Source organism: Eretmochelys imbricata, chromosome 1, assembly GCF_965152235.1.
Source record: "Eretmochelys imbricata isolate rEreImb1 chromosome 1, rEreImb1.hap1, whole genome shotgun sequence".
Lineage (NCBI taxonomy): Eukaryota > Metazoa > Chordata > Testudines > Cheloniidae > Eretmochelys > Eretmochelys imbricata.
Genome location: NC_135572.1, coordinates 346,381,694 through 346,439,077, shown reverse-complemented (window position 1 = coordinate 346,439,077; position 57,384 = coordinate 346,381,694). Strand labels below are relative to the sequence as shown.

The window sequence follows — 57,384 nt, the reverse complement described above, 5'->3', positions numbered from 1 at the left end:
CTAGACATCAAGCCATTGACCACTACCCATTGAGCCCGACGATCTAGCCAGCTTTCTGTCCACCTTATAGTCCATTCATCCAGTCCAGACTTCTTTAACTTGCTGGCGTGAATACTGTGGGAGACCATATCAAAAGCTTTGCTAAAGTCAAGGAATATCACATCCACCACTTTCCCCATATCCACAGAGCCAGTTATCTCATCATAGAAGGAAATCAGGTTGGTCAGGCATGACTTGCCCTTGGTGAATCTATGTTGCCTGTTCCGATCACCTTCTTCTCCAAGTGCTTCAAAATGGATTCCTTGAGGATCTGCTCCATGATTTTTCCAGGGGCTGAGGTGAGGCTGACTGGTCTGTAGTTCCATCATTAAAGAAAAAGAATGGAATGGAACATCATGAGGAAAGTCATCTGATACGTAAATAGTCCAAAAATATTGATTTAAATGCCCTCCAATCCAACGAAATACTTAAATACCATTTTTGTATTCCTCTTACACAAGCCAAATTGAGTACAGAGGACCAGATCCTGGTCTGCACCCATTCATACCAGCTGAGGATTTCACCATAGTTCAAATTTAACGTATAACCAGATAAGGCAAATCACAAATGTGAGATATAAGACTGAAAAGATACAAACGAGGCACAGTGCTGCTGCCCTGCTCCTTCTTCTGTTTTGAAGTAGGGTGAAAATTGCATTTGGGAGAAAGCAGAGAACAGCAGGAGTGTTAGCTCATTATGTTGGCCCCCACCTAAAATTAATCCACTATCCCTTCATAGCACAAAGGGCTTAGAAATATACTCTGCCAGGACTAATATTTCCATTGTGCCAGATAATTAAATTACACAGCATTTGTCGCTTAAAATACATCATGGGTTTTCATACAACAGTGAAAATCTGTCTCACACCAGCTGTATCAGCCTTTCCTTGATGATTTTACTCTTGGACATCTGGGTTCCACTGTAATTTCACACATGCAAAGTCATGACCTTGCCAGCTATATCCCATCAACCACCACACCAATCATTCCTAAGGGGATATCACACAGGAGCAAGGACCGTCTTTTTATGCCTTCCTGTGCAGAAAAGGAGCTCAGTTCTCCCTGTGACACTGTCTCTCCACACCTTGTGGAGGGGCAGGGCAGATCAATACATACTCTTACCCCTCCAACTCCATGGAGATTCCCTGGTTTTTTCCTATAGCATCCCCTCCACAGTAAGAGGACCTTGGATGGTGATGACCCAACCAATAAGCAGCCCTGGTACTGCAGCCCCAATGAAGCCAAGCTGGTAGTAATAAGTGTGGGGAAACCACCAGGGACACAGAGCTGCAACAGAGGCACAGGACTTACACACAGATGATCCCAGGTTTACAGTGCATCTGAAGGATTTCTGGGCAAGCTCCATGCAGGTGGGGATCACAAGGATACCCTAATTGAACATACTCCGATTACTTACCCAGATGTTGCTGGGTGAGATTCTTTTGGACTGTGAGGACAGGAGGTCAGACTAGATCATACGGGCTTTAAAAATCTAGAATCTTAATTGCTGTGATGGAATAAATGGAGAGAAGTGTTCTTTTAAGTAATTGGCTTTGGAAAGTATAATGAATGCCTTGAATTGCAGCGAGACCCAAACACGTAGCCTGTACAAATATCAAACAGGCGATTGCATTAGGTGGGAAAGTCTTTCCCCCACTTCCCAGTGGCCCAGCCTTATGCTGTTTCTTTGCTAAATATCCTAAAAACAGGATCTGCCTTTGCAGAACTAGATTAGATTGATTTGTTCTTTTCAGGCTTATGGGCATTTTATCTATCTGACTTTTGTGAAACACGCACTGTGACTGGCTGTTCTCATAGAAAAGAAAATGTTTACCTTTAATGGAAATGTGCTCGATGGATGACACATTCCATTAACAAGCGTATAATTCAGTCTTCTGACTGCAGACAAAAATTCACAATTTGTAGGTGCTAATGTCCTCAGGTGGTGATAATACGTTGTATGTATGTAAAGTTTGGTACATTCACATATGCTTCAAAGTATTCATAGTGCAATCTGTTTTTGCCTGGGATGATGATGATGCATGTGTATATAACTCAGTGTCTTAAATGCTAATGAAGGCATTCAGATACTACTGTACAAATATCTTGTAAGCAGATGGCTCTGCCACTCTATTCCTCATATCACACCACTGGATATTGGCCACACTTACCACCTTCTCAGGGTTTCTCTTTAAACAACAAACAAATATCATCCTTCCTCTTAAACTAGTCTGTTCTGAGGGTTTCTCTTTGCAGGTCAGGGACTGCTTTATTTTATCTTTATGGTCAGGGACTATTTGTCTAAGAACTATGATAGAAACACAACATGGGCCACCAACAGAGGTTGAGAACAATGTGACTTGCATGTTGTCCTTAAGAAAACAACTCTCTGCCCACATAGGTAAATTGGGCTAACACTTTGGTACCAACGACAGAATCTAAAAATGATTTAAAGGGGAGAAGCAGGTTTGCATGTTAGGAGAAGAAGGTTATTCTTTGGCAAAAGCAGCTTTCTTTCTGCTAAGGACAGGAAACTCCCTTCTTATCCATAATCAGAGAATGTTCCTAAAAACAGAAAACTGTTGCTGAGCCACACTGAGCCATCTGGATGCAATGACACACATTACCAGTGCCAAGTTCTTCTCTTAGTTACATGGATGCAGCTCCTATTGCATAAATCAATGGAAATTGAAACCATGTAATTGAGAGCAGAATATGGCCCACAAGCTTTATTTCTTCACACAACAGAAACGTTCACACTGGTGTAATCAATGATTGTCAGTGTAGCCATAAAGAAAAAAGGGATTCTGGGCACAGATTCTGGTCCCTGCTCTAGCAGTGCAAAGCAGACAGAAAGCCAGCTCAATCAGTTATCTCAGAATTCCCTCCATGTAGGAGGAATCCTGAGGTGACATGGAGCTGGTGTAAGGGATGGAAAAATAGGAGTGAGGCCAGAATGTCTCTGCTCTGGCTATTCCTGGTTGTCAGAATGGCTGCATGGGGCTATGGGCAGCTAGGCACAACTTAAAACAGCCTTTGAGCTGCTCTAACTTACACTGTGGACAGAACTAGTGCTTAAATAAGCATTTAGATGCCTAACTTTAGGCCTCAAGGTCTGACGGTTTTGGCCAATATTCTTTAACAGGCTGCTGTTTCCTGTGTGGTTGTTATGTAGGCTGTGTTACATAACCTTCCCTGCATTTTTCTTTTTTTAAATGGGTTTAGAAAGAAAAAAAGTAAGGTAGGTAACAATAGAGCCTTGGCTAAAGGCCAGGCAATTACATTGTGTCTCCCTAGATGTGCAAACCTATCTAAGGGTGCATCTACACTGGAGCTGGAAGATGTAATTCCCAGCTCAAGACGACATACCCATGCTAGCTCTGATCAAGCTAATGCACTAAAAATAGAAGTGTGGCCACATTCACACTAACAAAGGGAGTGGTTAGCCAATCCAAGGATGTACCTGGAGTTTCAGATGGGCTCACACTTGGGGCAGCTAGCCCCACCTGCTGCTCACATGGCTGTAGCTACACTTCTATTTTCAGTACATTTGCGCTAGCTTGATCAGATTTAGTGTGGTTATGTCTACTTGAGCTGGAAATTACACTGTTTAGCTCTAGTGTAAATACATGCTAAGTATTTACATGGCTCTGTGCAGTTTGCTGAGTACATTGGGAACTTTTAATGAAAGATAATGTCTGAATATAATTTATCATTGTGATTCTTTGCTGTAGGAAGGGTAAGTAAGCTATGCTGAGTTTACTAGTGAGTGCATCATATCCATTATGGACAGATCCTGGATTTCTCATGAATCCCAAACTGGCTTCATTAGAAGTATTAAGTGTTCAAGGAATGCAAGATCAGGTCCATAAAGTCAGCAAGTGAAATCCTAACCCCAGTGAAGTCAATGAGATTTTTGCCATTGACTTCAATAAGAGCCAGGATTTCACCCAGAAGGCCTTCAAAAGTCAGACACCTTTATATTCTTAGCAATTAGGATTAAACCCTGTTGCCACAGTGAGATACTGAACTTGTTGTCATAAATATAAAGGGAAAGGTAACCACCTTTCTGTATACAGTGCTATAAAATCACTCCTGGCCAGAGGCAAAACCCTTTCACCTGTAAAGGGTTAAGAAGCTAAGGTAACCTCACTGGCATCTGACCCAAAACAACCAATGAGGGGACAAGATACTTTCAAATCTGGAGGGGGATGGGGGAAACAAAGGGTTTTGTCTGTCTGCGTGATGCTTTTGCCGGAAACAGATCAGGAATACAAGCCTTACAACTCCTGTAAAGTTAGTAAGTAATCTAGCTAGAAAATGTGTTAGATTTTTTTTTGTTTAATGGCTTGTAAAATAAGCTGTGCTGGAGGGAATGTATATTCTGTTTTTTGTGTCTTTTTGTAACTTAAGGTTTTGCCTAGAGGGATTCTCTATGTTTTGAATCTGATTACCCTGTAAAGTATTTACCATCCTGATTTTACAGAGGTGATTCTTTTACCTTTTCTTTAAATAAAATTCATAGATACTAAGGTCAGAAGGGACCATTATGATCATCTAGTCTGACCTCCTGCACAACGCAGGCCACAGAATCTCACCCACCCACTCCTGCAAAAAACCTCTCACCTATGTCTGAGCTATTGAAGTCCTCAAATCGTGATTTAAACACTTAAAGGAGCAGAGAATCCTCCAGCAAGTGACCAGTGCCCCATGCTACAGAGGAAGGTGAAAAACCTCTAGGGCCTCTTCCAGTCGCCCTGGAGGAAAATTCCTTCCCGACCCCAAATATGGCAATCTGCTAAACCCTGAGCATACGGGCAAGATTCACCAGCCAGGTACTACAGAAAATTCTTTCCTGGGTAACTCAGATCCCACCCCATCTAACATCCCATCACAGGCCATTAGGCCTATTTACCATGAATATTTAAAGATCAATTAATTACCAAAAATCATGTTATCCCATCATACCATCTCCTCCATAAACTTATCGAGTTTAATCTTAAAGCCCTTATAGACCCTTTTCCCCCACGGCTTCCCTTGGAAAGCTATTCCAAAACTTCATTCCTCTGATGGTTAGAAACCTTTGTCTAATTTCAAGTCTAAACTTCCCAGTGACTAGTTTATATCCATTTGTTCTTGTGTCCACATTGGTACTGAGCTTAAATAATTCCTCTCCTTCTCCGGTATTTATCCCTTGGATATATTTATAGAGAGCAATCATATCTCCCCTCAACCTTCTTTTAGTTAAGCTAAACAAGCCAAGCTCCTTGAGTCTCCTTTCATAAGACAGGTTTTCCATTCCTCGGATCATCCTAGTAGCTCTTCTCTGTACCTGTTCCAGTTTGAATTCATCCTTCTTAAACATGGGAGACCAGAACTGCACACAGTATTCCAAATGAGGTCTCACCAGTGCCTTGTATAATGGTACTAACATCTCCTTATCTCTACTGGAAATACCTCTCCTGATGCATCCCAAGACTGCATTAGCTTTTTTCACGGCCATATCACATTGGCGGCTCATAGTCATCTTATGATCAACCAGTATTCCAAGGTCCTTCTCCTCTGTTACTTCTAACTGATGTTTCCCCAGCTTATAACTAAAATTCTTGTTATTAATCCCTAAATACATAACCTTACACTTCTCACTATTTAAGAACCTAATTGCTTTTTCATTGTTCTTAAGATCCAAGGGTTTGGGTCTGTGTTCACCTGTACCACTTGGTGAAGATATTATCATCAAGCCTTCCCCAGGAAAGGGGGTGTAGGGCTTGGGGGGGGGGATATTTTTGTGGAAGATGTCTCCAAGTCGGCTCTTTCCCTGTTCTTTGTTTAAAACGCTTGGTGGTGGCAGCGTACTGTTCAAGGACAAGGCAAAGTTTGTACCTTGGGGAAGTTTTTAACCTAAGCTGGTACAAATAAGCTTAGGGGGTCTTTCATGCTGGTCCCCACATCTGTACCCTAGAGTTCAGAGTGGGGAAGGAACCTTGACACTTGTGTTTTCTTGAAAACCAGCAAGTCCCTGAAAAACTTCCCAGTCACATTTAATTTTTTGAAAATATTTGTTATCTCAGCTTTCCAAATATATGTAGCCATCTTCCTGAAGGATCGTGCTGAAAACAGTAATATCATCTGTGATGCTCACATTTCCAGAATGTACTAAGAGCAGAATTATTCATCCCACTATTCATGAAACCACAACAAAAAAAATATACAATTTGCATAAAATATTAGCCAGTAATGCCTTGGTTTTTCCTCTCCCCTATCTGGGTGTATAAAATATTGATGAAGGGGAAATGCAAGTAGCCATGGTAATCCAGATTTTCAAACAAACTGTATGTGATGTGCTAGACAATGTTATTTTAAAGAGACGATGCCCAGCCCTTCTCTTCTACATGCTTTACAGGTCACACGGGATGAATAATTTATCAAAAAATAAGTACATTAATGTCAGTGGGATTGAGCAGGTTGTAAATCAGGACAGAATTGTGCCCCATTTACTCCAGTGAGATTGAAGAGGTGTAAATCAATGAGCACACACATTTCCTTGCTATGCTGGAAGCCCAAACACAAGTACACTGCACAAGTTGAATGCAAAAGTAAAAATGAATATGAACAAAGAAAAACTTAGCCTAATCTCTACTGCCTACGGTGAGCAGAGTCCTAAAAATTCACTAATATAACTTGTGATATAATATGTTAAATATGTAATATGTTAAAATTCTTCCAGTATTAATAACCTCAGCCCTTAATACAAATAGTGTTACATTATTCTACTGTAATGATCCGAACCACTACAGCTTATAATAGTGATTCTGCAGTGAGTGGGGCTAGAACACAGGTTTTTTTGGTGGGGGGGTTGTTAAAGAGGATGCAACACCAAGAATATTTTAAAATAAAATCCTATATCATAGCAATGTCCCTTCTACTTTGTGTGTTAAAATTCTCCAAATACAGATTAGCTTTCTTTGCTCTGTCTGTTAATTCTTCCTCTGCCTGAAATCAGGAACTGCAGACACTTTGACGCATGGATTGAAAGGATGTTTCTCCACAATACCACACAGCTGTGCTGGATCAAGCCATCAGCCCTTCCTTGTACTGGTGCCAACACACTGTGCACTTAAAATGTAAAACCTAACAAAAGAAAAATAATGCAGTAATTCCACTCAACGAACCAATTGCACAAAACATTGGGGCCCATGGAACAATGTAAGCACAGATCCTGTAGCCATTCTCTGCCCTCCCCCATAGCATCCTTCCACAACAGTCTGGAACCAACACACAGGACCTTACAGAAATGTACAAATGGGGCCTGAACCAGAGCCCACTGAAATCAATATAAAGACTCCCATTATTTCACTGTGTTTGGCTCAGGCCTATGATTTATAAGCACATATACTGGGTTGCTCTATCTGCAAGCTTCCTGCCACAACCATAATGCAGGGCGTAAGTGGGGGGACTTCACCTATTCAGACTCTCCGCACCAAGAGTGAATTTAATCAATTTTGTCTGATCTGAACCTTGCCTTTTGCTGGGTCCACCATAGAAATTCTGAGCCACTGGGTATTTTTTCCTCCTGTATGACTCAACCTGTAATTTTTACGAGTCTGATCTCCTTATTGGTCAAAAACCTATTTCAATTAAAAAAAAAGAAAAAAGAACCAATCACCATTCTAATACAGTATCATCTCTGGTATAGTCTTGAAGATTGGAGGAAAGGAAAGATGGCACGCGCTGGACTGGGAACTGGCCAAAGGGCAGGAAACAGACTAACCGGAAGAGCACAGCAAATTGAACATATTCCACTGGAAAAAAGTTATTGGCCATGGGAAGTATCATGATGGGGATTAACTTTGCAGTTGAATTTATTGCCTCAAGGAGTGACTTTGAACATAGCACTGTAAGTGGATATTCCAAAATTTAGAATTTTAGACAAAATTCTGCTCATCCACACAGCAACTCCAATTCATCTCTCATTTATCAGCAGTTTTAAACTGTGTGGCTGGTCTCCTTAACATCTGTGAGGTTATTCCTGATATATAGAGACAGGAAAATCAGACACAGCAGATCTAGACCTGATATTCTGCTCTTTCTATAGGCCCTGAACGTCCACTGAAATTAAGAATCTGGTGTGCGTAAGAACAGTGGAGAGGATCAGTGAGCAGAATTTGGACCCTTTGCTTCTACAGATTATCATGTCTATCATCATTCATGGCATAAAAAACTGACAATGGAACAGTACATAAGAAAAATCTAATGCTGTAACCTTTGGAATGCGAGTTTTAAAATTCGCACTCTAAGGCTGAGGAGATGGGGAAAGAGGATAAGAAAATAACCTGAAACAAGGTGGGTGAAGGTAGGAAGGGCTGCAGGCCAGGAGCTATGAGAACAGCAGCAAATAATGAGGGAACAGTGAAGACAGAGATCAGGTAACAAAAAGGCTTTGATCATTCAGCTGGTCTTGAAGCAGAGAATAAAAGTAGGCAGCATCTCTTCAATGGAGCAGTGCTGCCACACAGCGACAAGGAAAGAGATCTGAGTTGCAGAGGCAATTATGCTAGAAGCGTCATGCGGCCATGCCTAAAGGCTAGCTGCAGCAAAGAAGCTTGTTTGCTGAGGGAACGCCAGGGGTAACCACAAAAGGCAGTCTTAACAGGTAAGGAACTGGTTTGTTCTTGGCTAGAGTGCTTGCTGCTGTATTAGTTACCATGCTGAAGGATGTATTAAAAAGGTGTTAGTAGCAAGTGCAATTCCATCGTTAAGGCTGTATTGAAATCCTTTAGGTGTGCACAAAAGACAAACATGGATGAGAACCAAAAAGTGGAGCTGGCCCTGCTCAGGTGAGGTAAATTTAAGCAAAATTCTGTGCCGAGGATAGATTATAAACAAAAATATTTTAAAAACCACCAAGACTGGAATTTTCACCAGTGCCTAAGGGATTTAGGTGCCCAAATCCCATTGACTTTCAGGAGGCAAGCACCTAGGGAGCCCTTAGGGGTTGTGGAATATCAGCCCAAGTTATTATTATTTAATGTTCCTATCTCCATCACAAGAGCTTACAGAGGAATTACCAGTCTGATGCCATTTAATAAAATTTTATACAAGAAAACTCCAGTCTGTACGTTTTAGATACAAATCCTTTGAACAAAGAGGAGTAAGTAGAGAGTGGTATGACAAAAAATATTAGCTAATAACTTTTAGGTGATCAATAGCATAGGTGCTGACTCCGGGGGTGCTCTGGGACTGGAGCACCCACAGGGAAAAATTGGTGGGTGCTCTGCACCCACCGGCAGTAAAGCGCCCCCCCACCCCAGCTCACCTCAGCCTTCTCCCCTGAGCATGCCGCATCCCCGCTTCTCCTCCCAGTGCTTGCCGCCACAAAACAGCTGTTTCGCGGCATAACAAGCTGTGGGAGGGAGGGGGGATGAGTGGGACTGCAGCACGCTCATGAGAGGTGGCAGGGCAGGGATTTGGGGGAAGGAGTCCAATAGGGGCAGGGAGGGGGTGGAGTTGGGGCGGGGACTTTGGGGAAGGGGTTGGAATGGGGGCAGGGCAAGAGTGGAACACCCACTAGCACCAGGAGAAGTTGGTGCCTATGGTTCATAGTCTTATTCCAGTTCTTCATCTCAGAAAGCACCATACATTAATCTGCCCTTTTGTTGGCAGATCAAGCAGAAGGCACAAGCATGGAAACTGAACTATTCCCACAACTAGGGTTAGGAGAGACGCTTGCTCTCTCTCTGCTCATGCTGCACTGGTTCAGTGGCTAAAGAGAGGATTTCTTCTGATTTTAAAAGGTGTTGAACACCTTTAGCTCCCAGTGGATTTGTGGGTGCTCAGCTATTTTGAAAATCAGGCCACAAGATCCCCCACGGTTGTCAGTTTGGTAGTTTTCACCAGCAATAAATTTTCCATGAGAATTAATGAGGTATATGGGGCCTCAAACTAGATTCTATACCTACATGCACTTCAATTCAGTAACAAACTGTACGTCTAAGCATTGGATAATATCCTGCAAAGTCTCTGTAACATCCTGACACTGATGGATTGTACCCTATTGTCCCTTATGATAATTTTATATGAAAAAATAATAAAAAACAAACATTAGAAACGCCCTGTTGGAGCTTGCAGTCCTGGCTCCCACCCATCTCCTGTTGAAAATGCCAGCTCAGCCATAACTACAATCCTGCTAAAGGAGTACTATGAAAAACGAAACTACCTGGAAATGAAATAGATAAGGTGGGTGAGGTAATATGTTTTCTTGGACCAACTTCTGTTGATGAGAGAGACAAGCTTTCAGGCTATACAGAGCTCTTCTTCAGGAAGCATTTCCCCGCAGAAGACAGCAGCAGGTCTCTTTAATGAGATGGGGAAATCATGGCCAAAAAAAAAGTCTGTAGTGGGCACAGTTAGGAAAGGAAATGTCAGGGTGATGACTGTCAATCAAAGAGAAAAAGAATAGAACTTCTAGAGAGCTGGAAACACTTTTGCCTCAAAAGGGATGGATTCAAGAGAAGACTAAAAACGTATTCCTTTGAAAATGGACAGAAAAGGAATTGGCAGAGATGGGCCCAGAAAACAATATCTTGTGTGAGAAAGATTAATTTCTTCACTGTAATGTAGAAAGGCAGCTTCCAACTGGGGCTGATGGAAGGAGGTTACTAAGGAGATTTTGAATGCCTCACAAATTGAAATACAGGGTCCTCAGCCACATGAAGCAGAGACTTTAAAAGCCCAATTGCAACGAATTCAAAATAAGGGAGTCTTAGCTAGAGATTATCACCTCTTGTTTTAAAAATCTGAAGTTTTAGCGCAGCTCAGACGGGGCTTAAGAAAAAAGGTCCATCAGAAAATGAAATGGGGATGGAGGGGGTGGGAAAGGCTCAGTGTGAGACTCTTCCTGGAATGTGGGAGGACTAGCCCATGGGAAATATGGGTATTCTTAGTCATTTGGTTACACTGAATATTTTTCAAATACACGTGAAAATAGGAATAATGATTAAATATTAATCATAACAATTTGTATTGTGGTTGCACCCAGCTGTGGACTGGCAGGGTGCAACCCAGTATAAAAAACACAGAACAAGACGACAGCCCCTTCCCCAAAGTCTTACAATCCAAGTAAATAAATATATTATAAACCACTAGACTCAGATGGAAACAATAATGAACTAGGCCAGCATTTCTTGGGGTGTGATTTTCAAGAGTACTGAGCAACATCAGAACACTGGTATTGCACCCAGGCCCACCAGCAGCACCCTCAGCTGCTACACCACTGCAGTGCACTGAACTACTACCACGACCAACAGCCTTACTACAATGCTACACTACAAAATTAAGTTGACCTAAATTACGTCGATGCACAGCCACCGCAGTAATTAAGTTGCTTTTGCACGTCCCCACTACGCTCCTTGTGTTGGCAGTGCACATCCTCACCAGGAGCACTTGCACCAATTTAATTGTCAGTGTGGGACACTTCTAAAAGGCAGCAACAGTCAATGTAAGCAATGCAGTGTCTACATTGACACTGCATCAACCTAACTACATCAACTGAAGCGCTACATCTCTCGTGGAAGTGGAGTTAAGTCAGTGTAGTGGGCAAGTTACATCGGTGGGAGCTACATTTTAGTGTAGACACGTACAGAGTTAGGTCGATGTAAGCTGCCTTATATCTTACTTGACTATGGCTCTGCAGTGCCCTCTAGCCTACATTGGCCACCAGGCATTACAGTTTGCTCAGACCACTTCAGTCTCCTCGTAGGCTCATGCAACCTGAAAAGGGTATGAAATCCACAGGCATAGCACCACAAAACAGACACACTACCCCCTAAGGGGAATATGACTGCCCGATCAACTTGCAGGCTGGATCCAACGTTCCGTGCAGCCAAATATATTCCCTCTCAGAACCCATATTAGCTACCCCTAAGGACTACATCCACGAGGATCTGGAGAAAGGTTTTACCAGCATTCCACATCCCCAGCAGGGACCCTGTCCCTTTGTGAAAAAGAAAGATGGCTCTCTAAGACTCCATGTGGACTACTGTGCCCTAAATAAAAATCTCAGCGTAGAATCAATACCCTCTACCCCGACCCCAAAGCTCCTGGATCGGGTAAGAACTACTTGGGTACTCACCAAGTTACAGCTCAGAGGGGCATACAGTCTCGTCAGAATCTGATCAGGGGATGAATGCAAGACAACTTTTTCACACTCAGTATGGCTACTTCGAATATCTGGTGAAGTCTTTTGGACTTACTAATGTGCCCGGGACCTTTCAGCATCTTATTAATAATGGCTTACAGGATATGCTGGACTGCCATGTGGTTGCCTATTTAGATGACATCATAACTTGCTCTGAAGACCAGCCTACGCTAAGCTGGAGAGATGTGTCTTCAATCAGCCCACAGTGGAATCCTTAGGCTACATTCTGCCTTGCAAGGGAGTTCGCATGGATCCTTGGAAGACAGAAGCGATTCACGATTAGGCAATACTATAAAATATTTAAGAAATTAGTGAAATTCATTGTGAATTTCAGTGAATACTTTATAAGGGGCTACTCCTGAATCCTGGTCCCTATAGCTTCTCTGCTGCAAAAAAACCCACAAAGTTCACTTGGATGCCAGAAATCCAAGAAGCTTTCAATCAACTGAAGGCAGCATTCGCTTCCATGTCCATCCTCACACATCCTTTCCCAAGTCAGCTGTTCATGCTAGAAACTGATACTTCCAATGTCACCAGCAGGGTGATGCTGTCCCAGAAACAAGGCCTTGACCAAGAAGTTCATCTCCATTTCTGCAAACTCACTTCTGCTGAACACAATTATGAAATTTCAGACTGGGAGCTATATTCCCTCTAATTTTTTCCATCCATGTGCGGAATAAATTTTGTTATGTGCACCAAGGTATGTGCAGATGTGCGCCACCAGTAGAAACAAAAACCTAAATATAATATATTTTTTTTAAAAGTTACCATAGGGATAATTACTCCAGCTAGGACAGGTTAGGCATTTTACAACTCAGTACTCACAAAGAATTAAATTTAAGTGTAAGAGAAATAAAAATTATGAAATGCACAGACCAGTCAAAACACTAAAATAACACACTTTGAAATAATAAAATGACAATATATGTGCATTGCAGGAAGTACCGAGTAGTAACAACAACAATACTACAAGTATGTGTTGGGAAGTGAGCGTGAAAGACTGTGTGTGTGTGTGCTGGGGAAAGCCATGTGCTGTCTCTTTAAGACACTCACTGAAAGCTCTCCTGCTCTGTCCTGAGCCCTGTTGTCTCCCCTCACCTGCTCTAGGGAGATGAGGTACAGGGGCAGGGGGAGAGAGAGACTGAGATGGCTGCTGGGGAAATTTCAGAAACAGTACACTGTCTCTTTAAGAAAGGTACTCACTCAACATTCAGTCCTCAGACTGCAGCAGCTCCGAGTCCTCCTGAGCCAGGCTGTCCCCTCTGCCCTGCTCTGTGGAGATGGAGTACAGGGGGAGGGGGACACCCTGACATCTGCTCTCCTCTCCCCCCTCACCTCCCACCCCAACCCCACACAGCCAGCAGGAGGGTCCCAGGAGCAGCTGCAGGATGGAGCAAAGTGCGGGGAGGGACACCTGAACACATGCTGCCTACTGTGAGCTCTGCTAATCAGCTGGGCAGCACCTGAGTCTCTCCTGCATGGCCACCCAAGCGTGCAGCTTACAGGGAACACAGAGCTCCTTGCCATCAAAGCAGCTTAAAGACCTGGAGGCTTTATCTAGACGGAGTCAGACACCCAATTCAGATGTCCACTGATCACAAAAATCTAGAATACCTGTGCTCTGGTAAAGCCCCAACCTGGGGTTCCCAAAATCTTGGTTTTGGCAGAAGGTGTTCCACCTCCTCGAGGTGCATCTCCATGCATGGACTGCCTGCCATCCACATACCAGTGGCCAATAAGAAAGATTGAACCAGATATTGGAACAATACCTGCAATGCTTCACAAACTACCATTGAAATAACTGGGCCTCACTGCTTCTACACACAGAATTTGCATAAAACAATGCAGACCACGCCTCAACCAAGAGGAGCTTTTTTTTTTTTGGCACAAATTATGGCTTCCCTGTTTTCACCCTGCACTACTCACAGCACCCACAGCTTCAGACCTGGTTCGTCAAATCCACCCAACACAGGAAGAGCTGAAACAAAACCTAGATGCATCCAAGACTGAGTACAGACCTCATGCTGACCATCACCCTCCAGAGGGCCCTACTTTTGCAGTAGGCTTAAAGATATGGCTATTAGCCATACAACTCAAGACCGGCAGACCTGTACATAAATTGGAGCTTCAGTACCCTATCAGATATGCAGGCAAATCAACCCAGTAACCTTAAACTTCAACTTTCCTTAAGGATCACGCTGTATTCCATGTTTCCCTCCTTAAACCCTTCTCCAGCATTCCCTTTCCCAAATGAAAACAGCCTCCCCTTCCATCACACCAAAGCTAAAGCAAGTGCCTTGTCCATGAGATCCTGACTCCCAGATATTGTACCTTGTTGACTAGGAAGCGTACAGGTCAGAGGAGCAGTCCTAGGAACCTGCCCACTATGAGCATGCTCCTGAAAATGTTAGAGCCTTCCACAGAGCCCATCTGGACAAACCCAGTCTTTTGGCACCCCAAGAAAGAGGAGTGGTGTCTGGACGGTGGTATTAAACCCAAGTCCAGCAGGTCCTAAGGGGGCATTCTTAGGACTGCACCATAGCAATGCACTGAAGTACTTCCCCTGAACAACGTCTTAGTGTTAAAGGCCTGCAGACACACACACAAGCCACACCCCAGGCTCCTGGTTGGATGACAGACAGCACTCTCAAGACTCCAATAGGAAGAGGACACTGTGTGAACAATAGACATTGCCTGCTAGTCACTGCTTAGACTGCCCTGCTGCCTCGCCACTTTGCCCGACCTTGCCTTCCTAACCTGCTGACCGGCTCTTTGTATGGAACCTTCTCCTTACTAATCCCAATGAGAACTCCAACCATTGTCCCAGACTGCCTCTGATACTGATCAAACTTCCAGCTACCTAACCACCAGCGCACTCTTAATTACTGCTCTGAACTGCCCCCCTAGTCCACCACAGCCACAAGGCATTACAAGCCCTCACAATGAAAACTAAAGTCTATGGGAGCTCTGAGTATTCAGAGGTCCCTCTGAAAAATCAGGCCCTTATTCTAGATATCTGTAGGTACTTCACAACAGTGGTTCCCAACCAGAGGTACATGTACCCCTTGGGGGTATGCAGAGGTCTTCCAAGGTATATACAATATCCACTCATCTAGATATTAGTCTTGTTTTACAACAGGCTGCATAAAAAGCACCAGCAAAGTCAGTACAAACTAAAATTTCATACAGACAATAACTCGATTATACTGCTCTGTATACTATACACTGAAATGTAAGTACAATACTTATATTCCAAATTTATGTTATAATTATATGGTAAAAATGAGAAAGTAAACAGTTGTTCAGTAATAGTGTGCTGTGATGCTTGTATTTTTATGTCTGATTTGTAAGCAAGTAGTTTTTAAGTGAGGTGAAACATGGGGTATGCAAGACAAATCAGACTCCTGAAAGGGGTAGTGTCCAAAAAGGTTGAGAACCACTGCTTTACAAGATCGGAGCCAGACTAGCAAAAGTGGGGAGGATTTTTTCATCAGGCAATGGAATGGGAGCAAAAATTCACATCCTCAATGCACATATCTTGTTGATGTGTGTATCTTTATACATTATTTCTACTACACCAGTCACCGTGTTAAAGTATAGATGGAGACACGCTTGTGCGTAAAACATTTATACATGTCAGTTTTTTCTCTTACCATGTGGTGGGGGGCATGGGGTGAGCTGGTGTGATTGTGGATGAGGATGGAAATCTATGGGGGTGTAAGACCCTTGCTGAACAGCGAGTGGAATGCATAATGCCAATGTGCTCTGTGTACAATAGCATCTTTCCCAGCTGATCAGCTGCCCCTTGTTGGCTGCCTGCCTGTGGTTGTTTATGCACAGCGCGTCCCCCTTTGAGTGGATTGTGGGTGTGGGGACACCACGGTTACACTCTACCAGATCATCCTGGGACTCAAGATAGTACAGCTCAATGGCCAGAGTTAAAGCAGCAGTATAGGCACCGGGGTCCATATGGCAGCCCTCGAAAGCAGGGCTGTGTGGCCTAAGGGCCAGATCCAGGGGCTGCCACCAAAGTGAGACCCAGCCCAGGACCCTAACAGTGGTTGAGTGGTCTGCCACTGGGTCAGCGGGGAATCCAGCCACAACACACTGGCCTTACACAGGTGGGAGATACCACTCACTCCTCCACCCTGGGCCACTTCCTACCATACTTCACAAAGTTGTAGTCCCTATAACATTGGGGTCTCTGGGCTCCTCAGTGCAGAAAACTCCCTGGGACTCTGACTCCAGCCAATCAGCTGTAGGTGACAGGTCTTCAGTCTGGGTCTCAGGATCTCCAGCTCCTGAACCTCAAGTATCCTTCCTCCATGGTAGTCAGCCTCAAGTGAGCTGGGCTGCTCTCCTTTATGCTAGCACAGCAGTTGGATCATGCCCAGCAGGGTCTGAGGGGCAGGACTTCCTCTGCCCATAGTATGGGATTAACCCTTTCCTGCCTAGTGAGGGGTATGTACGCCCCGTCACACTACCTCACACAGCTACCTCCCAGCTCTGAGGAATAATAGAATCATAGGACTGGAAGGGACCTCGAGAGCATGGATGGTGCATGAGCCCCCACTTCAGGGAGGCTAGCCACACAGCCCCATCCCTACCACCTCCCATGTCCACCGGAGCCCTGAGCACCCCCACCCTGCAGCCGGAGAAGCCCTGGCTGAAACGTCTGGGTCTCTGGCCACCCCCAGCACTGGGTTGCTAGCTGACCTCAGCATTGGCCCCAACACCAGGCTTCCCGCCAGCCCCAGGCCTCCAGCCGCCCTCAACACCGGCCCCAGTGCTGGGCCTCTGGTCACTTGCACCATTGGCCCCAGCCCCAAGCTGCCAGCCGCTCCCACCGTCGGCCCCAGCACCTGGCCGCTGGCCTCTGTCCAGAGCTAAACTCTGGCTTGGGGGAGAGGGCGGAGCTTGGGTGGGTCCAGGCCTTGGCTTAAGGGAGGTTTAGCCTCCCCATGCCTATTATATCTGCCGCCCATGCTCAAGAGGTCTTCTAGTCCAGTCTCCCGCACTCAAGTCAGGACTAAGTATTAGCTAGACCATCCCTGACAGATGTTTGTCAAACCTGCTCTTAAAAATCTCCAATGTTGGAGATTCCACAACCTCCCTAGGCAATTTATTCCAGTGCTTTACCACCATGACAGTTAGGAAGTTTTTCCAGACAGCCTGTACTGCATGTAAACAAAGACAAGAGGTCACTTCTGTGAGTAGTGAGTGAAATAAAGAATGGGGAAGTGGTGGGATTTCAGTCAGGGCTGACTCCCTGCCTGGCAATGAGGCTAGAAGCTCCGGCCCTTTTTTTTAGAGAATTTCAGCCCTGCCTGGGGGGGCCCCTCCGCTGATGGGCTGCTTTCCTGCTCAGTGCCCAGCTTCTGGGTTAGAGCAGCCAATCAGAGCTGCTGGAGGAAGCAAGCTGAGCTGACACCATACTCACAGGAGGGGAGGGGGAAGGAGGGAGCAGAAAGTCCAGCAACTCAGGGCAGCTCCACTCCCACTTCCCCTTCTGTGGCCTGGGAAGGGGGGATGAAGAGCCCCTGGAGCTGACCCCCCCATCCTGGAAGTGGGAGAGAGGACCCCACTGCAGCTTCCCAAGGCCTGGGAAGGGGATGAAGAACCCCAGGAGGAGCAGAAGGGAGGTTGTGAGAGCAAGGGACAGAACTGATGCTGGGGTATAATTGATCTGAGGCCTGGGGGGCTGAGCAGATGTGAGGGTGAGAGCTCCTGCAAATCACCTCACCCAATAAATATGGGAGGGTGGGCAGCACTGATTGTCATGCACACACTGGGGATGAGTAGGGAGAGCTCAACAATCTAAAGTCAGGCCAAAAACCACAGTGTAATGTTTTTTAATCTCATGATTTTGCGGGGCCTGACTCATGATTTTTTAACCTTTGGGGTTGGCACTACTGTGTGCGTTCTGCTGAATTGGAAATGATGATTCTCTGCTTTTTGTGTCACCCTTCTAAGAAGGCAGCCTGATGAGCCAGAAGCCCACCAGCTCCAACACGCCTCCCCATGAAGTTTAGCAGGGAGTGATGTGGGTGAAGGCTATTGCAGCTCCCTAATCCATCACCCCCCAGCTCTGCCAGGGCATTTCAGAAGAGTACTTCAAACAGAGGACTCTGAGTCAGGAAATCTGCGTTTTACCTTTGGCTCTGTCACTGACTTGCTGGGTGATCTTAGGAAAGTTACTTAACTTCTGTCTCTGAAATCTGAATGTCCCCCCTCAGTAAAATGGGGATGGTTAACATTTATTGAATCTACAGCTCACAGGAATGTTGTAACAATTAACGTCTTTGAGCTCTTTGGATGGAAGGAGCAATGATAAGTATTATAATGAATTGGCTAGTGTACACATTGTACCAATGCAACCCATTGGGTTTGATCTGCTCAACTCAATGTCATAGGAGCAGTGAGGTTATTTGGCCTTTCCACACTCCTTAAGTACCATCATTTTGCTCTTTCAAGTCTTATTCTTTTCATAAGTGACTCTTTATGGGATCCTGGTCTTTGGCTAGTGCATAGAAAACTGGGGGGCAGAACTTTTGATTTTCTTCTATTCCCTATTCTGCTATCAAATCATGTGATATTGAGAAAGCCATTGCATCTCTGTGCCTCAGTTTCCCACTCTGTACAAGGAGAATAATCAGACTGCTGAGTAGCTGCCTCACAAGGTGGCTGTGAGTCTTAATTAAGATTTTTCAACTTCCTTCAGAACTTCAGCTAGATGGTGCTAGAGACAGACAATATATCACTCCAACCTGCAAATTAAGACAATTTTTTCAGAAATTAGTATTTCTTCCCACTGTTTCAGGATGATCGGCATCAGCCCCGAAACCGATCGTTGCCCATTATCAAAAGGCCATTAAGACAATTTACTGACACAGGCTTAGATCTAAATCCCCAGCTCCCATAAAATCAGAATGTCACAGATCCAGGCAGTTTTGCTGAGGATATAAAGAACCACAGAACTCTATTCAAAAGAGGGAAGAGTAATTCATCCTCCATGAATGCTGCCCTCCTAGGAAGAGTGACCTGAACAACATCCTCCCAGATACGTTAAGCATCTGCAAACAAATGGTGCCAAATCCTGTACTGGGCATATTAAGAAGGTCACTGCTGCTTTGGGAGCCTGCATAACAGCACCACACCAGTGGCTGGGGCTGGAGACATTAGGTCCAGTTCACCATTGTCCTGCTGTAATGCGTTGTCACCTACACCTGTGCAAAATGAGTGCTGCCAAGTGAGAATGGCAATGTCTTCGCACTGAGGGGCAGGCAGGCCAAGGCGGCATCAGGCTGTGTGTGCCTGGAGAGCAGAGGCGAGCACACTAGCGCCCAGCTCTCTGTGCAGGCAGAGGGAGCAGATTGCTGTGGGTGGCCGGGTGGAGGCAGAGGAGCATTTCCCCCGTTTCCCTGCAGAGCGCTGCCAGCCTAGGGGTCAGCAGAGAGCCAGAAAGGCTCCAGCAATTGCACAACACCTCCTCCCACTCCTTCCCCAAACAAGCAATGGCTGCGAGCCTGAGACTATGGAGGCTGAAGCCCTCCCGGATCCTCCGCGGCCGCGTTGCCTCTGGGTTCTGCAGCGGCGCCACCGCTGGATCGGGGCAGCAGCCACCGCTGGAGAAACTCACCAGCACGCGGCAGCTGGATGGCATCAGGTGAGGCTACGCTGCGCCCGTGTGAGCGGCTGAGCAAAAGGTCACACAGAGCCGACCAGCGCTGGGACTCAGAGTAGTCCCCACTCTCCCCAGTGCCCCGATGGGACGTTCCTGTTGGGGGATTTTGTATGTGACCCAGACCCCAAAACGAGGTGTGTGTAACGCACTAGACCCCACCCCCAACTCGCCCATAATAGCAAAGGGGGTTGAAATGCTGGTGGATTTCCCTGACACGCAGACAGAATTTTCTATGCAGTTAATCTTCATAACTCTGGGTTTCTGATGTCAGTGATTTAATGGGGCAATGTCAGCTTTTGTGGGGGACCTGCATAGATTGGCAATGAGTGAGTGTAACTGAAAGGTGGATGGGGTACAGTTCAAGGCCAGTATGGCAATCAAAATCCAGGGGGATCATTTTTAAAAAGTCCTTTAAAGAATAAGGACATAAAATCGTTTACAGGAGCAGGGAGGGGGCCTTCCCATGTGTCTATTACTCTGTTCAGTCCCTAGCTCAGTGGGTGTGGCTTAATAATTTTGACAGCACATTTGCACTTCTAAATTTTCCTTGTGGTATATAAAATCCTTGTAGTATATAAAACTGCCCACAGTGAGAATGGTGCTGTCTGACCTATGAAGAGCCGGGAGCCTCTCTGCCACAGAGATTCACCAATCTAAATCAGTGTTTCTCAAATGAGGCCACCAGGGCCTTTTCTTGAGGCCACAACCTCCTGCGCTGTGATGCAGGGGGGAAGTGGCAAAGTAGTGGCCCCTCCCTGGTGCTTTTGGATGCACCACCTTTGTGTTGGTTGCTGGATCTTCCAGCCGGGGTTGGGCCCTGCCCCCCCTCCAGAGATACCTGGAGGAGCAGCTGGTGAGTTCCTCACCTTCCCAGGTGTGGTGGGGCTCAGGCTTTGGGCTTCAGCCCTGGTATGTTGGGGTGGCAGGCTCTGGCCACGGGGCTTGATGCTCCAGCCCCCTGCTGCCTCCCCTGGCCACCCACCCACCCACCTACCAGCCCCATCGCCCCAACCCCAGCTGCCTCCCCCGACCCCCATCCAGGGTTTAATTTTTCCCAGGCTTGCCAGGGCTGAGTAAGTCTTCTGTGAAAAGTGATACTTGTATGTTTGTTAATATCACTTTTCACAACAGACTTACGAACTAGCACTAAATATATTACAATAATTTGGACATGTGTATATGCATATTTATTTGTTTTTCCTAAAGATGACCAAATATTATAGGAAAAAATATGAGAGCGGCCATCAGCAAGAGTTGGTGGCCGCACCCTGAGGCCACCAAAAAATTTGTCCTGAGAACCCCTAGGCTAGATCCTGCAGTTGCTTCTGTATGGATGAACCCCCGTGCCTGCTTGGAGCCACATTGCCCAAGGCTCCCACGCTCATTCCCATCAAATGTAGTCCTGTTGACCTAAATGGGATTATTCACAGTCACAAGTGTTATGCCTGGTCTTAAGTGTGTGCTGGATTGGGCCCTAAACAGCCACAGTGAGTTATAGGACATAACTGTGCCTTCTTAGTCCCACAAAGTGTGTGGCTTGGAATTTTTAAATTAAATTTTGTATTTATTTTGGGGGGGAGGGGCTCCTGCCTTCACTTTATGAAATTGTCATGCTCTTACCCTTTGCCACCATGGGAGAGAAGCGATAATAGAACAAACATGACTTCTGTCTGTTCCCAAGAGGTGGCCTCCCGAGGATCTAATGATGAACACATCTGGTATGTATAAGTAAGCTGTGTAGCCAGTCCATATCTGATACAGAGGAACACAGCAGCCTCCATCAGGGAACAAAGTTGTCAAGAAATGCTTCCTGGTAGCAAGTTTAAAACCAGATTCAGCTGTAAATTCTTCAGTACAGGGACAGTCTTTTTGTTACATGACTGTACAGTGCCTAGCACAATGGGGTCTTGAGAACTGACGAGGTCTCTTGCCTCTACTGCAATACACATAAATTATATTAAATAAAATAACAAATTTCAAGTGCCCGTCCTTATTTGGACCAAAGCTTTGATTCCAGAAACAGTCGTAGAGGTTCTATTTTGTTTGACTGGATCATGACCAGTTTGTTACTAAAATCTTTACAGACACATTATGTTGAATAACCCGAAGAAAAGAAATGCTCTGTCACTCTCTATGCTGAAGTGTCTCCGCGATGATATTCTGCATGATATCAAAAGCAAGGCTCTCAGAGTCATCATCATTTCAGGTATTTCCTTGATCTCAGGGGGAAAAAAAAGGTTGGAAAAAAAGATGGGTCAACTGCCATGTTCTACAATGCCATATACATAGTGGTGGTTTGGACAGTGTTAGAGATGGGCAAATAATGCATGTTTTGGTTCGCTGGCAGTTCCAAATTTGCAGAGTCAGGGCCATTGTTTACGCAGCTGTAAAATTGGAATAATAATACTTACCCAAACTCTGTTAAGTGTTTTAGATGAATGTTGTTACAGATCTGAGGATCCTGCAAAGACTTACATATATGTAGAGTGTCTATTTTTCAGGGCTTATTAATTTCATTTTTAGGGGGCTATTTTTAGCTATTTTTAAACGTTAGGTAGCTGTAGATGGAACAGCCTTCCAGGGGAGCAGTGTGGGCAAAAAATCTAACTTGTTTCAAGGCTGAGCTTGATAAGTTTATGAAGGGCCTGGTATGATGAGGGTAGATGGCCCATATCTCCAACGGCTGGTGATGGGACACTAGTTGGGGAGGGCTTTGAGTTACTACAGAGAATTCTTTCCCAGGTTTTTGACTAGTGGGTCTCACCCACGTGCTGAGGGTCTAACTGATCACCACATTTGGAGTCAGAAGGAATTTTTTCTCCAGGACAGATTGGCAGAGACCCCAGGGGGTTTTCACCTTCCTCTGCAGTGTGGGTCACAGGTCACGTACTGGTTTGAACAAGAGTAAATGGTGGATTCTCTGAAGTGAGCTGTAGCTCACGAAAGCTTATGCTCAAATAAATTGGTTAGTCTCTAAGGTGCCACAAGTACTCCTTTTCTTTTTGATGGATTCTCTGTAACTTGTAGTTCTCAAATCTTGATTTGAAGACTTCAGTAACTCACCCAGAGGTTATTGGCTTATTACAGGAACAGGTGGGTGATATTCTGTGGCCTGGAGGTCAGACTACATGATCATGATGGTCCCTTCTGGCCTTAAAATCAATGAGTCCAAAAATCAGGGATGTTGGAGCTTTCTCTTTGTATACACTGTAATGAGCAATCTCTTCATAATGTTTCCTGGTGTACATCAACCTAGCACTGTTTCAAACAACACTATGCTAAAGCACACTAGGGAACCTTTCATGCCCACCAGCAGGGTCTGCACAGACCAGTTAATGCACAACTCATTAGTGTGCTTTAGAAATCACCCTCTCATACTCTGCATTACTGCTCTGTGCAGATGAGCCCTTAGATACAAGTAACCATTTCCAGAGTTTATTTGATAAACACTGGTTTTTTAAATTTTATTTATATCGTGTTTTATTGGTCAAGACCTAAAATCCGAAGTCCCACATATATGCTTAATTTTACACACTGTGAACAATACCTTCAGTGTGACCTGAGAGAGTACTACCCACGCTGTGTGAAGCTAAGCATATGCATAAGTCCATGCAGGGTCTGACCCTACTTTATAAGTGCAATAATAAGTACTGATGATAGTAATAACTAAACTTTTCTTCACTCAGTGAAAATACAAATCTACACAAGTGACAAACACTGCAGGAACCCTCTTGTGAGCTGCAGCGTTTTGGACCGTTACTGCAGTATATTTTTAAGGGTTCATAAGTTCAATTGTTACTTTTCTTTTCTTTTCAAAATCAATTTTATATATAGGGATTTTTTTTAACAGAATAAAACCTAGGTTACAATGACCATCGAGTTAAAGAAAATTCCTTTTTTTTTTTAAGGGTTTACTGTTAAGAGGTGTTGAGCTCCCACAACTCCCATTGATTTCAGCAGCAATTCCACAGGCTCATGTGCTTAATGTTGAAGTTGTGATCAATGTCACAACATGTTGTGCAGAAGTTCAGTGGGTAGGACACAATATTGGGACTCAGGAGATGTGGATTCAATTCCCAGCTCTATTACTAGCTGCCTTTGTACTCTTCTGCAAGTCTCCAAACTTCACCGTCCCTCAGTTTCCCTATTTGTAAAAGGAAAGATGACAAGCATTGTAAAGATCAAAAGGTGACCAGCATTATATAAGAGCCAAGTGTTATTATGTCCCTTCTTCCTTCTAGATACTCAGATAACCCCTATCACTATAGGTAACGTTGATGGGCATGGTATAAGAACTTGAATAAAACAGTAATATCTGAGAATTTCCAGAGTATATAAAATAGAAAAAACAATAAACAATCTTTTTTCTTTCCTGGCCTGTAGGAGAAATAGCTTGATTCGTTTATAATTCTTTTTAATTTTGTGTGAATGAGAGTGAGAGTTGGATTATTTGTATATCTCTGTGGGTGAAGGGTTTATTGAGGGAAAGGTAGGTCAGAGAAGTTAGTTTTCAGTTAGCTTTGAAAGTCCATGGTACTTTTTATCGCTTGCTGTAATGCTTTTCATCGTCTAGGTGCAGCCCCTATGAAAATTCTGGCTCCTGTGCACTCATGAGCTCCCCTGGGATGCTCCACAGAACAGAGGGTGAAACAAACGGGAAAAGTGACCATTTTTTTGAAATTTTATACTAATTTTTCAAAAGTAAAAAAAAGTAAAAATTTTGTGAAATATTCAACATTTTTACTTTGGGGTTTGTTTTGTTTTGTTTTTTTTGTTTTTGATTTTTTTTAAATGAGAACTTTCAACCAGTTCTACTCCAGTTTCATTGTTCTAGTGGAATGCAGCTGATAAGGAGGAGGAAGTGATCTCTGGCAAGTTAAGGCCAAATCCTATGGGATGATTTTTCATGACCTAGCAGTAGAGTGGCACATGGGCTACTGTGTTTTGTATAAATTGGAGCTTTTTAAGGGCGTGCGTGTGGCTTTTTCCCCCAGACATAATTAGTTACAACAGTCTGGCACAGAGGAAACTATTGCATGGCCAGGGCTGTGTCTGTCTGCTGGGATGGAACACAGTCTTTGCAGTTGGACATGGGTGTTTTTTGGTGCCTGGCTACATAAGTATCCATTAGCAATAAGGAGCTCTAAAGAACCCCAAAACTGCCAACTAACTTATCCTTAGGGCAAATGCCCTTGATAGAGAGGATACTTCCTTCTTCCTACCACTATTACTTTGCTGTGGCCTGGATTCAGCATTCATCTAGTTCAGATTTCTAGTAGGCATTGAGAGAGCTGGGGGATGGTACTGTTTGTGTTTGACATAAAGCAGACGTATAGCTGGGTGTATTCTGCATACTGCTGGCAATTCAGTCTGTGCTGTCACACCAGCCTTCCCGACAGCATCATATAGTTAAAGGATCATGAGTAGAGAAGGGACAGAAGAGAGAGAGGACTTAGCCGTGTAGGATTCCACAGATGAGAGCTTTGGAGGTGGAGCAACCATTGCCCACAACAACCATCAGAGAGGAAAGACAGTTCTTGGCTGTTGCCCTCCTGAACAACCTGGCACCAAGATCCTGATCTTTATTTAGCGTGGGTGAAATATTAACCAGAGGCTGCTGAGTCCTGTATAAACAGGAGAGAACTGTGTCAATCAGCCTAAGAACAGAGCAACTCCCCACCATACTAGGTAGAAGCTGTTGTTTAAGTTGCACTGAATAACTATTTTATTGTGTTTTCTGAGAAGCTAGGCTGAGCCCCATAAAACCCCATCACTTCCTATTGACTGAGGTAGGAAACTCTGCTAAATACAGGGGATCAAATACTCCTCCCCCTCCTCACCCCCGGAAAAGCCAACAGGATGAAGGAAAGAATTTCAAAAATTATTTGGGTGTGACCTCACTTTATTTTTGAGGGGCTGCAGCCCCCTGACTCTACAGAGCTTGAGGATCCTTGGAGATATATGGTACTATCCTTGCAGGTCACAGGGCATTCACGCAGAGAGCCAGCCCCGCAATGCTTTTCCTTTGCCTCCCGCCCTGCCCAGCCCCCCTCATTTGGTATACCACCTTCTCTCTGAGCTGAGGAGAGGGTGTCACTACTGCAAGGAGCAGCACTAACTCCCCTCTGGATTTCTCCTAGGAGACCTGAGTTGCTAGGGAGCATTTCACACAGCAGTAAGATTAATGAGGTGAACACGTGGCCTGTTGTAATTTGGCACGCTGCAGGTACCTCCTGCCTTGAGCCAATCCGTAGTTTCAGTAGCAGTTTAAGAGATCCCTTTTATGGCTTGTATATCAATTTAAGATTATAAGGTGCCTTAGATGACTTTGGGATGAAATATATTTGAGCTATATGCATTCTTATGTGTAAATTCTTATTATGTCTGCCATTTTGTGCCTCTCCTAGATGACCAGTTGTCATGTCTTGCACTAAGTTACACAAGAGGTGCTCAGTAGCAAGTGATGTGAGATCACTGGTTGCATTTCACTGGGTACCTACAATGGAAGGCAAAGTAGAAGCTGAAAATGAAAGCTCAAGGGTTTCTTCTACAGATGTGTCCTTACAATGCCTGTTAGAGTCACTGGGGTTTATGTGACTAAATGCTGTACAGCAGTCTGTATCTTGATCTACAGCAGTTGAAATCTTGATCTAAACAACAGAAGGCAACATTTTGTGATGTTTTTGCAAAGTACCCTCCTCCCCTATTTTGGGGTATCTCTACTTCTGCCATGTAGGACTTACTACATTCTGAATTGTCACCAGCCCAAGATGCTAGATTCATTCAGATCAGCAACATTAAAAGTTTTTTTCGTCATTTTATTGAATGCTTTGCAGCGGAAGGACCTGTATTTTCAGCTGGCCATGATTTAAAAGAATTGTCCAGTGACTGGGACATGAAGCACCATATCGAAGTATTTGATACCTGTGCTGAGGTAAGCCAGGGTACTGATTTTGCATTAATGCCAATAATGCATTTCAGTGAATCCACTATTAAAGTGCAGAGCTGAATGGGACAATGAAACAAGTTTAAGAAGGGAAAGAATGTGGTGGTCCTGTGGTTAGAGCAGAGCTTGGCCCTCTGGACTCCTGACTCCAGTTCTTGACTCTGCCACTGATTTACTGTCTGATCTTGGACACGTTATTTTCTCTCATCATTTCTCCATATGCAAACAGAAGTGTAAGGATTATGCATGATTAAAGGCTTGTATCTGCAATATGCAAATGCTCGAAACTAGGTATAATTGTTGCATGTTCCTTTAAATCTTTTTAATATTTGATCCATGTATCATCACTGCATGAGTCTTGCAGTCTGCACAAATATGGATCAATTCGTTATGTTTCATAGGCATAATACTCCTAACCTACCTTGCATCAATTAGGAGCCGTTGTCCTATTCCAAAACCTAGTTAGTCAACTGGAACCAATAGGGACACATGGTTAATTTACTGATATTTGTTAAAAGCTCTGAGAGCCTCATGAGAAAGTTGCTATGTAAGTGCCAGGTACCATTAGACATATTGATAACACCCATGGATTTGCCTGTTTATTTTAATATTAGTTTTATAGTATTAGTAAGATAATGTTTAATTCAAAGTCGATTTTTTGCTCTTTTCAGTTGAAGATAGGGGTGGCTTTAGGGTGGGTTCATGGGTTGAGTTGCACCCACAGAAATCATTAAACCAAGGGTGTAAAACCAGGAAAACATGATGGAGAGGCAGCCAGGCCAAACCTGAGTGGCACTGTGATCCTGTGTGCAAGATTACAACACCCAGAGTGGGGAGCCAGCCCAGGGCTGCAAGATAGGAGCTGCTGCTTCAGGGTGAGTGAGGGGATAGGCTTGTTCTCCAGCCCCTGCCTCTCAGAGCCTCCCCTCAGCACCAAGCTGGGATTAAAGTTGAAGTGCTAGGAACAAGGGGGCTGCTGCGGGTGGACAGTGCCCCCTCAGCAGTTTAATATAGTACACCCATTGAATCAGGGCTAGTTACATCTACCCCTGGTTGAAGATAGTCATGTGTTATTCACACAGGCTTATGCCTAACCCCCATCTGAGCAATGTCCTGCCATGCTGACCACAGGCAATTGAGCAAACAGCCACTGGTTCATGGAAAAGCTGAAGAAACATAAAACCTTTTCTACTGTCATATAGAGTGGAATCAAGAGTTTGCAAGTTTCTCTACTTTAACACTTTAAAAGAAAATTAGACTGTCCTGTAGGTATAATTAATACCGTGAATGTGTGCAGGATTTCAGTTATCGACACTTCCCGCTGTAATCAGCGGGCAGATTGGAATAGAATGGCTCAGATATTTCGTTCTTTGGGGTTCCTGATGTAGCAAACTAGGCTTTGAGTTAATAAAGAAAAATATAGGAGGATTAGCAGACTATTCATAGTGTAAAAAGTTAAGTCAGTGTATAAGTCTTATACAGGATCAGGGCCTTAGCATATGACAAGTGTAATAATTTAGCCATGAGTATAAGGAACAAATAATGCACCATACTTCAAATAAATATTTCTGGAACCATGAAAATGATAAAGAAAGTTCAAGAGGAAGTGAAATGCCAGGGACTAAACTAAATATATGATCTTTTTTCCTAACAGGAATATCTTGCACTTCTATAGCCCCTTCTATCTGAGGATCTTAAAGAGATTTAAAAGCACTAATCAAACCTCACTTTACCCCTATGTGGCAGGGAAGTCTGACTGGTAAATAACCACATCTTACATGTGGAGAAATTAAGGAAGTTAAGTGACATACTCTACTCACTAGACCACACTGCATTGGGTGTTGGACTAGGGGCTCAGGAAACACTGCTTTTAGTCCTGGCTCTGCCAGTGGCCTGCTGCATGCCCTTGGGCAGATCACTTAATCTCTGCCTCAGTTTTTCCATCTGTAAAATGAGGACAATACTGACTTCCTTTGGAACACACTTTGAAATCTACTGATGAAAAGTACTGTTTAGAAGCTAGGTGGTATTATCCCACACAAAACGGATACATCTTGGAGTAGAAACTAGCTCTCCTGACTTGTTTAAAAACAAAACAAATACAATAATTTTTTTGTAAAGGATGTTTTGAAGAAAGTAGTTGCAGATGTGAATACTGTACACAAACAGATTCCTTGCCTGGTTCCATTTCTCAAGAAGTGCTGAACACTAGTTTTTAAACAATAGCACAAGAACTGAGATAAAGGCAGAGCTCATGCAAAACTGAATTTGGAAATTTCAGCCAAGGAGTGTAAAATATGATTTAGCAGAAGTGATTTCCCCCCACAAGAAGAGAGTGAAGAAACCAGCTGAAATTTGTCATCTAGTCACCCTGTGCTGATGTGAGTTGTTTATCTAGGTAATCATGATAACACTTAGCAGGTAAATAGCACTTTTTATCTGCAGAGCTCAAACATGGGTAAGTATCATTATACAGACCGAAATGGAGGCACAGAAGTTAAGCAACTTGCCAGGTGATCAGTACCACAGAAGTGTCCTGGCCCCCAGCACTGTGTAATACTCTTTGGGGGTAGGGACTGTCTTTTATTGGGACACTGTGCTACCATATTACAGATAATCAATTAAGATTATTGTATCTGTAACAACATCTTCAAGTCATGGATTATGGGAACATGTTGCACCTACGCATCCGTGACCTGCTGACCACTTCCTTTTTGCATATACAGGTCATGACTCTGCTCCAAAAACTCCCCGTACCAGTGATTGCCCAGGTAAATGGTTTGGCTACGGCAGCAGGCTGCCAGCTGGTGGCGAGCTGTGACATTGCAGTAGCGAGTGAGAAATCCCAGTTTGCTACACCCGGAGTCAACGTTGGTCTGTTCTGCTCCACACCAGCTGTGGCCGTGGGGAGAGCCCTTTCCAAAAAGGTAGGTGGTGTTCAAGAGAGACCTGTTCTCTCTGGGTTCCTGAAAGTAGACCCCGTATTTACGTGCTCTAGCTCTGATCCATGCACCTCCCTCACTCGGCACTTTGTCGTGCAAAACATTCCAAAAGCAACTTTAGAAAAAAAAACAAAACATTAGTCTGAGGGGGGGCTGGGAAGTCCAAGAATAGTGTAGACGTGACCTGTATTCCAGGACAGCAGCTCTGCTACCTCCCTGATCCCAAGCAGTGGGTCCTCACAGCAACAGCAGATCAGCACAGGAGTTCTACTCCCTTCCGCCAGTAAATTCTTTCCTTTAGACAATGATGCTTTCCCCCCCGCTGAGAGACCCCTCCAAGTGCAGGATACCAGTCCCATTAGGTATCCATTCCTGCCAAGCACTGACATTTCAATGCCAGCATGATCTGCTTAGCTCTGTTTTAAATAGCATCTATGACCTTCCTTTATCTCCTCCTCATTTCTTTCCTACTGACTGAGTATGGGCTTCACTCACTGGATAAGGAATACAGTTCACTTCACAAAGCCTCGTTTGAGACGTGCAACCTCAGGTCCCAGTCCTCATACAGTACTGGATCCATCTGGGCAGAAGCTTTTGTCCTCGTTATGTCAGTGGGGCTCTGCCCAAGTGCAAGGGTCCTGCTGTGCAGGTCAGATTTCAGGAAAGGGAACTTAACTGTTAACTTCCTGGCTCTGATGCCATCTTGAAATCTGTTGAGTGAGTTAGAATGGTTTGATACTACAGCTGCTCCTGGATCATCCTTCCAATATTTCTGATTGTACAATTCTGTTTAAAAAAATACAATGCCACATATTTTAATCAAAGAATATCAGGGTTGGAAGGGACCTCAGGAGGTCACCTAGTCCACCTGCTCAAAGCAGGACCAATCCCCAATTTTTGCCCCAGAGCCCCTAAATGACCCCCTCAGGGGTTGAACTCACAACCCTGGGTTTAGCAGGCCAATGCTCAAACCCCTGAGCTATCCCTCCCCCCAAATGTACAAGTGCTCCCATATCAGATTAAAAAGCACCATTGTTGCAACTGTTAGGACTTATGGTTTTACATCTTATCAAATGAAATGTGTCCGAGATGCTTGTATTTGTAGCTCCTGCAGCAAAGACAACAACAAGGGTACTTAGACCTCATGATTCCGGGTATCAGCTGATTGCCTCTAAGGTCAGCAAGGCATTTTTCTCCCCATATTTAGCCCTGTACAATTAGCCAAGTACATTATGGATTTTTTCCCCCTCTCAAATAAAGCATCAGACACAGGTCACTGCAGGAAGCAGAATACAGAAATAGATGTAGCAGTGATCTAACTTGAGCATCAGGGAGTCTAATTAAAAACCACACAGAAAACTAAAACTAAGGCCAACATTTTCAAAAACTACCCACTGATTTGGCATGCCTTCATTTTTATTCTATTTTATATTTAGTGTGCTCAATTTAAAGCACAAAGGTGGGCCTCTGTTTTAGAAAATGCTGAGCACCCACCCCTCTCCTTGGCTTCAGTTGGAATCATGGGGGTTCAGTACTTCTCGGTATCAGGATCACGTGACTCAGGTTGGCACCTAAAATCTGTGGTCACTTCTGAAACATTTTTGCCCCTGGACTCAACCGTCCTCCCATTGAAGCTCATGAGAATTTTGCTAGCGACTTCAGGGTGAACAAGATTGGGCCTTATGTCTCCATTTTAATTGCTGACGTAAACCAAAGCAAGCTGAACTGGCTCAGTAGGATTTATTTTTTCTGTCCAGATTGCATTAGAGATGCTGTTCACAGGAGAGCCTATTTCTGCCCACAATGCTTTGCTGCATGGACTTCTCAGCAGGGTGGTACCAGAAGACAAGCTGGAAGAGGAGACCATGAAAATTGCACGCAAGATATGTGAAGCCAGCCGGTCTGTTGTGGCACTGGGGAAAGCCACCTTTTACAGACAGATGGCACTGGACCTTGATGCTGCCTACAGAATGACCTCCCAAGTCATGGTGGACAATCTGACCCTGAAGGATGGGCATGAAGGAATAGAGGCCTTTATTCAGAAACGCAAGCCTACCTGGTCACATGACGTGAGCACAGCTTGCAAATGAGCACGCTCAGGCTTAGCTAACTCACACCAGTGTCTTCTCTGTGAAAGTCCCAGGGACTGTATTTTTGGTATTGCTGAAAACGATTTCACTTCTGTATGGTGTAGCTGATGGCCACTGGCAATGATAAGGAAGGAAGGAGGAGGAAGATAATGGCTAATATTTCAGGTTGTTCTTCAAGGGATGCCAACAATCATATTACAAGGTTTCTGAGGACACAATAAAATGAAGTAAATCAAACAAACCTTGTCAGAAACTCAGACTTGTGTCAGAACTGAGCCCTTCTATCTGGTGCTGTCGTCAATGTAACATATTCATGGCTACTTGGAACTTCAAGAAACTTTGGGGAAAGAACTTGGATCCTCCTGTTCTGAAAACATAGGCCCCCCTACTCCTTGAGCCAAGTGAGAATCTCCATTAGTTAAGAACCTATAACACACAGCTACAGGATTTAGAGTCATCCTGGAGCAGGCAGTTGTATATATACATACACATTATAGTTAATTACAGCATGAATACTGTACAATTATGATCGAGACAGAAGCTTGCTAGAGTCCTTTCCCCTTATTAAAATGTGATTCTGAGCCATAGAAGTCATTAGTCTATTTCCTTCAGTTCATCTTCTAGTGCCTTGTCTGCTCTAGTTTTAGATGAATATCACAGTGATGCAAAGGACACCATTTGAGGTCATAAAATGATAATTTGCCCTAAAGTCCAGTGTCTGTGCAGGTTTTAAATGCAGGTCCAGCATTTTCACACGGCCAAAAAAAGGCCTGCTCTAGATTCATTTAAGTCAATGGGAATTTTGCCATTGATTTCCTTGAGGCCAGGATTGGGCCCAGGATGTTCAGTTTGGACTAAATTGATGTAAATTGGCATAGCACTGGTAAAAGTGACCAGAACTATATTGGTTTACACCAGCTAAGGATCTGATCTTATGCCATTAAGAAGCAACAATATTGCCCAGCTATTGGACTATATGTCCTTGGTTCAGCATGGAGAGTGCATCTGAGCAATGTAGCAAGATGGCTGATGTTAGTCTAGTGGGTCCTGCACTTTTCTTGGCAGGGAGCTAACATGCCACCCTTTGCCCCTGCTCTTGGGTACCAAGGGCCCCACTACTAGCCTGGGAAGGTGGTAGAGGAGGAAAGCAGGGGAGGGGTCTGGGTTTGCTCCTCACTTTGAGTCCCAGCCCCTCTCAACCCCTGCAGGTTTCTTACCCTCATCCCCCTTCAGTGGGCTTACCCTCAGTTCTTAGATACTGTAGGGAAGGGAGTCCCTATTACTTCAGTATTCAGGGCTTCCAAATCTCTCAACACCTCTCCAAACTCCAGGGGGTGGCAGTTTCCTTCTTCTGTCTATCTGAAGCAAGGGATTTTATTAGGCTCCTAACAGGGCCTTGATTGACTGCAGGTGCTCCAATTAACCTGCAGCCTCCTTCCCTAGTCTACAGGGAACCACACCTTAATTAGCCTTGAGCTTATATATTTCCCCTCTAGCACTCTCCCATTCTTCCCTGGCCCTTCTGTATCACAGCAAAGATACTTTGTTCCCAACAGTGAAGTTCTATGCTACTTTGTTTGCTTCCCCAGGTTTTGCATAGTCAATTAATGCAGTTGCTAAATCTCATGGATTTCTTTCTTCCATATGTTGGGATGGAGAATGCTATCCCTTCTCTCCTTTTCCCCCCCCATCTGTAAATATTTGGCAATGTTTGCCCCATTTATCACATACATTGATTTGCTAAATTTACTATATTTAGCTCTCCTGTTCCCCTTATAGTTCATTTGTATCAGGAGCATGATTTTCCACACATAATGCATTTTCCTATAGCTATATGTGGTCATTTCTTTTAGGTCTTTCTTTTCTCTTCATTCTTTTGTACACAGTTCAAGCCTGTTGACATGAGGCATTTTTGGGGTTCTTCTAACCTCCCCACCACCACCACCACGTTGTCCACTGAATTCCTAGCATTCTGCAAATATTTGTTCAGAGTTTTCATCTTCCCTGTTTCCTGTAACTTTTGCCAAACGCTTAAGTTCAATACCTTCAATCTTAATGCTACAGGCATTTCACCAGCAGCTATCTGCGTTATACACAATAGTGTTGGGATGATGGCACCACATACAATGCATAAGGTTAGAGCTTGGATTGCGTCTAGCTTCGTTAAGATTGTTTGCGATGCTGAACTAAATGCTTGGCATTGGTACTCAGTATTTAGTCTTATTAATGCTCTATAATGCATTACCATTGCTTTCTTTTGTGCTCCTCGGGTGGGTCCAGAAATACTTTTAAATAAGTTGAGTTTACCTTTACATTTATCAACATTATTTTCAATGTGATGCTTCCATGTTAGTTTCCTATCAAATGTCACACTCAGGAATTTATAGCTTTTAACTATACCTATTTGCTGTCCATACAGAGACAATTAATCTTTTTAATTTTCTTTTTAAGTGAATATCATTCCTTTCATTTTCAGAATTTAAAATTGAAAGCCCCACATTTCCCCATTCGGCATTTTTCCTATGTGCTTCATTAATTTGTTTCTCACCTATTTCTTGGTTTCAGTTTTTAGCTCGTATGGCATGATCATCTGAAAACCAGGATGTGCCTACTCCTGCACTCATCCTTTTTGGGGAGATTGTTTATGGTTACATTGAGTACGATACAGCTGATAACACTCCTCTGCGGACTGCCATTTGTGACTCTGACCTGCATAGTTCTTTTACTTAAGAAATCCTTTATCCACCTACGTATTTTTTCTTTTGTGCCAATGGATGATATTGTATGCAATAAGCCCTCTCCATAACGTGTCATTTGCTTTTTCAATATCTAGGAAAGCTGCTATCATTTACTCTTTTTCCTCAGACTTTTTTGTGCCTCGATCTCTACTCTTACTTTGTGATCAAATGGACTCCTCCCACTCCCGAACCCAGTTTGCACGTTGTCTATAAGTCCTTTTTTTCTAGATATGTTGTTAATTGTTCATTCGTTTTTGCCATGGCTTTATCCATACATGATGTAAGGGCAATTGGCCTGTACATACCAGGTCTTTTTCGCAGCTTTCCATGCTGGGACTGCAACCACATGTTTCATCTCCATTGGTAGCTCACCTGTTCCCGGCACACTGTTGTATAGTTTTAGTGGTATTTTCAGACATCCTTCATCCAGGTGTTTTAGCATTTCGTTCCATATACCATCCTTGCCTTGTGCGGAGTTTTTGCTTTTACCGATAGCTTTTTGAAGTTCCTTCATACAGAAGTTTTTGTTTAATATTGTATTCTCGTCTTCCTCCACCTCTTCCCATTCTTGTGATTCTCTTTAATAATTTTTCCCCATCACACAGATTTCTATATCTGATTTTCATCATTACTAACATTGTGGAATATTTCTGCTAGGGCTTCTGCTTTTTTCTTCATTCGAGCTTTTTATCCCTTGGCCTTCTACAATGAGGCCTGGTACAGAATTGCCCTTACTCCAGATTCTATTTATTTTCCTAATCTTTATTTATTTTCCTGCCATACTCTCTCCAGCTTTCTTCCCCACCCCCTTTTTAATAGCCCTTTTCACAATTGCCTTTCTTTTATATTTCATTAAATCCTCACCATTCATTGTATTTTTTGCTTTCTTATATGCCTTGTTCCTTTCTTTAGTTGTTTTTTTACATTCCTTATTCCACCATGGTACATGGTTTCTACTTTTAGGGTGACTTAATATCTTAAGTATTGCTAACTTTGCTGCCATAATAATTCCCTTAGGTATATTGCTATTAAACTCTTCAGTGTTATCACTTATACATTGTTCATTAATATTTTTGTTACATTTGCTCCCACTTTGATTTTTTTCATATTCCAAGTGGGGGCCTTCCTCCATCCTCAACATTGCCTTGATAAACTATAAATACTGGAAAGTGATCTCTTCCCATTCCCTCCTTTTTATCGACTTCCCGGATGCATTTGCTCGCTATACTACTTGACACAATTCCAAGGTCTAGACATGAGAGATTTCCATTGGCTGCATTAAACCTAGTGGTATCATTCAGTATTACTAAATTATTTTCATCAATGAATTGATCTAGACATTTACCATTCTTATAATTTTTTCCACTTCCTTGCCATCTGTTATGGCTGTTTAGGTCTCCACATATAATTATATGGGCCTGTGGCATCTTCGACTGTCTCTGTCAAATCCTTAAATCTCCAGTTTTCCACAGGGGTTGTATACATTATATAGTCTCAAAGATGCAGATTTATTCTGCTTTGGAATCTTGATAACATTATACTCTATATTAAGTTTCTTCAACTCAATTTCACAATAATTTAGGTTTTCCTTAGTGAATGTACAAACTCCCCCTCCCCTCCCAACTTCTCTTTCTTGCCTATAGATGCCATAACCTAGTATTCTAAAATCTAGTTTTCCCTATGAACTGTGTTTCGTGTATACAAATGATATCAGATTTAGTATCTTTAAGAAGGATATTTTTCTTTAGTTCCTGTCCATGTGCTATTAGGTCAGTGGTTCTCAACTTATTACACATTGTGAGCCCGACCCCAGACCCTCACTGCATGGGGCCAGCCAGCTGCCCGACCCCACTGCGCAGCTGCCCCAGACCCTGGAACTCACGTGGCCAGCCGGCAGCCCTGGACCCTGCCACACGTAATGGGCCGGTTGTCCAGGCCCCGGACCCCCGCCATGCAGGACTGGCCAGCTGACCCAGACCCCCACTGCATGGCTGCCCCGGAGTTTGCGGTGCCGGGTGGCTGCCTTGGACCCCACCATGCGGGGTGGGCCGGCTGCCCTGGACCCCAGCCAGCTGCTCCGACACCAGCCCCCCGCCTAGGGTGACCAGATGTCCTGATTTTATAGGGACAGTCCTGATATTCGGGGCTTTGTCTTACCTAGGTTCCTATTACTCCCCACCCTCTGTCCTGATTTTTCACACTTGCTATCTGGTCACCCTACCCCCGCCACACGGCTGCCCCTGACCTCACGGGGCCAGCCGGCAGCCCTGACCCCAGAGTCCCACCATGCAGGGCAGGCCGGCTGCCCTGACCCCTGCAGGCAGCCCTGACCTCTCTGCACCAGGCTTCCGGGAACCTGGCGACCCCGGTAGGTTGGCAGCCTTTACCACACAGCTGAACTGGGCTGCAGCTGTGTGCTAATTGGACCGTGGGTTGAGAACCGCTTCTATTAGACAGTAAACAGTAAATACTTAGTACCATTCTATTTACACTTCAGTGTTTCCTTCACTGAAAGCATGGAGTTGTTCTACTGATAAGTTGCTAAAATGTAGTTACTTTCCTGCTGCTTTAACCATAATTTTCATTTTCTGTTTTTTTATCCCTGCCTGCAATGCGCAGTTTATTGCTTACATCATAAAAGGTATAAAACTCTTTGTCCATACACAGTATGTCTTCTCCTTTCCCCCCGTAGCACTCATTATACCCTTTGATTTATTATGTTGTGTACTTCTCTCTTTTTACTGGGTCTCCTTTCCTCTTCCCCTTTTGGTCTTCAGTGTCTCCTAGTAGCTTCTGCATTGTTTCTGTACCTCTCTTGCTTGGCTGCTATACACTTCCCGTAGATTGCACTGTGCTTTCCTCCATAGTTACTACGCGGGTCATATAAATGCTCCCCTCCACATTTACTGCATCTAAATTTCCCTCCCTGAGGCTCTGACTGCCGTGCGTTGTATTTTATAGATTGTTTGTGATTTTGAGTCTCGCACCTTTCCTGAATTCTTAAAGAATTGGCGAAGAGCCTTTTTTTTTTTTTCCTATTTTCCTTGTATTCTTGCTACATTTTGCAAGGAAAATTTTGTTATTTTAAGGCCTCTGAGTTTTCTATATAAACACCTCCTTTCACTGGTGCCGTCTTTACAGTCCCAAAGGATATGCTCTATCGTTTCCTGCACCTTCCGTGTTACACATAATCCATCTTTATGCACGTTAATTAGAAATAAATTACTATTTAATCTGCAGTGCCCTGTTAGAATTCTAAATAGAGCCACTTTGAGCTTCCTCTCAGAGCCTTGGAGAATATCAACATTTTCAACTGTTGGGCATACTTCTCTGAGTCTTTTCCCCTTTGTTTTGTTCGCCTACAGCTCTTGCCATTCCTTCCTTATCTCATTTTTATTTAGGTGTTTAAATTCCAGTTTGCTTCAGGGGATTCCCAGGTCAGTGCATTCAGAATTAATTGTAGTTTTTGCCTGTTTGTCTGCCAATTCATTGCCTGCTGTCCCTACATGTGCCAGGATCCATGCGATTACTATGGTTACATCCAGTTGCATCAGTTTGGTTGTTACCAGTAATAGTTCAAAACGAAAATCATTTCTGCTGTCAGACTTGCCACTGTAAATTTCCTGCAGCTCTCATAAGGAGTCAGACGGGATGGCCATGGAGTTGGCACCCCCTTCCTGTTCTCTGCTGGCCCAGCCCACTCCCAGCTGGGATTCACTCTGTTAAGCCTGGCCCTCCTCTCAGGTGACCTAACTGATCTCAGGCCCTCATTAACCCTGGCAGGGCTAATGTGGAGTGCACAACCCATCAGTTACATCAGACTGCTCAGACAGATAAGGAGAGGGAAAGGGTTAAATATGGGGTAACTAACCTTGACAATATCCTTTTCAATATAAGATGCTCTGCTTGGTACATCTTCCTACATGGCCAACTGAGAGCACTGAGGAGACAGTCAATTGTTTTTTGTAATGTTTATATTTGGTGGGTGTTATTCAGCAAAGCTCTGTTGGCTCTTCTGTTCCAGGCTTTTAGGAATAAGTACAGTATTGGATTTTTACAGAATTCCGCTCTCCCCAAATGGCTGTGGCACTTGAGTGGTTCACCTGGCCCATCCTAGACCACAAGTGATGGTTCTTCTGCATGCGCTCTCTCTTTCACTAGATAATTATATTTTTAGAAATTGTCCTCATGTAATTAACTACAAGCTGCAAAGCTACCTTTTTAGATGGCTCTATTGACACTGTCTTGAGGGGTTGGTTTGGGTTTTTAAAGCAGATCCTGTTTCTGATTAAATAGTTACAAGTCAAACTTGTTTTACTTAAATAAGGATCTAAACCAACTGACCTTACTCCTGTGAATAGGTCTACTGCCTTTAAATGCTGTATCCTGCCTATCTTATTCACAGAAATAGGCCCATTAATGCCCCAGTCTTGCAAAGACTTATAGGCGTGCTTAACTTTATGAGATCTTAGCAGTGAAATTGAAATCAGTGGGACTATTCACCATATGTAAAGTTAAGCACATCCATACATACACCTTTGCAAGATCGAGGCTTAAGCGAGAGAGTGTTGGTTACTTATTAGATAGACCAGGGGAATAGGATGCAAGGCTCTTGAGTTCTCTTCCAAACTCTACCACTCACTCGCTATTTTGGGGTCTAAACTTCCAATGTCCCGGGTTTAATCAACAACCTCAGTGGAAGTTGAGGATATTCAGCACCCTGAAGGATCAAGATCAAGCCCTTCATAAAGCTGGCTCTTTAACTCCAGTGTCTCTGTATCTGCTCAGAAGCATGTTATGAGGTATAACAAATTCGGTGCTATGTACTTTGAGATCTTCAAATGAAAAGCACGACTGAAGTATCACAATAACTTTTTTTAAGATGAAGATATTTCTTTGTACTATTTTTGCTCAATAAAGCAATTGTGTAATTAGCATAGGCCTAGTTTGACTTGGGAACGCATAATTAGTCATCAATCTGTCCCTCTAGCTCTGAGGTCTGTGGAACAGCCTCCCCATGGGGATTGCTGCATTGCCTATTGCTGGAAATGTCTCTTACTGGATTGGGCAGAGCTGTGGAGGAATAGAACAAACCCGCAAAGGGACTGACAAGGTGACCTAAATTTCCAGCTCTAATTTTTGCACAATTTTTTTTTAATCCACAAATGTCTTTATCTAATTTCATGAGCACACAGAATATTACTTTTTTGAAGCAGAATGGTTGCAAATGTGTTAATTAAGTTCTACAGCCCAAGATCAGCAAACCAGATGATAAACTGAAAGCCTGTGGGGGGGCAGTGCCCCCCCACAGGCAAGATTGGGCGACAACAGGCCAGAGCAGCTGCGCGGAATGGCAGCCAATCAGAGAGGGCCTGTGGGGGAGCCAATCAGTGCCGAGCAGAGGGCAGCAAATCAGGGCCAGGCTAGGCCCTATAAAAAGGCTGCCCAGGAGAGAAGCAGGGGGTTAGTCTCTCTCAGACCTTCAAAGGGGAAGGTCTGTCTCCTGAGTGAGGAGACTAGCACCTGGGCTAGTGCAGTGCTGGGCAGGCTTGGGGGAGCAGAAGGGAACTTCAGCCCGGTACCTGCCAGGCTGCAGGCCCTGATAGAAGGGCCCACAAGGTGCAAAGGGTCCGAAGGGGAAGCAGCCCAGGGAGGAGAGGTGGACAAGGGGAGTGAAGGAGGGCAGGGAGGCTGCTGCCAGAGGGTCCCTGGGCTGGAACTTGTAGTAGAGGGTGGGCCTGGGTCCCCCCCCTTATATTACACTAGACTGTTAGAGCGGCCATAGTGGACTGCACCCGACCCCTGATAGAAGGGGTTAGACTTCAGGGGTGTGATTGGCCGCTGGGGTGAAGCGGAAGGACTGCTGTTAACCCCCTGCCCTTCCTGGAAGGGGGTGAGTGTGGACTAGGGGGCACTGCCAGAGGGCAGTGTCCTGAAGAGGATGCTGCAAGCGGGGAGTAGTGGGGGTTGAGACGCCAAATGAGGGCAAGAGATGGACTGTACACCACTGGCAGAGTACGCTCTACATGAACTGAGCTAATTCCCAGAGTGACCAACAGGAGGCTCCACAGTGGTGAGTCCCAACTGCATCACAAAGCCCTACTTCTGTGCCTAGCTGCTGCCTGAGGACTGAATTTGCCCTGAAATAACTGAGTCTTTCCCACATTGCCCCACTCATTTCTATTAAAGAACCTGCTCTGGAGCAGTCAGCCTGCCAGGTAATTAGCCTACTTTCAAGTGACCCGAATCACAAGTGACATGTCTATGTGTTGGGCTTCTAGGAATGCAGCTTATCATTACAAGTGGCTCTGAGAGGAAGGGACAAGATTTCTGTTAACTTTACAATGTACGCAGCAGCAGCTGGAGTTGGATCTGGTAGAGAAAATGTAAGCTACAAATTGCCATCCCAGGTCAGCACACTGATCTAGCTGGTCAGGCATCTTGCCTCCGAGAGTGGCTAGGACTAGAAGCCTTAGAGCAGTGGTACCCAATCTGTGGGGTGTGCCCCCCTAGGAGGGCATGGAGGAAACTCTGTGGGTGCATGGCAGGGTGAGGCATGAGCCCCACTCTAGGCCCACCCCCACTCTTTGCCACCTGCCCCTGGCTGTGTCACCCTGCTCTCAAGCCATGGTCCCAGCTGGGGAGGGGGTCTGTGCAGACACATTCAATACTGTTAAGGGGGGGGCATGAGTGGGGAAAAGTTTGGGCACCACTTCCTTAGAGGAATGTGCGTGAGCCCCATAATAGACTGAAGTCTCAAGTAATACAATGAGCACAGATGATCTATAAACATATTCCTCTAATGAAGAATGTAAGCAAACAAGTCAGGGTGCAAAAATAGGTTTTAGCTTCATTGAAACTAATATAGTAATGACCTCTCTGGCTCCAAGAAGAACGTCCGTGGCCCACACTGTATTAGCTAGGGCAAATATGCTGAAGGTGCCCTTAGACAGACACACTCAGGATACCAGGCACAAGACATTTGATGTTAAACATGCAAAAAGAGTAGGAATTCAGAATACATCCTAATTTTCCACATACTTGGGATTTTATCACAAGCGTCACAATATTTGGCATTTTTCTTAAATCTCTAGCTCCTGGAGTCAGTTGATTATATGAGAGTTTCAGCTTTCATTGTTTGTTTGTTTTGAAATAAGGCTCTAGCCCTTACGGTTGCAGAGGAAAGCTTGGAAACATGCACCATAATGGTTCAAAACCCAAAAGGCAAATAACCTGCAAAATTTAGTCATTTTAAATCCTGTTAGTTTTAAGTCAGTCTCATGATTTTGGGAGCTGACTCTTAATATTTGAAGATCTGGGGCTGGCGATACTGGGATTGGATTGTAACTGGTAGCTAGTAAGTAGTATTGTCCCCACTTTACAGATGGGGGAAATGCCAATTGTTTTGCCCAAGTTCACATGATCAGTAAGTAGCAATATAGCTTCTTCACCAGCAAAGTTTTCAGTGAAATCATCAGAAATGTAGTGCAGAGGTATACTCTGAAAAGACTCTGCAAAAGCTTTTGGGAAGGAATTATGAGCTACTGCATCAAAGGCCCCGTGCTTGACATTTATTGGCTTTTTGATGAATGTTGAGAAATTGTTGACCGTAAAATTACCCCATTAGGAGCCTAGCAAAGTTCTTTTCTGACCATTATCTTGCTCAATATCGCATCATGTTGCTACAAAGAGCAGAGATTCTATGTAAAAAAAAAATCACTGTAGCCGCGAAATGGTCCAATAATTCTGCGTTTAAATAATTCCATGGAAATGTGGGCAGCCTGCCCTAAACAATAAGGAGAATTCAGACAAATGGCTACGTTTTCATGAAGAGCTAAAGCTTGCTGGACAATTCTGAGAATATGCAGCGGGATGCAATTCTGTTGGTTTCAGTGGCAATGCACCCAGTTTATACTTTTTTTTTAACCCACTGGTATACTGTACCCCTCAGAAATATGCCTTTTTTGTAAGGAGACATACAAAAGTATATAAAAACTTCAGGGCTGTGCCTTTTCCCCTTCTCTATGGTGTATAAAAATTGCCTCAATACATTTGTTTCCTACTTGTTTTTAACATTAGAAATGTAGGTCTTGTCTAGACTTGACGCCCTTCTGGAAAACTGAAGTATGACATCGCTAATCCCACTGATTAACTGAAAGGAGGAAGTGATTCTGCTGAAACTGTTTCAGTCTGAAACAATGTTGCCAACTCATGATTTTCGCATGTGACTTGTAATAGTTGGTATTTTTCTTAAGCCCCAGCTCCTGGAGTCAGGTGAGAATTTCAGTGTGATTCTGTATGTCCCCTCATGCTTCCTGTCTGTCATTCCCCTACACCCCACTTCCAGTCCTGCCCCAACACTTTCCCTGTGTCCCACATTCACTCTCCCTACCCATTGCCTTGCCCCCATATTCTCCCTAGCCTTTTATATCCTCTTCCCCCCCACATTTATCCACCCTGGGTTTCCTAGGAGTTACCACAATAAATAAGCAAGTCACAATTAAACAATAAATCATTAATAAAGCATTTTCTAACACACAATTTAAATTTTCTCTGTTGCAACTTAAGCCAATTCCTTCTCTGTGACAGTCTGACAGTGCTTTCACCAGGGTGCATCGACCGTAGGGATATCTAGATCTTCATTCTTCACTAGCACAGCTGCACTGATGGAGGCTGTACTAGAGACAGTACACAGGTATTTTTACCACTCCATGGTCTAATACCAGGTCGGAATAATAACCATGTATTCTCTCTGATGGTCTTCACAACTGCATTTGTTTGCTCTCCATGAACATTCCTAGGAGCAAATTCTTTGTACACAGGAATGTTTGCAGAAAGAAAGGGCCTCATGAATACATGTGTAAATATTTATTCAGGTGAAAAGCTTTTTGTGGGATCAGGGAGCGGAATCAAGTCCAAGAGATTTAGGTAGCCATTCTAACTACATGACTAGTGAAATACAAATAGCAAATGTCTAAACAACATGGTGCTTATGGTGCAAACTCATGGTTTGCAGAAATTCTTAGACTAACAGATCTACATCTAATCTTAGGCATTTTTATGACACTCATTAACATAGCATCTAAATAGGTTTCCATAAATCATGAGTTGCATAATTCTGAATGATTAACAAGAGAAGATAGTCATGTAGTAAAGCCCTGGACTGGGACCAAGGCTATCTGGATTCACTTCCTGGCTCTGTCAGAGTCCCTGTGTGATCTTGGACAAGTCAGATTTGTGGTGTTTAAGGCCTAGTCTTACCTCCTTTATAGCACAGTCCATTAAATTTCCCCCAATAAATTGTGTTTGCCTAAAGCGTATCTTGATTTGAAGACATCTAGAGATGGAAGAATCCACCACTGCCCTGGGTAGTTTGTTCCAATGGCTAATTACCTCCCTGTTAAAAATTTGTGCCTTACTTTGAATTTGTCTTCTGCTTCTAGCCAGTCCAACAGAGCTGTTTGCACTGCAAGCTCCACTTAGTCTGTGTCTCACCCCTCATCTGGAGGCGGGGGTACAATTAATACTACTTTTCTGACTTTTTTTCTCTGTCTTGTTGTATTTAGACTTAAGCTATTCAGGGCCATGACTGTCTTACTATATGTATGTTCAGTGAAATACTTTGAGCTCAGTGGTGTCACTATAATACAGATGAGAATAATAATAAATATGTTCCTAGCAACTAGAGACTGTTTGTGGATAATATGCAACCAGACAGAGACTAAAGTCAGAAAGTATAACAAACTGGGTGAATTATTTGATCACACATTCTCAGAATTCCAACTTTGAGCTGCAATGGTAGGAAACATTTTTAAGAGTGACTGAGCTATAGAGCAAACCACCAGAAGAGGGTAGCAATAGCTTGTGTTTTGAAGCAACTGCAGGCTGCTAGCCTAGAATCTTTCATCTGTTTTCTTTTACCAGAGTGTGTACATGGAACAAGCTGCTGATTTAAGCACAGCTCTCAGCACAGCAAGGTTGAGAAAATATCCTTGTAATCAAGAGCATAGATGGACTCAATTTCTTCTTTCTGACCAAGGCTTCTGGTTCCCATTAGTTTACTGAGGCTAGGGTGACCAGACAGCAAGTGTGGAAAAATTGGGACAGTGGGTGGGGGGGGGTAATAGGAGCCTACATAAGAAAAAGACCCAAACATCCAAACTGTCCCTATAAAATCAGGACATCTGGTCACTCTAACTGTGGCCCTTTTCATCCAACCTCAAAGCCTGGATTTGTTGTAAAAATAGCTCCCAGGGTGGCCACTTCCCTCTATAGTAGGGAGAAGCTACTGCCAAATCCAGAGAGCATTTTAGGAGTGGTTGGAACCCTTCCAACACCCACTCCACCAGGATATAGTCCCAACCTACCAGTCAGTTGTGTCTCTTTGGCTGAATCTTTCCTTCCAGCACAACTAGTTTGTCTACACAGCAGTTAGACACCCACAGCTGGCCTGTGTCACCTGACTCAGGCTTGCAGGGCTCAGTCTAAGGGTATGTCTACACTACGGAATAAGGTCGAATTTATAGAAGTCGGTTTTTTAGAAATCGGTTTTATATATTCGAGTGTGTGTGTGTCCCCACAGAAAATGCTCTAAGTGCATTAAGTGCATTAACTCGGCGGAGTGCTTCCACAGTACCGAGGCTAGAGTCGACTTCCGGAGCGTTGCACTGTGGGTAGCTATCCCACAGTTCCCGCAGTCTCCGCTGCCCATTGAGATCCCAATGCCTGATGGAGCTAAAACATTGTCGTGGGTGGTTCTGGGTACATATCGTCAGGCCCCCCTTCCCTCCCTCCCTCCATGAAAGCAAGAGCAGACAATCGTTTCGCACCTTTTTTCCTGAGTTACCTGTGCAGATGCCATACCACGGCAAGCATGGAGCCCGCTCAGGTAACCGTCACCCTATGTCTCCTGGTTGCTGGCAGACGCGGTACGGCATTGCTACACAGTAGCAGCAACCCCTTGCCTTCTGGCAGCAGACAGTGCAGTACGACTGGTAGCCGTCCTCGTCGTGTCCGAGGTGCTCCTGGCCACGGCAGCTGGGAGCGCCTGGGCAGACATGGGCCCAGGGACTAAATTTGGAGTGACTTGACCAGGTCATTCTCTTTAGTCCTGCAGTCAGTCCTATTGAACCTTCTTATGGTGAGCAGGCAGGCGATACGGATTGCTAGCAGTTGTACTGTACCATCTTCTGCCGGGCAGGCAAGAGATGAGGATGGCTAGCAGTCATATTGTAACATCTTCTGCCGGGCAGGCAAGAGATGAGGATGGCTAGCAGTCGTACTGTACCATCTTCTGCCGAGCAGCCATGAGATGTGGATGGCATGCAGTCCTTCTGCACCGTCTGCTGCCAGCCAAAGATGTAAAAGATAGATGGAGTGGATCAAAACAAGAAATAGACCAGATTTGTTTTGTACTCATTTGCTTCCCCCCCTCCCCTGTCTAGGGGACTCATTCCTCTAGGTCACACTGCAGTCACTCAGAGAAGGTGCAGCGAGGTAAATCTAGCCATGTATCAATCAGAGGCCAGGCTAACCTCCTTGTTCCAATAAGAACAATAACTTAGGTGCACCATTTCTTATTGGAACCCTCTGTGAAGTCCTGCCTGAAATACTCCTTGATGTAAAGCCACCCCCTTTGTTGATTTTAGCTCCCTGAAGCCAACCCTGTAAGCCGTGTCCTCAGTCGCCCCTCCCTGCGTCAGAGCAATGGCAAACAATCGTGCATCTGAGTTGAGAGTACTGTCCAGAGCAGTCACAATGGAGCACTCTGATGGGGCTAAAACATTGTCGAAGGTGGTTCTGGGTACATATTGTCAGGCCCCTGTTCCCTCCCTCCCTCCCTCCCTCCGTGAAAGCAAGGGCAGACAATCATTTCGCGCCTTTTTTCCTGAGTTACCTGTGCAGACACCATACCACGGCAAGCATGGAGCCCGCTCAGGTAACTGTCACCGTATGTCTCCTGGGTGCTGACAGATGTGGTACGGCATTGCTACACAGTAGCAGCAACCCATTGCCTTGTGGCAGCAGATGGTACGGTATGACTGGTAGCCGTCCTTGTCATGTCTGAGGTGCTCCTGGCTACGTTGGCTGGGAGCGCCTGGGCAGACATGGGCGCAGGGACTAAATCTGGAGTGACTTGACCAGGTCATTCTCTTTAGTCCTGCAGTCAGTCTTATTGAACTGTCTTATGGTGAGCAGGCAGGCGATATGGAGTGCTAGCAGTCCTATTGCATCATCTTCTGCTGGGCAGGCAAGAGATGAGGATGGCTAGCAATCCTACTGCACCATCTTCTGCTGAGCAGCCATGAGATGTGGATGGCGTGCAGTCCTTCTGCACCGTCTGCTGCCAGCCAAAGATGTAAAAGATAGATGGAGTGGATCAAAACAAGAAATAGACCAGATTTGTTTTGTACTCATTTGCCTCCTCCCCCATCTAGGGGACTCATTCCTCTAGGTCACACTGCAGCCACTCACAGAGAAGGTGCAGCGAGGTAAATCTAGCCATGTATCAATCAGAGGCCAGGCTAACCTTCTTGTTCCAATAAGAACAATAACTTAGGTGCACCATTTCTTATTGGAACCCTCTGTGAAGTCCTGCCTGAAATACTCCTTGATGTAAAACCACCTCTTTTGTTGATTTTAGCTCCCTGAAGCCAACCCTGTAAGCTGTGTCGTCAGTCGCCCCTCTCTCCATCAGAGCAACGGCAGACAATTGTTCTGCGCCTTTTTTCTGTGCGTACACCATACCAAGGCAAGCATGGAGGCCGCTCAGCTCACTTTGGCAATTAGGAGCACATTAAACACCACATGCATTATCCAGCAGTATATGCAGCACCAGAACCTGGCAAAGCGATACCGGGTGAGGAGGCGATGTCAGCGCGGTCACGTGAGTGATCAGGACATGGACATGGATTTCTCTGAAAGCATGGGCCCTGCCAATGCATGCATCATGGTGCTAATGGGGCAGGTTCATGCGGTGGAACGCTGATTCTGGGCTCGGGAAACAAGCACAGACTGGTGGGACTGCACAGTGTTGCGGGTCTGGGACGATTCCCAGTGGCTGTGAAACTTTCACATGCGTAAGGGCACTTTCATGGAACTTTGTGACTTGCTTTCCCCTGCCCTGAGGCGCATGAGTACCAAGATGAGAGTAGCCCTCACAGTTGAGAAGCGAGTGGCAATAGCCCTGTGGAAGCTTGCAATGCCAGACAGCTACCGGTCAGTTGGGAATCAATTTGGAGTGGGCAAATCTACTGTTGGGGCTGCTGTGATGCAAGTAGCCCACACAATCAAAGATCTGCTGATATCAAGGGTAGTGACCCTGGGAAATGTGCAGGTCACAGTGGATAGCTTTGCTGCAATGGGATTCCCTAACTGTGGTGGGGCTATAGACGGAACCCATATCCCTATTTTGGCACCGGAGCACCAAGCTGCCAAGTACATAAACCGCAAGGGGTACTTTTCAATAGTGCTGCAAGCTCTGGTGGATCGCAAGGGATGTTTCACCAACACCAACGTGGGATGGCCAGGAAAGGTACATGACGCTCGCATCTTCAACAACTCTGGTCTGTTTCAAAAGCTGCAGGAAGGGACTTTATTCCCAGACCAGAAAATAACTTTTGGGGATGTTGAAATGCCTATATGTATCCTTGGGGACCCAGCCTACCCCTTAATGCCATGGCTCATGAAGCCGTACACAGGCAGCCTGGACAGTAGTCAGGAGCTGTTCAACTACAGGCTGAGCAAGTGCAGCATGGTGGTAGAATGTACATTTGGACATTTAAAGGCGCGCTGGTGCAGTTTATTGACTCACTTAGACCTCAGTGAAACCAATATTCCCCCTGTTATTACTGCTTGCTGTGTGCGCCACAATATCTGTGAGATTAAGGGGGAGACGTTTATGGCGGGGTGGGAGGTTGAGGCAAATCGCCTGGCTGCTGGTTACGCGCAGCCAGACACCAGGGCGGTTAGAAGAGCACAGGAGGGCACGGTACACATCAGAGAAGCTTTGAAAACCAGTTTCATGGCTGGCCAGGCTATGGTGTGAAAGTTCTGTTTGTTTCTCCATGATGAAACCCCCCGCCCCTTGGTTCACTCTACTTCCCTGTAAGCTAACCACCCTCCCCTCCTCCCTTCGATCACCGCTTGCAGAGGCAATAAAGTCATTGTTGCTTCACGTTCATGCATTCTTTATTCATTCATCACACAAATAGGGGAATGACTACCAAGGTAGCCCAGGAGGGGTGGTGGAGGAGGGAAGGAAAATGCCACACAGCACTTTAAAAGTTTATAACTTTAAAATTTATTGAATGCCAGCCTTTTTTGGGGGCAATCCTCTGTGGCGGAGTGGCTTGTCGGCTGGTGGTCCCCCGCAACGTGTTCTTGGGTGTCTGGATGTGGAGGCTATGGAACTTGGGGAGTAGGCGGTTGGTTACACAGGGGCTGTAGTGGCAGTCTGTGCTCCAGCTGTCTTTGCTGCAGCTCAACCATACACTGGAGCATACTGGTTTGGTCCTCCAGCAGCCTCAGCATTGAATCCTGCCTCCTCTCATCATGCTGCCGCCACATTTGAGCTTCAGCCCTGTCTTCAGCCCGCCACCTCTCCTCCCGGTCATTTTGTGCTTTCCTGCACTCTGACATTATTTGCCTCCACGCCTTTGCCTGTGCTCTGTCAGCGTGGGACGACAGCATGAGCTTGGAGAACATTTCATCGCGAGTGCGTTTTTTTTTTTCTTTCTAAGCTTCACTAGCCTCTGGAAAAGAGACGATCCTGTGATCATTGAAACACATGCAGCTGGTCGAGGAAAAAAAAAGGGACAGCGGTATTTAAAAAGACACATTTTATAAAACAGTGGCTACACTCTTTCAGGGTAAACCTTGCTGTTAACATTACATACATAGCACATGTGCTTTCATTACAAGGTTGCATTTTGCCTCCCCCCACCGCGTGACTACCCCCTCAACCCTCCCTGTGGCTAACAGCGGGGAACATTTCTGTTTAGCCACAGGCAAACAGCCCAGCAGGAATGGGCTCCTCTGAGTGTCCCCTGAAAAAAAGCACTCTATTTCAACCAGGTGACCATGAATTATATCTCACTCTCCTGAGGATAACACAGAGAGATAAAGAATGGATGTTGTTTGAACGCCAGCAAACATACACTGCAATGCTTTGTTGTACAATGATTCCCGAGTACGTGTTACTGGCCTGGAGTGGTAAAGTGTCCTACCATGAAGGACGCAATAAGGCTGCCCTCCCCAGAAACCTTTTGCAAAGGCTTTGGGAGTACATCCAGGAGAACCATGAATGCCAGGGCAAAGTAATCCTTTCACATGCTTGCTTTTAAACCATGTATAGTATTTTAAAAGGTACACTCACCGGAGGTCCCTTCTCTGCCTGCTGGGTCCAGGAGGCAGCCTTGGGTGGGTTCAGGGGGTACTGGCTCCAGGTCCAGGGTGAGAAACAGTTCCTGGCTGTTGGGAAAACCGGTTTCTCCGCTTGCTTGCTGTGAGCTATCTTCCTCGTCCCCAAAACCTGCTTCTGTATTGCCTCCATCTCCATTGAAGGAGTCAAACACGGCTGGGGTAGTGGTGGCTGAACCCCCTAAAATGGCATGCAGCTCATCATAGAAGCGGCATGTTTGGGGCTCTGACCTGGAGCGGCCGTTCGCCTCTCTGGTTTTCTGGTAGGCTTGCCTCAGCTCCTTCAGTTTCACGTGGCACTGCTTTGGGTCCCTGCTATGGCCTATGTCCTTCATGCCCTGGGAGATTTTGCCAAAGGTTTTGGCATTTCGAAAACTGGAATGGAGTTCTGATAGCACGGATTCCTCTCCCCATACAGCAATCAGATCCCGTACCTCCCATTCGGTCCATGCTGGAGCTCTTTTGCTATTCTGGGACTCCATCATGGTCACCTCCGCTGATGAGCTCTGCATGGTCACCTGCAGCTTGCCACTCTGGCCAAACAGGAAATGAGATTCAAAAGTTCGCGGTTCTTTTCCTGTCTACCTGGCCAGTGCATCTGAGTTGAGAGTGCTGTCCAGAGCGGTCACAATGGAGCACTCTGGGATAGCTCCCGGAGGCCAATACCGTCGAATTGTGTCCACAGTACCCCAAATTTGAGCTGGCAAGGCCGATTTAAGCGCTAATCCACTTGTCAGGGGTGGAGTAAGGAAATTGATTTTAAGAGCCCTTTAAGTTGAAATAAAGGGCCTCATTGTGTGGACGGGTGCAGGTTTACATCGATTTAATGCTGCTAAATTCGACCTAAAGTCCTAGTGTAGACCAGGGCTAAGAGACTGTTCAATTACAGGGTAGACATTCTAGCTCGGAATAGAGCCCAGGCTCTAGGCTGGGGGGTCCCAGAGGTCTCAGGCTGAAGCCTAAGTCTGAACATCTACACTGCAATTAAACAGCCCTTTAGCCTGAGCCCTGCAAGCCAGAGTCAGCTGACACAGGCTTGCTGTGGGTTTTTAACTGCAGTGTAGCCAGACCCTTAAAGACCAGTGATCTGGTGCAGCAGTGAGGCTGGTTAGTATATAGATGGCAAGTGGAAAGGAAGTTGCAGGACACTGAGCCACCCAAAATTAGTAGACACTGGAAAATTTTGCCCTAAAAACCAATAGGTGTCTCAGTTACCCATCTGTAAAATGAAGGAGATTAATTAGTGTTTGTAAAGAGTTAAGCCCTCCACCTTAAGGGAGGCAGTGTAGCCTAACAGATAAAGCACTAGTTGTAGACTTGGACGACCTGGATTTTAGTCCTGGCTCTTCAACTGGCCTGCTGTGTGATCTTTTGCAAGTCACTTTACCAGTGGGAAAACTGAGGTGCAGAGCTGTAAATTGGGGATAATCCTTACCATCTTTGTAAAGAACTTTGAGATCTGTGGGTGAAACAAAAAACAGCTAAAAAACCTACAACGTAGTGTTACTACTGTTTGTCGGTGGTAGTTACTGGTCAGTTATTAACTAACATGCTTGTCACACTTGTCTGGAGTCTAAGGCTGTGTCTACATTACAGCCTATGTCAGCATAATTTATGTTGCTCAAGGGGCTGAATAAACCACTCCCTGAGAGACAAGCTACACCGACATAAGTGCTTGTGTGCACAAGGCTATCGGCGGGAGAGCGTCTCCTGCCAACATAGCTTCTGCTGCTCAGAGGTGGTCTTATTACACCTCTGAGAGAGCACTCTCCCATTAGCGTAGAGCGTCTACACCAGACGCACTGCAGTGGCACAGCTGTGTTGGTGCATCTGTGCTGCTGCAGTGCTGCACATACAGACATGGCCTACAAGGTACAGGTGAAAGGTATTTAAGGCGACAACATGGGTGAGCCAATAGCTTTGATTGGACCAACTTCTGTTGGTGAGACACAAAAACTTTCAAGCTACGCAGAGCTCTTCTCCAGGTCTGGGAAACTTACTCCGTGTCAGAGCTAAATACAAGGTGGGAAAGATTAAGTAGTTCATACTTATTTCAAGGGACCATTCAACGTGAAGTGAGGGGAGGGATAGCTCAGTGGTTTGAGCGTTGGCCTGCTAAACCCAGGGTTGTGAGTTCAATCCTTGAGGGGGCCATTTAGGGATCTTGGGCAAAAATGGGGATTGGTCCTGCTTTGAGCAGGGGGTTGGACTAGATGACCACCTGAGGTCCCTTCCAATCCTGATGATTTATGATTAACACCCCTCCAGTCATAACAGGAGGGCAAGGTAGAAGGCAGCTGGGTGGGGTGTTGGTAGTGGGTTATAGATTGTTGTAGTAAGCCATAAATCCAGAGTCTCCATTCAATCCATGATTTCTAGTGTCTAGCAAAGCTATGAATTTAAACTTCCTAACTTTGCTGAACATTAAAAATCATGGATTGTTGTAATAAGCCATAAATCCAGTCTCTCTATTCAATCTATGGAGCACTAACAACCCCTTGCCTCATCTGTCTTCCCCTTCCCTCCCCTATGACTGGAGGGGTGTTAACCATCCACTTCACCTTGAATGGTCCCTTGAAATGGGTTAACTACTTATGCTAAACAATCTGTTCCACCTTGTATTTAGCTGTGACACTCAGAATAGTTTCCCAGACCTGAAGAATAGCTCCGTGTAAGCTCATCTCTGCCCCCAACGGAAGTGGGTCCAATAAAAGAGTACCTCCCCCACCTGATCTCTAATCTCCTGGGACCAGCATGGCTACAGCAACACTGCATACAGGTATTTAAGGTGTTACTCCAAATAGGCAGCAAATGCCATGGCACAGCAGGAACTACTGAAAAATAAAAAAAATCTGTAGAGTCCCGTCCCAGCAGGAACAATGTTCTATTTGTGACACAGCTTTCCTGCAGAGTCATTCTGATCCCTTGGGGCAGGTGGGCACTTTGTAATAGTCTGTTTCTGTAATCATTAGACTATTGTAAATATTAAAGTATCCCAGTGCCAGGTGTTTCTTCATCTGGGCTTGAATTTTTATGCCCAGCCTCAATGACAAATACAACACTGAAGTATTCAGTACAAAGTCGTGATAGAATAAATACTACTTGGAACTTTTGTTGCTTTACAAAAAAGCTACTAATAAACCTCACAACACTCTGATGTAGGGTTCACCTAACTCCCAGGATGAACTCCAAAGCAGCTTAATGTACGGAAACAGCAGCTAGAACAAGAAGGGAAGAAAAATACTGGATCCAATTCAAACTGTAGAGGAATTTAGGTAAACATTCAGTAACCCCTCTCCCCTTTGGAATGTGGCAAACACACCTGGATCAATGAACTCTCTAACCAGCATGGAAGGTAGAGCAGCAAGGTGGGGGGAGGTCATATTTTTCACTGGACCAACTTCTGTGGGTTGGAGACCAGCTTTCGAGCAGCTCTTCTACAGGTCAAGGCTTCAACTGCATACAAGTATGGAAGGTGACATATGGGGTCTGATGCTGTACCAGACCTCCAGGAGCCATGAGGAAATGGGGGCAGAGATGGTTTTATGCCACCTTGCAGGTCCTGGGCTGCTCCAGAGGCTGCGTAGTGTGGCTCCACTAACGACATATGGTGGAAGCTGCACAGTGGAAAAGATGGTGACATTTGTTCTGTGCGTGTCGGACACTGGGTCAGTGATGAAACCATTGGCATTTCCCCCCCATGCAACCTCTGTTTAGACTTTGTTCTTCAGATGCATCCTATCCACCCTTCAAAGAGATGCTCTGAAACCAGCATCACCTATAACAAGAGAGGAAGCATGGTCTAGTGGTGAGGCCATTAGCTTGGTATTTAGTAGTTCTGGTTCAGCTCCCAGTTCTGCAACAGACTTTCCATGTGACTTTAGGCAAGTTACTTAGACCCAGATCCTCAATGATATTTAGGCTTCTAGCTTCCATGGATCTCCTGGAAGCTAGGTGCCTAAATACCTTTGCAGATCCGAGTCTTAATCTAAAAGTGCCTCCTTTCCCCATTTGTAAAATGAGGATAATAGTATTTGCCTACTGCACAGGAGTGCTAGGAAGATTCATTCAAGATTGTGAAGCACTCTGGTAATGGAGGCCATATAAATAGCAGTGATAGAACATCTATTTATATGGTCTCTCTTATGCCAGGGCACTTTGCAAAGGCAATGGTAAAGTTTATCCAAATACATTTTGACTAAAAGCAGCAAGCAAATGCACATTTTGTTCAGCTTGAAATGCCAGCATTAGTGCACAGTTCAGAACGGAGTCAGAAGTGACATCTGCAGCTGCAGAGCCATTAAAACGCTGTTCCCTAAGGCAGGTGTTCAGACAAAGAAAGCTTCCATTTCAGATTCCACGATATGAAGAGGACCAAAAGACCTCTCTGAAATATTGTGACACAACCAAAGAGTTATTTAAAAGCAAGCAGTAAAAACCTTGAAACAGACAGAATTTAATAGGGAAAGATTAACTATTTCAAATAGCAGGGCACCTGTAACAACTGGAGCTGGCTGGGAAACTATTTTTCCCCCCCACCAAAAATGTCAATAATAAACATTTTTGTAGCTTCTTCAAAACTTGAGTTTCCATTTGTCATAAATATAAATGGAAGGGTAAACACCTTTAAAATCCCTCCTGGCCAGAGGAAAAACCTTTTCACCTGTAAAGGGTTAAGAAGCTAAGATACCTCGCTGGCACCTGACCAAAATGACCAATGAGGAGACAAGATACTTTCAAAGCGGAGGGGGGAGGAAAAGAGAAACAAAGGGTCTGGGTCTGTCTCTATGATGCTTTTGCTGGGGACAGAACAGAAATGGAGTCTTAGAACTTAGTAAGTAATCTAGCTAGAGATGCATTAGGTTCTGTTTGTTTAAATGGCTGAGAAAATAAGCTGTGCTGAATGGAGTGGATATTCCTGTCTGTGTCTTTTTGTAACTTAAGGTTTTGTCTAGAGGGATTCTCTATGTTTTGAATCTAATTACCCTGTAAGGTATTTACCATTCTGATTTTACAGAGGAGATTCTTTTTCACTTTTTCTTCTATTAAAATTCTTGAGAAACTGCATGCTTTTTCATTGTTCTTAAGATCCAAGGGTTTGGGTCTGTGGTCACCTATGCAAATTGGTGAGGATTTTTATCAAACCTTCCCCAGGCAGGTTTTGGTGAGGATTTGGGGGGGGGGGGGGGGGAGGAGACATTTCCAAACGAACTTTCCCAATAAAATCCCGGTTAGACATTTGGTGGCAGCGAAAGTCCAAGGGCAAAAGGTAAAATAGTTTGTACCTTGGGGAAGTTTTAACCTAAGCTGGTAAAAGTAAGCTTAGGTGGTTTTCATGCAGGTCCCCACATCTGTACCCTAGAGTTCAGAGTGGGGAAGGAACCTTGACACCATTAAAAAAAACCACACCTGAAAACCAAATCTTGCTTTTTTGGGGCAAAGGGATACCAAACATTTCAGTTTTTGGCAACCAAAAAACTGATTTTACTTAATTTAAAAACTGAAATTTCAGTTTGAAACAAAAACTGAATTTTTTTAAAATGAAAATCAAAAATATTTTTGCACAAGTTTCCATTTAGTTTCATAGATGCCAAAGCCAGAAGGGAACATTGCAATCATCTTGTCTGACCTCCTGTGTAACACAGGCCATAGAACTTCCCCAGAATAATTCCTAGACAGATTTTAGAAAAAGAGCCAATCTTGATTTAAAAATTGTCAGCATTGGAGAATCCAGCATGCTCCTTGATAAATTGTTCCAATGGTTAATTACCTTCATGGTCAACATTTTATACCTTATTTCCAGTCTGAATTTGTCTTCAACTTCCACCCATTGGATTGTGTTCTACCTTTCTCTACTAGATGGAAGAGCCCATTATTAAATATTTGTTCCCCACAAAGGTACTTACAGATGATAATCAAATCACCCCTTAAACTTCTCTGTTAAGATAAATAGATTGAACTCCTTGAGACTATTACTGAAAGGCAGGTTTTTAATCCTTTGATTGTTCTCATGGCTCTTCTGTGAATCCTCTCCAATTTATCAACATCCTTCTTGAATTGTGGCACCAGAACTGGGAACAATATTCAAGCTGCGGATGCACCAGAGCTAAATACAGAGGTAAAAGAACCTCTCAATTCCTCCTTGAGATGTCCCTGTTTATGCATCCTAGGATCACATGAGCTCCCCGTGTAATGCTGTGGCCAAAAGAGCTAATGTTCAGCTGATTATCCACCATGACCCCCAAATCTGGGGGGTTTCAGAGTCATTGCTTCCCAGAATATGGTGCCTCATTCCATAAGTATGGCCTATACTCTTTATTCTTAGATGCACACATTTCTATATTAAAAATGCATATTGTTTGCTTGCACTCAGTTTGCAAGGGAATCCAAAACTATTATAACGTTCAGATATTCCTGGCCATATATTAAAGGATCTTATGGAAAACACACCTTTGGTGTATCTCTGAGAGAGAAGCTCTTTAGTCAGTCCATATCAGATAGAGAAGCCCAACTTGTAAGTAGCAGTCCTGCAACCTACTGTGTACAAGGTGTACATGACATGGTGTCAGAAGTAAACTAGCCCCAGAGGAGAACCAAAACAGAAGGGAAGCAATTATAAAGGTTGTAAACAGAAGGAACAAAGGATGCAGGGCTGATCTCATCAACATGCCACTCTTCAGTGCTCCAGAGAACTTCATTCATTTTGTAGGTCTATCAAAACTGAATTGGAAACAATATTTTGCAAACTAACCCAAGGAAATTGGAGACATTCAGGTGTGCTCTTTAAAAAGGTATGATCTGCCTGTTTCCCATAGAATAAGTTAAATACTTTGACTGTACTGAAGACAGTCACAAAGATAACTATACAAGGGTTTTGGTTGTTTGAGGCATCCTTTTAACCTCAGATAAATGTGGTCTATGAAAGAGCATGTTTTCATCAGAGAATTGAGGAACTAAGAGAAAATGCTGAATCTTGTATAAGCATGTGATATCCTGCACAAGTACCCAAAACTGTGAGCCCTGTGTGACCTCTCTCAGCCTCAACAAGTGAGAATTTTGCTACAATTAAACTGCGTAACAACTCCCTGACAAACCAGCCTGTCTGCCTTGCCAGAAAACTCTTCAGGACTCTGCCAGTCCAAACCTTACCTAGCAGATATCAGTGAACCACTGCTCCTGAGTTCCCCAGAGACATTTCTCTGCAGTGTCCAGTCCTTCTCACTGGCCACTCACACAAGTTACTAAGGGCAGGTGTTCACTTAAAGCTGCCGTAGTCCAGCTGCATTGCTATAGCACTTTAGTGAAGATATTACTATACTGACAGGCAAGC

General features: G+C 44.5%; 1 protein-coding gene across 3 annotated transcripts; it reads left to right on the top strand.

The window, feature by feature from the left end:
* Window positions 1-19,744: 19,744 nt before the first annotated feature.
* On the top strand, window positions 19,745-39,724 carry ECHDC3 (enoyl-CoA hydratase domain containing 3). 3 transcript variants are annotated; one of them, XR_013344866.1, is made up of 6 exons: window positions 19,745-19,900; window positions 22,003-22,124; window positions 26,755-26,852; window positions 29,591-29,791; window positions 31,564-32,297; window positions 39,625-39,724. XR_013344866.1 is itself a non-coding variant. In XM_077807891.1 (5 exons), exons 1-5 carry the CDS (start codon window positions 19,749-19,751, stop codon window positions 31,894-31,896), a joined length of 906 nt encoding a protein of 301 aa, XP_077664017.1. In that variant the 5' UTR covers window positions 19,745-19,748; the 3' UTR covers window positions 31,897-32,387. The 3 variants fall into 3 exon arrangements, 2 of the variants coding, with proteins under 2 accessions (XP_077664017.1, XP_077664018.1); XM_077807891.1 differs by lacking the exon at window positions 39,625-39,724 and having other exon boundaries at window positions 31,564-32,387; XM_077807892.1 differs by lacking the exons at window positions 19,745-19,900; window positions 39,625-39,724 and adding an exon at window positions 20,047-20,052 and having other exon boundaries at window positions 31,564-32,387.
* The last annotated feature ends 17,660 nt before the right edge of the window (window positions 39,725-57,384 follow it).

Excerpts from the sequence above, each read along its gene's own strand:
- ECHDC3 (XM_077807891.1), top strand. The coding sequence starts at position 19,749 with ATGGCTGCGAGCCTGAGACTATGGAGGCTGAAGCCCTCCCGGATCCTC. Across the intron at positions 22,125-26,754 it reads CAGAGTCATCATCATTTCAG|CGGAAGGACCTGTATTTTCA; the intron begins GTATTTCCTTGA and ends AATGCTTTGCAG. Across the intron at positions 26,853-29,590 it reads TATTTGATACCTGTGCTGAG|GTCATGACTCTGCTCCAAAA; the intron begins GTAAGCCAGGGT and ends TTGCATATACAG.